This window comes from Dermacentor andersoni, chromosome 1 (genome assembly GCF_023375885.2).
Source record: "Dermacentor andersoni chromosome 1, qqDerAnde1_hic_scaffold, whole genome shotgun sequence".
In the NCBI taxonomy this organism is placed as follows: domain Eukaryota; kingdom Metazoa; phylum Arthropoda; class Arachnida; order Ixodida; family Ixodidae; genus Dermacentor; species Dermacentor andersoni.
In genome coordinates this window covers 364,921,459-364,993,547 of record NC_092814.1, presented here as the reverse complement: position 1 = coordinate 364,993,547, position 72,089 = coordinate 364,921,459, and the positions used below count along the sequence as shown (strand labels likewise).

General features: G+C 47.6%; 1 protein-coding gene across 1 annotated transcript; it reads right to left on the bottom strand.

Moving 5' to 3' along the window:
• Positions 1 to 39,727: 39,727 nt before the first annotated feature.
• Positions 39,728 to 67,325, bottom strand: LOC126516874 (uncharacterized). Its single transcript, XM_050166959.3, has 6 exons — positions 67,063 to 67,325; positions 64,959 to 65,042; positions 53,484 to 53,646; positions 50,557 to 50,694; positions 45,773 to 45,877; positions 39,728 to 40,078 (listed from the first exon to the last, which is right to left on the bottom strand). Exons 1-5 carry the CDS (start codon positions 67,093 to 67,095, stop codon positions 45,783 to 45,785), a joined length of 513 nt encoding a protein of 170 aa, XP_050022916.3. The 5' UTR covers positions 67,096 to 67,325; the 3' UTR covers positions 39,728 to 40,078; positions 45,773 to 45,782.
• Between the last annotated feature and the right edge of the window lie 4,764 nt (positions 67,326 to 72,089).

Below are 72,089 nucleotides of genomic sequence, written 5' to 3'. Positions count from 1 at the left end.
TGACTATGTTTGGATGAGGATAAATGATCTCAAACGAGGATGGGAAATGAAAAGCTTGCATTTATAGAAAAAAATTACACTTGGCACAAATGGAATTGACGTGGCCATGAAGCTGATTAAGGACAAACTGACGGAACTCTTTTGGCCAGCGTCATCGGTGCTTGGTCAGAAGTTGCAAGTGCATCTGAACAGAAAGAATTTCTAGACAGTCATTTTTGAGTTACCTGGATGACTCGGCCAAATGTCCGTGCTGGTGTAATGGTGGCTGAAGCTCTTTGCAGTCTTGACATAGTCCTCTGCAGACTTGATATCCAAATTCTTCTGCATGCGCTTCTTTGTTCATGGTGTAAAAACCTTGCGAATTCGGCTCCAGCCCCTTCCTGTTGGCGCAGATAGGAACTCCTGTGATGACCAAGATGTGCTTGGCATAGACTCTGTTGGGGCAAAACGGTGACACATGAGATACAGCACAGATTAGCCAAACTCATGTAGTGTTTTCTTTTATGTTCGAACCAATTATACTGAACCATAAATATGAAAGAAACATTCATATCTGCTGCAAACAAATTACATGTATCTCAAGACTAGCAAGCCAATGCAGCATATATCAAGCATATTTATTTCTGAACCAGGTGTTGTTTACCTTGTAGTAGCAGCCAAAGTCTACACAATGGCCTTGTAACAGGCAGCAGCTTCTGTTTAGTGCGTGGAGTGTGTTGCTTTATACTGGTGCCGTCCTCATTACTGCATGTCTGGAACAGAAATTTTGACTGCATAAGAAATTGGAAAAGAACAATTTCGCAATATAAATGCAAAAAGGTGCGACATATATATTGTAATGGTTGGCGACTACAGAACACATGCAAATGTATACTGTCTGTTCTAGGGTGCTTAAGCAGCCTGTTAAAATATTGTTATTGTCCATAAAATTGATGTCTGTCTAACTACAGTGCATGTCAACAGCTTAAGTGTTCTTAATATCACAAATGAGAGCATTTGTGTGCTCATTTATTCACTAGAAGAGATCACACAGTTGGTTCCACAAGCAAATGCATGAAAGTCATGAAGCTATTGGAACTGATGCATTATTTTTCTGCACGAACGTGATGACTCACTTCACTGCTGCAAAAATAAATGCGCTGCGGTAAACCAAACTGAACGGCAAGACCATTTGGAACCAACAAGTACCAAATATGGGCGAATTATCATGCTTCGAAGCGCAATACACTCGTTTTAGCAACAAAGCAGCAGCCTGTCTAAGTGTACGAACGAATGAATCCGTGCCGCTGTGCACTTGAACATATCGGTAAAAATTTTAAATCCACGCCAGAGGCCACGTGAAAGATCGATGATGCTGAACGCTATTTGCGTTTATAGTGACAAAGAAACAATAAACTTACTTATAAAGAGTGAAATATCTAATTAGCAGTGAAAATTTTGCCCTCTTTTTTGTGTAATAAAAATGCTTCCGTAATTCTAAGAGAAAGTTTGTAAGAAAAAAATGCGCTTATTACGGCGCCACTAGGGTGAAAGATTGGAACTAACGTAAGCATCCCGAAGTGATCCTACTATTTGCGGCGAGCTACACCACTGGAAAAGCTGGCGCCACCGTCGGCGTGACGTGGCATGAGGGATCACGTGGACACAGCGGCCGCGTCGGCTGCTTCGGAAGCGCCGAAGCGAGCTGAAAGCGAGGTTAAAGTCCCACCTGCGCTGCGGTTCTAATTAGGTGGTGAGGCTTTACCGCCTTGGGTGTCAACTTGACAACATCTGAAACTACTATAATAGGTAGTGGCTGCCTTTGGAGGCGTGCCGCATGGTAGGCTACTGCTCGGTGCCGCAGTTCCGGACGTACGCAATGGAGCCCAGTGTCAGCCTTAATCACACGTAGCCGCAGGGCAAGGAGCTGCGTGAAGCTTGGCTGGCGAAACTTAGAACCGGCAGACAGGCATCGGCTACAACTCGGCTATGCAGCACGCACACACGCGAGGAAGATTTCTGCTACGGCGCCGGGACTGCGCAATGTTCGGTGAGTATCAGAAAACGTGAACTGAGATGCTCGTCCGCGCCCGCTGCCCGGCTAATGTCAGCACGGTTTGGTCTATGAACTTGTTGTTGCTAGATACTGGCAAATTCACTGGAACGGAAAGGGAACGAAAAGATGGCATATGGCCATGTCTATGTTAAGAATTAATGCACTGGATTACAGAAAGGAAGCAGAGGGAAATCGCACGCTGAAAAGACCGATAAACATACAGTGCGACGCAACTTAAGATATAATATTCATATGTCCAAGAAGTTAGAAGACAAAAAAAGATTGAATCGTCGCGACGGCACATCACAGTCGCCGTAGGCGTCGAAGTCTCTATAACGAAATTATTTTTGAACAGTTCTGATAGCGTCTACGCCATAATGGTTGCTAGTGTACTGTCAAATGATCATATGCTGCGGCCTAAAGCTCACTGCACGGTGCGAAAACGCGCTCACAGCTAAAGCAATACATTGTGCGCGGACATGCATGCAGACGCGCATTCGGTCGATGCGAACCCGTGCGATCGCTGCATTGAGGCTTCATTCTCTTATGCCCCATTTCGTTATACAGACAGCCCAATATAAGAACATATTTCACATAGTTTACTTTCAGCGCTTGCCTACCTTTCACGCAAGAAGCCGGTTCGGGAGACTCCATCGCGGCCACCGCGCGTAGTGGCGTTCGCTGTACGTATTCGGTAAAGTGATAGCGTCTGTGAGCGATTATGTGCTTTAAGGTTGCCAAGATTATTATATCGACAGCCAAAAACTTCCCTCGTTTTGAGAGTACCTACATAAATGTGCAGGAGGGCTGCCGCGTGTTTTTATTGAGCGCCGTAAGCGAAACCTATGAGGAGCGCGCCGTGTGATCCCTCATACACACTAAACACTTGGCACCCTTAAGGGTGTAAATCAGTTTCTCGCCGGACGGACACCCGAAGGGTGCTGCTGTCTACACCCAACAGTTGGGGTGCAATTATAGCACCCTAGAGGAAAGGTGTCTAGCAAAATAAAGTTAGGGTGTAAGTGTGTTAATCCACATTAACACCCATCTATGTGGGTGTTTGAAGGGTGTACACCCTTTTATCTCTGGTGTGCATGGAAGGCAGGGTCGGAGTACACGCCTTCAAAAATTAAATTATGGGGTTTTACGTGCCAAAACCACTTTCTGATTATGAGGCACGCCGTAGTGGAGGACTCCGGAAATTTCGACCACCTGGGGTTCTTTAACATGCACCTTTTCTTTTATTTACAAATACTGCGGGCCCTATTCGGGCCCAAGCAGGAGCGGTTACATACAACAACGTAAATTACAACTTCCAATTAGCAATTAAGAACACAACAAAATACATACATCATTGTAACACTATACGTAACAGAAATAAACATGAACATTCAACAGTGCAATACGTAAACAAAATAACAATGAAAAAGCGTAACGCAAAAGAAACTGCTTTCATTGCGGCAATTTAGAGGTCAAAGAAAAGGTTATTTGAAAGCTGAACGAACGATTCTGTTGTATTAGCGTTAACTACTTCTTCGGGTAATTTATTCCATAGTGAAATTGCATGGGGAAAAAGAGAATATTGATGGATGTTAAGGTTACTAAATGGTTGCTTAATTGTTTTGTTGTGGTTTGTACGAGCAGAGCGCATGGGGGGCTCAGGTAAATAACATTCACGCGCTATTTTGTAGTGACCATGGTACAGCTGATATAAACATTTGATGCGAGATACAATTGTGCGATGAGCTAGTTTTTTTCAATTTCGCCCTGTCGCGAAGAACGGGCACGCTAGAAAAACGCGAGTATGTGGTGTATATAAACCGCAAAGCTAAATTTTGCACTCTTTCTATTTTCTTGATTAAATATTTTTGATGACGGCTCCAGATCAAATCCACATATTCTAATTTTGGTCTCACAAAACCTTTGTATGCTGTTAACTTAACGGTCGATGAAGTACGGCGCAATTTCCGTTTCAAAAATGCCAGCTTTTTTAGCGCGTTGCTGCAAACGTTTTCTATATGGGGTTCCCAACTTAAATTGCTTGTGAGTGTAACACCTAAATACTTCACTCGCTGGGTTTTATGTATATAAGAATTATTAATAATATAAGCAAAATCTAAGGGTTCTTTCTTGTTGGTAAATGTAATAGCTGCCGTCTTCAAAGTGTTTAGCTTCAGTCCCCATGTTTCACACCATACGCTAATTGAGTGCAACGCGTCATTAAGTCTTACATGGTCGGAGTGATGATTTACACTAGTATAAATAACACAATCGTCCGCAAACAACCGGATCTTCACAGGCGATTGAACAGATAAATAGATGTCATTGATATAAACTAAGAACAACAAGGGACCGAGAACTGACCCCTGTGGCACCCCTGAGTGCACTTCCAGTGTACCAGAAACGCATTCTTTAACAGCAACGTATTGTTTTCTTGAGGACAAATAAGATTCTATCCAACGGATGATATTGCGTTCAATGCCCATTGAGAGCAGTTTAGTTACTAAATCGGCATGCGGAACTACATCGAACGCTTTGGAAAAGTCCAAAAACACTGCATCAATTTGACCCCTCATATTCAGCGCATTCATAAAATCATCCGTTATCTCAGCTAACTGTGTTATTGTGAATAAACCAGCCCTGAATCCATGTTGATTTGCATGAAGTAAATTATTATTCTCTAAATGTGTTATAATCGTTTTAAATAAAATGTGTTCTAGCAGTTTACAAGTTGTGGATGTTAAGGAAGCTGGTCTGTAATTATTTAGTTCTAAAGGGATCCAGATTTGTGAATCGGAACTATCCTTGCAAGGCGCCAGTCATCTGGTATCACACAGGATTCTAACGATGTTTTATATATTACATATACGTACTCTGCTACCCAGATTGCGTATCTGTTGAGGAAAACATTAGATATTTTGTCCGGACCTGATGACTTTTTTATGTCTAGATTGCGCAAAAGACTAAGGATGCCGTTTTTGCTTAAGTCTACTTCGGGCATCGCATTACGAAGCGTGTAAGGTTGCAAGTGCGCGTGCGATGCGTTTATGGTAAACACCGATTGAAAAAAGGCGTTAAATTCATTAGCAATAGTCAAAGGATCGTCAATGCTTGTGCCAGATGTTCTGATCTCTGTGATGCCGCTTTTATCTTTAGATAAATATTGCCAGAATTTCCTTGGTTGCTCCGACATGAAAGAAGTCAATGTGGAAGAAAAGAACTAAATCTAAGTACACGGGTGTTTTCGCATTTCGCCCCCATCGAAATGCGGCCGCCGTGGCCGGAATTCGATCCCGCGACATCGTGCTCAGCAGCCTAACACCATAGCCACTGAGCAACCGCGGCGGGTGGAGTACACGCCTTCAATTACTACTATGTAGAGCGATCCCCACGTAACTCTCATGTGTGCCAGAAGGTTCCTGTTCGGCTACCAAACGCACCGTCCAACAACCGGCCTTGAAGCTTTGATGGGCGCACACAACACCGATACGTGTGAATCACATTACATATTAGTAATTCATGGTGTACATTGCAAAACCTGTCTTCACTGCACAAATACAACCCAGCAAATTTGACACTTTTGAGCATGTATATCAACACCAACGGTTATCTCAATTTCAAGATCTGTACAACATGCAACGCAGACTGGTAAGACATATGCTGCATTTTCACGAACAATGTAAATATATTTATTGCATGCTAGAATACATAGTACCATATATACATAAATCACATGAAATCTAGGCCTGTACAATCACCAAACACATTGTTAAGTACAAGAACATGTACATTTCCCACAAACGTATTTAAAGATATATGTATTGATCGAATCTATTCTTATTAGAGAAGAAACTATATATAGCAGCACTGAAAAAGGCCGAGTTGACCTCGCAGTGTTTTGGGCCACATAAAGGACAAATTTTCAGTATTAAGTTCCAATGAACGAAAATTCAAGTTTTGATGCCTTGAAAAAAAAAGGGATATTACAAAGGTCAATTAGGGAAGTGTTACGTTTCGCCTACAACGCGCGGTATAGCCGGCGCGGATGCAACGGACGCCGGAGCTTCGTTCAAAGCGGCGGACATTTTGGCCCGTTCGGAGCTCCCGCAGTCTCCCCGCCAAGCGCGTCCAGGCGTGTTTCAGTGCCACGTGTCTTCGTGTGTGCGTGTGTGTGTGTGTGCCCACGCTTGTCAAAGCGCGGCAGCCGGGGAGAGGAGCTCCCCAAGTGTGAAGCGAGGAGGTCTGACAGGCGCCAGCTTGGCGATGCGTCACTACACTCGTCTCAACGTGTCTCTCAGTCTGTCCGTACCCGCCGTCACGTGGTCTCGTCACGAGGCCTTCCTTCTTGCCCTCAACTGCGAAAGTATAAGAGCAGCTGCCCCCGGACGCCAGGAGAGAGGCTCCGATTTCTTCTGTCGAGTTACGTGCTCTCCCGTCTCTCACTTCGGTCGACCTGACCGCCCGCTCTTTTGCGATGTTAGAATAAACCAGTTGTTCTGTTTCCAGTCGACTCATGCTTTGCCGGGACCTTCGGATGCTTCCAGTTGTGCCCCAGGCCACCAGGCCAACGCTACCCTTGGGGCTTGCGACCCATTTGCAACAACGGGCGTCAGCACTGAGGTTCCAACAGCTGGTTGCCAGCGGTGAGATCGCGACAACGGAGGCCAGCAGCGAAGAGATGCGGTTGACTGTATGCTGAGCAGCACAACGACCATCCGGGAGCAGTGCAACGAGCCCTGTGTGATGACTGGTTGCCTGCAGCGGAACGACTGCGCTGAATTCTTGGCTGCGAGGTTTGGTGAGTGCGGGACTTTCTTCTACTGAGTTTTGCCAGGCTTTTGTTAGTGTCAGAAACAGAGCTGGTAATTGTGGTTGTCGTTGCTGCCGGGTTAGTTTGCGGCAAGACAATAGTAGGCAGTAGAGAAAGCAGCGTTCAGAGCAGCCATGGATTTGAAGTCGTTGCGCAAACCGAAATTGCTGGAGCTTGCAAGAGAGTTGGGTCTGGATGTCTCAGACAAACTCAGAAAACCAGAACTGCTAAGGGCTATTCTTGAGTTAGAGGCTGAGGATGACGAGCTGTCGGAATGCCTTGAGACCATTGAGGAGAGGGAGACGGCAAAAAGACAGGAGCGCGAACGTACAGAACAGAAAGAGAAAGATGAGCGCGAACGAAAAGAACAGAAAGAGAAACAGGAGCGCGAACGAAAAGAACAAAAAGAAAAAGAAAAAGAAGAGCGCGACCGGCAACACGCTTTGGAAATGAAGCGTCTCGAGGTAGAGATGGAACGCGCTCGTAATGGAAGTCAGGCACACGGTGCAGGAGAACGAGTATCGTTCAAAATGACTGACCTGATGCGGCCGTTTAAGCTTGGAGAGGACATTGGTTTGTTCCTGGTTAACTTTGAGCGAACGTGCGAGAAGCAGGGGTTCTCTCGGGAAACGTGGCCACAGCGCTTGCTCACTTTGTTACCCGGCGAGGCGGCCGACGTAGTCGCTCGCTTGAAGAGAGAGGAGGCAGAGGATTTCGACCAAGTGAAATCGAGTCTGCTAAAAAAGTACAGGCTGTCCGCGGAGGCGTTCCGTCGGAAGTTTCGGGAAAATGAGAAAGGCAAAAGTGAGTCATATACAGAGTTTGCCTACAGGCTAATGTCAAACATGCAGGAGTGGCTCAAAGAAGAGAAAGCGTTTGGTGACCACGAGAAAGTTCTGCAGTGTTTCGGGCTAGAACAGTTTTATAGTCGGTTACCTGAGAACGTGCGGTACTGGGTCTTGGATAGGCCAGACGTTAGTACGGTGGCTAGAGCCGCCGAGCTAGCCGAGGAGTTTGTGACGCGTCGGGCTCGCGGAGCTAAGGACGGTCAAAAGGGTGAATTTGGCTCCAAGTTTGAGAGGCCGAAGTTCACGCCCATGAGAGCAAAGGGGGACACACGTAGTGCGGATGCGAGTGAAAGCAGTCCGACCGAACGTAAGGAGACGGCGGCAGCCGAAGCCGAACGCAGAAAGCGGTTCGAGACGAGGCAAGCGCGCGTTTGTTATACGTGCCAGAAGCCGGGTCACTTTTCGGCGCAGTGTCCAGAAACAAAAACAAAAGTCGTGTTTTTGTCCTTATGCAGCACTGACGAGAACATGAAGCTTCTCGAGCCTTACATGCGAGACCTCCTCGTGAACGGGAAAGAGTGCCGAGTGCTTCGCGATTCCGCAGCTACGATGGATGTAGTTCACCCCTCCTACGTAGAAGCCGATATGTTCACGGGCGAGTGCGCATGGATCAAGCAAGCCGTGGAAGCTCACAGCGTGTGTCTGCCCGTAGCAAAAGTGCTGATTGAAGGACCTTTCGGAGCGCTTGAGACGGAGGCGGCAGTGTCATCTATGCTGCCCCCCCAGTACCCGTACCTATTTTCGAACAGGTCCGATCACCTCCTGCGCGAGAAGGGGCTTTTGTTTGGTGAGGCTAGCGTTCAGGCCTTAACCAGATCGAAGGTTCGGGAGCTCGCTGCAAAGGCGGTAGTTGCGGGGCCGACGTTGTCGAACAATGAGAAAGGATCGGAGGCGCAGCAAGCTGATATTCAGAGCACGCCCGAACTGAATAAAATTGAGCCTGTAGCGTTAAAGGCACCAGATACTGGAGAGGAAATGCCCGACACGGGAAAGTTAGAAGAGCTATCTGCAGATTTGCTCATCGCGCCTACGTCAGACGGACTTAATAGGTTGCTAAAAGTCAGCCGGGCGGCTTTGATAGCCGAGCAAAAGAAGGATGGCAGCCTAGAAAACATATGCTGCATTGTCAAGGAAGGTGTCGCCAAGAAAAATGCTCGCTTTGTGGAAAGAAGTGGGGTCCTGTACCGAAAGTATCTAGACCGCAAAGGAGTGGAGTTCGATCAGCTGATCGTGCCTCAGTGCTACCGTCAGGATCTGTTGCGCTTGTCGCATGGGGGTTCGTGGTCCGGACACCTAGGAGTTAAGAAAACTAAGGACCGTCTCTTGCAAGAGTACTATTGGCCAGGGTGTTTTCGGGACGCAGACCACTTTGTGAAGACATGCGACACCTGTCAGCGGGTGGGCAAACCAGGGGACAAATCGAGGGCGCCGTTGAAGTTGGTACCTATCATTACGGAGCCTTTCAGACGGCTCGTTATTGATACAGTGGGACCTCTGCCGGTAACAGCCACGGGGTACAGACACATTTTGACTGTGATCTGCCCAGCGACAAAGTTCCCTGAAGCAGTGCCGCTTAAAGAACTAAGCTCAGTTGAGATAGTCAATGCACTACTGTCCATATTTGCGCGAGTTGGTTTTCCTGCGGAAATCCAATCAGATCAGGGCACAGTGTTTACTAGCGCTTTGACGACAGCCTTTCTCGAAAGGTGCGGGGTAAAGCTGTTACACAGCTCAGTGCACCACCCCCAGTCGAATTCCGTTGAGAAGCTCCACTCCGTCATGAAGCGCGTGTTGAGAGCATTGTGTTTTGAACATCAAACTGACTGGGAGCTGTGTCTGCCTGGGGTGATGTTTGCATTACGGACCGCGCCGCATGCGGCTACGGGGTTTTCGCCAGCTGAGCTGGTGTACGGTCGCTCGCTGCGATCACCGCTTCGCATGCTTCGAGAATCGTGGGAAGGCAGGGGCGACGACCCAGTCGTGGTGGAGTACGTGCTTAGGCTCCTCGAACGCTTAAGAAGGGCACAGGAGTTGTCAGGTGAAGCAATGGCAAAGGCCCAGCAGAGGGCCAAGGTTTATTATGATCGGACAGCCAGGGCCCGTCGTTTTGAGGTGGGCGATGAGGTCATGATATTGCGCACGTCGCTAAAGAACAAACTCGACGTGCAGTGGGAGGGCCCAGCACGGATTGTTCACAAACTATCGGACGTTAACTACGTGGTGAGTCTGCCAGGAAAGCGGAAAGCACAGCAAGTTTACCACTGTAATCTGCTCAAACCCTATAAACAACGGGAAGCAGTGGTGTGCATGATGGTAAACGTTCCCGAAGAGCTTCCGGTCGATCTTCCGGGACTAGGCTCAGTGACGAACAGGAAAGACACCGATCAAGTCATTAGTGACTTAATCAGTAAAGCATCGCTGTCGCCTGAGCAGAAAACCGAACTACACCAGCTCTTACAAGAGTTTCAAGGTCTGTTCTCTGAGAGGCCTGGTAGGACTTCTGTCCTTACTCATGACATAGAACTTACCTCCCCAGAGCCAGTACGATCCAAGGCGTACCGGGTGTCACCCCGCCAGAGCGATATTATGGAGGCTGAGGTAAAGAAAATGCTACAGCTCGGTGTTATTGAGGCGGGTGAGAGTGATTATACCTCCCCTTTGATATTAGTTGAGGTACCGGGCAAGGAACCTCGTCCTTGCGTCGACTACCGCAGGCTTAATTCCATCACTAAGGATCAAATTTATCCGATCCCTAACATCGAGGAGCGCCTTGAGAGAGTGAGTAGCGCTCAGTTTATTTCCACCCTAGATCTTGTCAGGGGTTATTGGCAGGTTCCACTTACAGAAGAGGCCAGTAGGTATGCGGCGTTCATTTCACCAATGGGGACATTCCGTCCTAAAGTTTTGAGTTTTGGTTTGAAGAACGCGCCATACTGCTTTTCAAGCCTCATGGATAAAGTGTTGCGGGGACAGCAAGAATTCGCTTTACCGTATCTAGACGACGTAGCGATATTCTCCGCATCCTGGCCTGAGCATATGGCCCACTTGCGGGCAGTGCTAACCCGCCTGCGCGATGCGGGCTTGACAGTCAAGGCTCCCAAGTGCCAGTTAGCACAGGCCGAGGTTGTCTACCTCGGTCACGTGATTGGTCGGGGTCGTCGCCGCCCCTCTGAAATAAAGGTGGCCGCTGTGCGAGACTTCCCGCAACCGCGCACGAAGACCGATATTCGGTCGTTCTTAGGTGTCGCCGGCTACTATCAGAGGTACATCCCCAGGTACTCTGATATCGCGGCTCCCTTGACGGATGCTCTAAGAAAGACAGAGCCGCAAACAGTCGTCTGGGATGAGACGAAGGAAAGAGCTTTTAGCGCCCTAAAGAGCGCCCTAACAAGCCAGCCTGTGCTACGATCGCCCGACTACACAAAAGGGTTCGTTGTTCAGTGTGATGCTAGTGAGCGAGGCATGGGCGTTGTACTGTGCCAACGGGAAAATGGAGAAGTAGAACACCCCGTCCTGTATGCTAGTCGTAAGCTGACCAGTCGTGAGCAGGCGTACAGCGCCACCGAGAAAGAGTGTGCGTGTATCGTGTGGGCCGTTCAGAAATTGTCATGCTACCTAGCCGGCTCGAGGTTTATCATTGAGACGGATCACTGCCCTCTCCAATGGCTGCAGACCATCTCTCCCAAAAATGGCCGCCTCCTGCGCTGGAGCCTCGCTTTGCAACAATATTCCTTTGAGGTGCGTTACAAAAAGGGGAGTCTCAACGGTAACGCCGATGGCTTAAGTCGAAGCCCCTAACGTGGGAATCAGCCTCAAAATTGCTTGTTACTGATGTTTTTCTTCCTGAGGCAGGATTTTTAACATATTGCTTTTGTGTAGTGTTTCAAAGTGATGATGTGCTTTCTCGTGCAATTTTCCAATTTGTGGACGTGTTCTGAGTGCTGCTAAACTACTGTAAGGAACTAGGCAGTAGTATAAAACGGGGAAAGAGCCTGGCAGGGCTTAGTGAGGGTTGTGCCGTGCTTGCTGACTGAGCGGTTGAGTTTCGGCGTAGTTCTAACGCTTGCCGGGAACGAGAACAAAAATGTCAACTCTCCCGAAGTCACTTTGCAGTGTCCTGGGTGAACCTGAACGAGAGAACGAGGCCTTCTCTGTGCGCTGCGCTCAAGAAACGCCGAAGGACGCCCGACTTCGGTTATGAGCATCATCGAGCGACATCCCTCCGGACAGCGGATGCAGTCCCCTGACCATCGGGATCTCCTTCCCCCGGCGGGGCGGTCTGTTACGTTTCGCCTACAACGCGCGGTATAGCCGGCGCGGATGCAACGGACGCCGGAGCTTCGTTCAAAGCGGCGGACATTTTGGCCCGTTCGGAGCTCCCGCAGTCTCCCCGCCAAGCGCGTCCAGGCGTGTTTCAGTGCCACGTGTCTTCGTGTGTGCGTGTGTGTGTGCCCACGCTTGTCAAAGCGCGGCAGCCGGGGAGAGGAGCTCCCCAAGTGTGAAGCGAGGAGGTCTGACAGGCGCCAGCTTGGCGATGCGTCACTACACTCGTCTCAACGTGTCTCTCAGTCTGTCCGTACCCGCCGTCACGTGGTCTCGTCACGAGGCCTTCCTTCTTGCCCTCAACTGCGAAAGTATAAGAGCAGCTGCCCCCGGACGCCAGGAGAGAGGCTCCGATTTCTTCTGTCGAGTTACGTGCTCTCCCGTCTCTCACTTCGGTCGACCTGACCGCCCGCTCTTTTGCGATGTTAGAATAAACCAGTTGTTCTGTTTCCAGTCGACTCATGCTTTGCCGGGACCTTCGGATGCTTCCAGTTGTGCCCCAGGCCGCCAGGCCAACGCTACCCTTGGGGCTTGCGACCCAGATTCTAACAGAAGTAAATGAAATGCAGAGCAAGCACACAACACACCTCTTATTTTGTACACTAATGTCATGGCAAAGCATTATGAAAAGTTTGGAAATTCGATGTAAGGCATAACTGGCCAACATTTTTGAGATTGAAACAATATTTTCCAAGCATGGGACGTGCTTTAAATAAGGTTTAAGCCAAAAGCATTAGTGCTAATTTTCTCTTTCTAACATGATTACTTGAGCTTGAAAAATATGCAGCATATTTTAGTGCTTGAATAGTTCTTTTTTTTTTGTGAAACGAGAGTTCTCTGGGCTAAAAGTGCTGTGTAGCAGATTTTCTAATTACAATTCCGGCTTCTTTAAATTTTTCTTTTGTAATCCGAAGGCACTGGTCTGTAATACAATATGTAGTTTGAAAATGCGTTCTTCTTTTACTATAAAACAAAAGGCTGCATATTCCACATTTACTACTGTTTGGGTGCAAAGTGCAGTATCGATGGAGGCCTGATAAAAACAAATCACTGTTGATTAAACTATTTTGCTGAGCACAAAAGGTGGACAGTGTTTTAAAATACATTGTAAATTTCTAAATTATTTGCACTTGGATGCAGTAATGCAAGATTAGGGCTTGCTGTAACATAGGAGTATGCAAACGAGCAAATATGGTTTATTAAATCAGCCATACTCTGGTTACTAAAAGAACACAGGCACAGGCAGTCATGCATAAGTTCAAGTTAAAAATCACACTGTTAACATTTGCAGCAAGAAATGGTTGTAGCAAACAGTATAAATATACTGAACAGTGTATATTAATTGATTCAAAATGAGAAAAGATATGGTACACATTTGAGCTGCAAAAATGCAATTGATGCAGCAAACACCGTTTAGCTTTCAAAAAGGAAAAAAAATACTGTTCACGGTAAATCACGAGCTGCAGGGACTCCATTTTCTGAGTGTCTTGCCGAATAAATGCAGCGCATGGCAATTCTGGAATCTTGCATCCTCCATTAGCAAAGTAACAAGATAATCATGAGAGTTGAGTCTGTGCCATAACACATGTACAGTGCTCACGGAATGAAACGCGTCAATTTAGGGCTAAGTAATGCGCATACTTTCGTTTCAACCGGCTACAGTTCGTGTCACATCGACGCGATTCCGGCGCGTACACTTACATCAGAGTCCTCATCACCTTTGGTGACCAAATTCCTAGCGACATGACATGGTGCTCTCGCGTACTTTGTACACATGTAGGGTTCTACTAAATGCTCCGTGTCCCATTTCATTCCGTGAGTACTGTACACTGCGGAAAATTTGATAGGGCAACAAACTCTTGAAAATAACAATCTTAATGTGACCGGGCACAATGCACAACTTAGGTAACTGGGCGAGACAAGTGAAAAGTAGGAGAAATTTTAATTTGGCAAATTTAGGAATTGCATGTTACCGCGAACACTAAACCACTATGTCATTGTGAATACAACATGGAATATAGAGCTGCAAAAGCAAATAAATTTACAGTAGCCTTTTCACCATAGAAAATAAGAGTGAATAAAATTCAGACACTACGAACAACATCTCTCAGCAGCAGACATTTGTCCAGGAGCGTGTATGTGACCTTAGTATAAAACTGGCATTATGAAATCTGCAATATATCTGTTCATTACACTTGATAAGAACTGCTGCTGACAACCTTACGGGATATGGCACCTTAATACAGATAGACAAGACATAAAAAAATAATTGTTTTTACACAACATTATTACACTAGGAGACAAAGAGTACTGCTTTAACAAGAGTGCACACAAAATGAAAATGAGGAAACCTCCACTGGTATTCTCATTTGCCCTGCAATACATGCATCCAGCCCAACGATCTCCAACTCTCCAATGAAGTTTATTAGGCCCTTTCTGTATCCAAAATTCATTCTGTATTTCTTATTTACTAATTTAGTAAGAAATGGCATTTCGGCATACTTTCCTGGAAAATTTAGCGTGTGTTAACTATTTTCTTAGACCACGCCCCCTACTTTCAATGGGTTAGCTTGGCAATATACTGACAAATAGTATTCCCATATTTAAAGGTATGATCCTTTCCTCTTGCTCCCAATTTATGCTTCATGCTCTAAACTGATGTCCCTCCTACGCAGTTTATGTTGGTCAGCGACTATTTACAAGATCCTCCTTTCTGTAGCCTTTCAACTAGAGCCTGAAATTTCTTGTCTCCTAAAACTATCATCTTTACCGCCCAAAACATATTGCACGGTTACCCTTCACAGGGGGGGGGGGGGGGGGGGGGATTATGGTATGTAAGTGTTCACATATTCAATAAACCGCACAGCCACAACCATTTCTCATCCTGTGTTGCCTACCCGCTCTCGCTTAAAAGTACATTTTGCAACGTGGAAAATGACAAGCATTGCAGTTGCTTAAATGAGTGCTCCTCTGCCTGTATTTTTTTTCTCGTCTTGTAATGGCTAGGTTCAACATAGTCAGGTTGTCTGAAAACTGTCTAGCCCCAACAAATACTTTGTGTAGTTTCAAAATTATGAAACATTCGTTTTTCAAGACTTGTCCCAAATTAAGCATGAGTCAGGTTTTCATGATGCAAATCAAGAAAGGTTGTGCTTAGAGACAATGATAGGCCTGCTATTTCCTGCAAAACTGTGTGAAATGAAATATCTTGCAATTTTCATGAGAAGCTAGCTCAGTACAAAAAATAGGCGCATTGCCTGCGGAAAATGTTTTTAACGCCCACAAGTGGTACTGGTTTCTTTACAAGAACCCAGGACCTCTCAAATCCTTTGCAGTCTAGATTGCAGTCCAGCGCATTTTGATTTTGATATTGTATTCAAAATAAAAAGAGCTCAAATTTTCAGGTTTTGAGAATTAGATGGGCATAAATTAAAGGTAGAACAGTGTAATGCAATGAGCAAACAACAAGCTGATTGCAGATATTCCTTTCCTGCAAATAAATTGGTAGCAGGAAGGTCATACGAAATTAGCATTGAATGCACAATAAATACTATGATGCTGCAATGCGCCCGACTGTGACTATTCTTGCACAAAGAAAATCCTCATTATGAAAGGCCATCAAGAAAATGCAAGTATATACTTTGAATCAGCAGTCATACCTGCAGTATGCACAGTACCATCGGCAATATTTAAAACCACGCCAAACTGCACATGATATCAAGTTTAGGGCGCCAAGGAGCCTCAGAGTTTTAAATTATAACTTGAAATATTATATTACACTACACACTTATATCTACTTACAATATTGTCTTCACAACTGCGTCCACCAAGACATCAATCATCTGTATGAAGGCGAACGCAAGTGGCTTTCTCTTGATGGAGGGCACGAAGGCTGGGCATTGTGAAACTGCTGCTATCATCTGCATGACCTGTGATAAAGGACGCTTTAAGTTCAAGATAAAAAAATGCTATTAGAACAAAAGACAAGATCACTGGCAATGAGCCTAGTTTTGGTTTGCATGAGAAAAGCCGAAATATGGATTTTGTGCTGCTTACTGAAAAAGAAGCAAGCCTCCTTCCAGATGTTGCAGTCGTGCATTAAGATTGTCACAAAACTACATGTTTGTAGGCTCATATGCTGCTGTCGCCACTGTGCCAGTATGCTTTGCATAGTTTATTATTTCAAGTTAAATTGATTATTGTGTTTGCCAATTCGTGGCAAACAGCACCAGAAACGAAGTAGCTCACTTACACACATGCTCCCTTTTGAGGTGCGAATTCACACACACCTCTACTACATGAGCAGCTTCCCACACTTGAGACACATGCACTTTTTATCCTTTAACACTCCTACTGCTAAGGCATAAAAAAGCATTTGTGTGACCAACCCCAAACTTCTCAACCTACACTTCCAGCTTCAACACTTTCTCGAGAGGCAGGGCAAGCCTTCTAGCTCCCACAGTGCTCCAAACTGTAGTTACGAATTTCAATAGGGCTACACTCGACAGCTCTCGAAGAGCATGCAAACTACCCAGAGAAGCCTAAAGCTCGTATGTGATACGTCTAAAGCACAGCACTTCAAATTTTCAAATTCATTAAAGCTCCGGAAGTCAATTGCTATATATATATATATTGACACGTGTACTTATCTTTATCGGGCGACCACGCTTCGCCGCCTAGCAAATGCTATCACACAGCGCGGGACGCGCCTGCATGTATTCGAAGTTTCTGGAAAGTTATCGATGCTTCTATCCGCGGTCTGTTGTCGCCGAACTTTGTGTTATCTGATTTCATCGCCTGACGCGAATGGTGTAGAACTATGTGGAAGGCACGCGGGTCCCAACGATTAGTCTGGAACATTCGATGACTGCTCTATAAAAGCCGACGCGCTTGACCCGCTGATCAGATTTCCGACGATCGCCGACTGTGTTCGCCGCTTTCGTTGTGCTATAAGTGTAGCCTGTTTTGTGGGCACAAGTTCGCCCAATAAAAGTTAGTTTTCTCGTTCACAGTATTGCTACTGTGTTCTTCTACGTCACCACCACGTGACATCTGGTGGAGGTGCTTTGCGTTCATGTACCGGACGCCCCCACAAAGCCGTGACCCAAGCCCTCACTCGGAAGACACCAACATCGCCAAGAACCAGCGAGGTAGCCGCAGGCTGCAAGGACTGCCCCCGGAGCACGGACTTTTGCCTGAGACGACTAGGAAGATGGCCACCACGTCCACACCAATGGCAGCCCCAGCGTCACCCGTCGTGCTGCAGCAGCCCAGGGAGCCTCCGACGTTCCGCGGTTCAACTTTCGAGGACCCGGAAAGCTGGCTTGAGACGTACGAGAGAGTCGCTACCTTTAACAACTGGACCAGCGACGACAAACTGCGATATGTCTTCTTCGCTTTGGAAGACGCGGCCAGGACGTGGTTCGAGAACCGAGAAGCCACCTTAACGACCTGGGAACTTTTCCGAAGCGGCTTCCTGCAGACGTTCGCAAGCGTCGTACGCCGAGAACGAGCCCAAGCGCTATTAGAAACCCGGGTGCAACTACCAAATGAGACCACCGCAATTTTTACAGAAGAAATGAGCCGCCTATTCCGCCACGCCGACCCGGAAATGTCCGAGGAAAAGAAAGTCCGCCTATTGATGCGTGGTGTGAAGGAGGAACTTTTTGCCGGGATGGTACGAAGCCCACCGAAGACCGTCGACGAGTTTCTTCGCGAGGCCACCAGCATCGAAAAGACACTCGAGATGCGAAACCGGCAATTCGACCGCCGCACGAACGCGACAAACTACGCCGGTGTTCAGTCACTGGCCACCGACGACCTACGCGAGACTATCCGAGCTGTCGTGCGGGAGGAGCTACAAAAGCTGTTCCCATCATCACAGCCTCAAGTGGCTTCGATTGCCGACGCCGTGCGTGAGGAACTCCAACAACAACTTGGAGTAGCCCGTGAATCGCCGCAGCCTGAGCCGCAAGCGATGACCTACGCCGCCGTCGCACGCCGTCAAGGTCCCCCTCCGCGACCGCACCAGGGCCCTGTCACGCCGCAATTCCGTCGTCCGCCGCCGCCGCCGCCGCCAGCACGACCACCCGTCGCCCAGCGCAGCTACCCGAGGAAGACAGACGTTTGGCGCGCTCCTGACCACCGCCCGCTCTGCTACCACTGCGGGGAAGCCGGCCATGTGTACCGCCGATGCCCATACCGGGAGATGGGACTGCGAGGTTTCGCCGTTAACGCGCCGCGGCCACAGATTGGCGAACGACCTCGCGATATCGCCGACTACCTCGCCGCCACTCAGTGGAGCCCTCGACGAGCTTCCCGTTCGCCGTCACCAGGCCGCTACCTGTCGCCGCAGCGCCGACCATACACTGGCCCAGCCCGCGGCCGGTCCGTCAGCCCATATCCGGAAAACTAAAAGCAGCAACCGATGGAGGTGCGGTTGCTGTTCGTCGAACTGACGAAGATCCTCCGCCGCCGACGAAGACGACGAAGCAACCATCTCGACGACCGAATGACGACACGCCGCTGTCCCGACGAAGTCAGGAAGCCAAGACTACACCGACGAAAGACGACTTGACGACGCGACGTTCAAGCTTCAGTACAACACGACGCAGCCGTGATCCGACGCCAAGACCCAACTGCAACGCCAGACAAAGAACCACCGACCTCGACGTGCTTCTCGACGGCCACGCAGTTACCGCCTTAGTGGACACAGGGGCTGATTACTCCGTCATGAGTGGACACATCGCCGCCCAGTTGAAGAAGGTTAAGACTGCATGGGAAGGCCCTCAAATTCGCACCGCAGCAGGACACCTCATCACGCCGACTGGAATCTGCACGGCAAGAATAACCATTCATGACCGGACTTACCCTGCCACTTTCGTTATCCTCCAACAGTGTTCACGAGACGTCATTCTCGGTATGGACTTCCTGAACCAACACGGCGCAATCATCGACCTGAAGTCACAGTCAATAACGCTGTCGGAAGATAAAGCGATACCGCCGGAGAGCCCTCGTAGTCACCACGCCTTGAGTGTGCTCGAAGATCAAGTGAGCATCCCGCCTCGCTCCAGCATTGTTATTTTGGTCGGCACCGAAACACCCGCTGACGTAGAAGGCATCATCGAAGGCGACCAACGTCTACTGCTCGACCGTGAAATTTGCGTCGCAAAAGGGATCGCTCGACTGCACGGAGGAAACACGAAAGTGTTGCTCACAAATTTCAGCAAGGAGTTCAAGCACATCAACAAGGGCACGACGATCGCATACATCGAGGAAATTGTGGAAACCAGCGATGCCTTTGTCCTCTCGGATTCTGTCGCATCTACCCCGACGACCGTAGTTACCGAGCCAGACTTCGACATAAGTCCAAGTCTCCCCGTGATTAAGCAGCAACAGCTCAGAAGTCTGCTTCGACGATACAAAGGCTGCTTTTCGACGTCATCGAGGATTCGACAAACACCAGTCGCAAAGCATCGCATAATAACCGAAGAATGCGCTCGACCACTACGCCAGAGCCCTTACCGAGTTTCGACGCGGGAACGTGAAGCTATAAGAGAACAAGTCGACGAAATGCTGCGCGACGACATCATCCAGCCGTCGAAAAGCCCGTGGGCATCCCCTGTTGTCCTGGTAAAGAAAAAGGACGGAACCCTACGTTTCTGTGTCGATTATCGTCGACTGAACAAGATCACCAAGAAGGATGTATACCCCCTCCCACGGATAGACGACGCATTAGATCGGCTCTGCAACGCTAAATACTTCTCGTCGATGGACCTCAAGTCTGGCTATTGGCAAATTGAAGTCGACGAAAGAGATCGCGAAAAGACCGCCTTCATCACCCCAGACGGCCTCTACGAGTTCAAGGTTATGCCATTTGGACTGTGCTCGGCGCCTGCAACGTTCCAGCGCGTGATGGACACGGTTTTAGCAGGATTGAAGTGGCAGACCTGTCTCGTTTACTTGGATGACGTCGTTGTCTTCGCCGAAAATTTCGACGATCACCTTAGGCGGCTTGCAACAGTACTCGAGGCCATCAAGTCATCAGGGCTCACTCTGAAGCCAGAAAAGTGCCGCTTCGCCTACGATGAGCTTCTGTTCCTAGGCCACGTCATCAGCAAGTCTGGAGTCCGCCCCGACCCGCAGAAGACAGCTGCCATCGCAAAGTTCCCGCAGCCCACCGACAAGAAGGCAGTGCGTAGATTTCTTGGCATGTGTGCCTACTACAGGCGATTTGTCAAGGACTTTTCCCGCATCGCTGAGCCGCTGACACAGCTAACTAAATGTGACATCGAGTTCAAGTGGGAAACGCCGCAGGCCGACGCATTTGAAGAACTCAAACGACGCATGCAGTCGCCGCCCGTACTTGCGCACTTCGACGAGCTCGCCGATACCGAAATCCACACTGACGCCAGTAGCCTAGGCCTCGGTGCCGTCCTAGTCCAGAGAAAAGATGGACATGAACACGTGATAGCTTACGCTAGCCGGTCATTGTCAAAAGCGGAAGGCAATTATTCCACAACGGAAAAAGAATGCCTCGCCATCGTTTGGGCTACAGCGAAATTTCGCCCCTACCTATATGGCAGGCCATTCAGAGTGGTCAGCGACCATCACGCGTTGTGTTGGCTAGCTAACTTAAAGGACCCTTCAGGACGGCTGGCACGGTGGAGCCTCAGACTACAAGAATACGACATCACTGTAACATACAAGTCCGGTCGAAAACACTCAGATGCCGATTGCCTATCACGCGCCCCCATTGACCCGCCGCCGCAAGATAACGAGGATGACGACGCCTTCCTTGGAATAATAAGCGCGGAAGACTTCGCTGATCAACAACGAGGGGACCCGGAGCTAAAAGCCCTTGTCGAGTATTTGGAAGGGCACACCGACGTTGTCCCTAGGGCATTTAAGCGTGGATTATCTTCGTTCACGCTTCAAAACAACCTACTCGTGAAGAAAAACTTTTCACCAGTCCGCGCCAACTACCTTCTTGTTGTTCCGTCGGCGCTGCGTCCAGAAGTACTGCACGCCTTACACGACGATCCAACTGCTGGGCACCTCGGATTCTCCCGGACGCTGTCGAGGATACATGAAAGGTATTACTGGCCGCGTCTTACAGCCGACGTCGCCCGTTACGTCAAGACATGCCGAGACTGTCAACGACGCAAGACACCACCGACAAGGCCAGCAGGGTTACTACAGCCGATCGAACCTCCTCGTCGACCATTCGAGCAGATTGGGATGGATTTGTTGGGGCCGTTTCCGACGTCAACATCCGGGAATAAGTGGATCGTCGTGGCGACGGACTATCTCACCCGCTTCGCTGAAACAAAAGCTCTACCGAAAGGCAGCGCAGCCGAGGTGGCGAAATTTTTCGTCGAGAACATCCTGCTGCGACATGGCGCCCCAGAAGTCCTCATCACTGACAGAGGAACGGCTTTTACAGCAGAGCTCACCCAAGCCATTCTGCAATATAGCCAGACAAGCCACAGGAGGACAACTGCCTACCATCCGCAAACTAATGGTCTCACGGAGCGCCTGAATAAGACCCTCGCCGACATGCTAGCGATGTACGTCGACCTTGAGCACAAGACGTGGGACGCGGTCCTGCCGTATGTAACCTTCGCTTACAACACGGCGGTGCAAGAAACAACACAGATCACGCCGTTTAAGCTGGTTTACGGCAGGAACCCGACGACGACGCTCGACGCCATGCTGCCCCACGTCATTGACGACGAGAATGTTGACGTCGCTAGCTATCTCCAGCGCGCCGAAGAAGCCCGACAGCTCGCCCGCCTCCGGATCAAGAACCAACAGAGGACCGACAGCCGACACTACAACCTCCGACGACGCTTCGTCGAGTACCAGCCCGGCGACCGTGTTTGGGTATGGACACCGATACGCCGACGAGGACTCAGTGAGAAGCTACTGCGGCGCTATTTCGGACCCTACAAGGTCATCCGACGTATTGGCGCTCTGGACTATGAGGTCGTGCCAGACGGCATTTCGCATTCACAGCGGCGCCGCGCACGATCTGAAGTGGTCCACGTGGTGCGCCTTAAACCCTTTTACGGACGCTGACGAACTTCGTTATTTTTGTTGTTTTCTTTGCTACGAGTGCTTTTGTGTATTACTTTCGTTTGTTTGCAGCATCGGGTCGATGCTTTTTTTAAGAGGGGGGTATTGACACGTGTACTTATCTTTATCGGGCGACCACGCTTCGCCGCCTAGCAAATGCTATCACACAGCGCGGGACGCGCCTGCATGTATTCGAAGTTTCTGGAAAGTTATCGATGCTTCTATCCGCGGTCTGTTGTCGCCGAACTTTGTGTTATCTGATTTCATCGCCTGACGCGAATGGTGTAGAACTATGTGGAAGGCACGCGGGTCCCAACGATTAGTCTGGAACATTCGATGACTGCTCTATAAAAGCCGACGCGCTTGACCCGCTGATCAGATTTCCGACGATCGCCGACTGTGTTCGCCGCTTTCGTTGTGCTATAAGTGTAGCCTGTTTTGTGGGCACAAGTTCGCCCAATAAAAGTTAGTTTTCTCGTTCACAGTATTGCTACTGTGTTCTTCTACGTCACCACCACGTGACAATATACGTAAAACGTCTCGAATAACCTACCATTCACAATTTCAGCGGCTGTCCACATCAGCGGAAATGTGGGCTAATGGGAAATCCACGTCTTTAAGATCAGAATTAGTGTAATGGCGAAAAAGACTATCAGATTTCTTAATCATTTATTTATGCTCTCGATGTACAATCAAGGATATGGATTCATCAGGGCAGAGGAAGGAAAAAGGAGGAAGCATATACCTGACGCCTTCCCACTGGTCCTCCAGAGAAACAGCACCTCATACAGCAGTTCTCCACGGTGGCTTGAAAACCAAACTCGGCTTTCAGGCGGGAACACTCGCTGCACCAAATATGAAGAGTTTTATTGCGAGCAAAACTCTAGCGACCTTATGCAATACATACGCACTTACACAAATATACACCCTTTTAAAGCGCAGACACAAAAGCGCGCACACGCACATTGATAAGCACAAACAAGCACGTATACATGCAGGCAGACACGCTAAACGCTAACACGTGCACGCAGACACACACACACTCAAGGCGAGCCAAGCGGGCGCGCGCGCACGCACGCCCGCGCACACACACATACACACACACACACACACGCACACGCCCACACAAAGCGAGCCGAAAACATGCTGAAGGCGTCCGGCAAGCAGCAACAGCAGCACGCGACCGCGTCAGGGAGAACGAATACCGCGCCGGTTCTTTCGAAAGGTGGCAAAGCTAGTCGTCCTTTTTCTACGCAACGCAAAAGTGGCCCACCACATTTCACGTAAGTGCGAACGACCGCATTACAACAATCCGCGCTGAACACACAAGAGAATCACATCTATGAACGTTCAAGCGCTCAGAAACAAAGCGGAACTATGCAGGCACATCACGCCCGATGTAGGCTCGACAAACATTAGTCACACGGGGCGCGATCGAGGCAGTTAACTTTCCCTACTACAAACGCAGCTGCTCTTGCCCTTTCATTAGTGAATTATGCAACGAGATCACAGTGAGATACTTCTAGACCGAAAAAAAAAAACACGTAACCCCCCCAAACACATACTGTTAAGAACGGCCCAGCTGAGGTGCAAGTGTTGCCAGCCAGTTGCGACAACGGGCGTCAACGTTTCCTTGAGTGCCACCGCAAACCTCTAGCCACGGCGTCACTAAATCGTCATTGTGACTGAATGCGTTCGGCGGGCCAACTATTGTTACCGAACCCACCAACGCGGACCTCACCTGCCGCGAGCGGGGGAGTTGCCGCGGGAACGTCGTCGGGGCCCCCTTCCCACGCGCCGACCAAACGCAGGACAATGGCTACCCGGCCGCGCTGCGAGGGTCCGCTCCGAGTTCTACCAAATTCGTGTGATGTCGGTTTCGGACCGTGAACCTGTGTGTGTGTGTGTGTGTGTGTGTGTGTGTGTGTGCGTGTGCGTGTGCGTGTGTGTGTGTGTGTGTGTAAGCCGTCCCGGGGAGAGGCGGCGTGTTTGCAATGACTGGACGAACGTTTCCGTCCCCTCGGAATCAAGGGCAGGACCGAGTGTTTATAAACCGCTGTTGTGCGGCTGCTAAGCACACTTTCTTAAGCAGTCACGTTAGACTGAGACACTCTCTCATGCAGTCGTCTTAGACGGACGTACTTTCTCCCGCAGTCCTGCTATACTGATGAACTGCATGTAAATACTGTAAATAAACCCATATTCCTCGTTCTCGATGAGAAGCAGTCTTTCCCTTCATCAACGTCCTCAGCGTGGATAAGTTGGACGACGGCATGGGCCAGCTACCTTCTAATTCATGCCGGACTCCAATCTTGACAACGGGTTACGAGCGATGGGATTGAGCCCCCAATCATAACAATACCAAATAAACGTGCACTTGCCTGAAAATTTCGTTTATGGCAGTACTACCGACCGCCAACACCGGGCACGTTGCAACTGCTCGTCTCGGGCTCCGTAGATCCATCTTCCAGTGCGAACGAAAGCCTTGTTTGAAGTGGGGCAGGAGTAATACACAAAGCACGGGCGATATCTTTTTCTACACCGCGCACAAAACTAATCACACGTTTAAAATTATTGCGCACAGCGCGAGACGCAAACACAGGCGAAAACGAGACAATGCATTTCATATAGCAAGTGCAGCGAATGCAATTATGGTGCAGCTTCCACCTTCCCATCCTGCCTCGCGCCTAGTTGTCTGTGACCTTCCTCCATCTCCGTGACGCTACAGCGTCGTCGCGTCACTTCCGTTGGCTCTTCATTGGGGAGGGGGCGGCTGCGTACATTGCGCTGCGCCGAAGTCAGTCGAATTTAAAAAAAAAAAAGAAAAACATCTGCTGCTACCCGTCTATTCTGACAGGTTTGCTTGCTCGCATGGCCGCCTTTTTGCTGCTCTTTCGTTGTGGTCTCTAACGAAAGCGGTGAGCTGGTAGTTGCTGCTACGTTTCGTACCGAGCATTTTCGTGGGCGGAGATGCAGTCTGTGCCGCATCACTGTGCGTACAGTACACTAATCGTGACCGTGAGCGAGACGATAGGCGCTCTTCTGCTGGTGCGATTAGATTACTCGCTGCGTCCGAACGAAACAGCCGTGCGAGGTCACAGCGTAGTTTCAGCGAGATCGTGGCTCGGTAAAGCCGCTCGCCTCTTGGTTGTGCGACGGCGAATCGTAAGCATTCATGAGGAGACTGAACACTGCGTTTGTAAGAGCGTATGCTGTGGATAAGCAATTACAGCTTTGACGACACCATCCCCTATTATATAGGCTGAGCCTTACAAACTGTGTCTGAGGATGCGCTTAGAAGGCAGATCACTAGCTTAGTAAAGCTCTGAATAACTTAGGCAAGGTGCGTGGAGATACGGGTTTGAGAACTTCCAGCGTGACATCGCCGATAGAAATGTCTTCTTTACGACTTCACCAAGCAAATTGTACGTTGATGCCATTGTACAGCAGGGGCTCGTCTAACACCACGTCCCTGTTTGTTCAGCAATGTATCCAGAGAGCTTCTTTAATTTTCCCACTTTTTGTTTGGCTATTAAGGGCACCGAAATATTCGTGCAGATATGTGCAAGTTGCTCGCGTGTTTTAATTCTGCTACTACAGTTTGTCTTATAAGTGTGTAATTGCATGATAATATTACTGTGAGCACAATATATAATGATAATTAAATTGTAAGATAAAGTGCGTACTTTTTCTGAATGATACATTTTGGAGTGGCCGCCATGCCAGTAACATCAGAATCCTAGCAAAAAAATCGACATGCACTTAGGAATGCGAAAACTTAATGACTTCATGGATGTTGCCTTGGAATTATCACGTGACCGTGATACGTTAGTTCATGCATTGTCACGTGTGTCCTTCACAATCCTACCTTGATCTGCCGTAATTCACCTTGCTATAGTTTGTAAGAACCTTAATCTAATTTATTCCACCCTAATTTACATTAATCACCCATAACTGCTGATAATTAACGTTGTTCTATTTACTACTTTCTGTATCATACTGACGTCATACAAGACGCTGATGACATAACATTTTACTTATTTACTTATTTATTTATTTATTTATAATATTTTCAAAGCCTAGTAGGCACAACAGAAAGAAGTGGTGAAAATATACAACATTTGCTGTGCAGGGCAAGAATAGAAAATGAAACTGTAAGACAATTTGAACAGCGATATTGAATTAGTGGTGTCGCAAATTGAGACTGTGGAGGCGGGAAGGCGGTTCCATTCAGTGGCTGTTCTTGGCAAAAGGAAGAATGGCACATCAATTTTGTGTTCAAGGTCGGAGCGAGACCAGATATAACTTGGTGTGGTGAAAAGATTTTCTTTAAGAGAAGGGTTAAAGTAGCATATTCTATGAAAAAGACAGAGACGAGAGTACTTGCGACGTAACCAAAGGTCAGGTAGAACTAGTGTTCTTTTCATGGACTTGACGCTGGAATGACGTGAATAATTTGAGAGAATAAAACGGGCGGCGTGGTTCTGAATGCTTTCAAGGGAAATGGAAGATTGGCATCAGCAGGGTCCCATATGAATTGTTGCGGAGAACGACAGCTTTTCTACCTGAAAGGGCATAAAATGCTTTCGCATTAAAAACGCAATACATAAGCATATTGCTCAATGCGCGGACGTGTACACGTTACCCAGATTTATTCATCAATGCGTTCAACACCGTTCAGTCGTCGATTTAACACCCTTTTTCGAGCGATGTCACACCTTATGTGTGGTATACACCCTTACGATAAGGGATTTTGGCCGTAAAAGGTGCTAGAAGGGTGTAGGCAGGGGTTAAATGCAGAAAACACCCCTTTAACACCCATAAAGGTGTTAAAATGTTTATTGTGTACTACGCAAGGGAGACGCTTCCGACAGATGGCGACTCCGTAACTCCTCACCCCCAATACTGGTTTTGTTAGCAGCGGCGCGCGGTCGATTTTTTTGCCCTCTGTGGCCATTTGTTGAACTGGAGAGAGTGCGGGGCCTGGCGAAGCTGCTATGCCTAGGCGAAACGCCCGCGGTCCGACCACAGAAACCCTCCGGCTGAAGATGCGGCGCGCCACTGTCTACGCCGATAGTGACGTAGTTTCCTCTTGCAGCAAAGGTCTCGCGCGCCATTGGCTACGCCAACAGTGACGTCGTTTCTCTCTCCCAGCAGAGAGCGCGAGCAGCAGCCTCTCTCCGGCTTTGTAATGGGGCGGCCATGTGTCGTTCGTTCTCCCGAGGAGCAGCTGGCCTACGGGAGCAGGTGCGGGAGAGATCTCGTCGAGGTCGCGCCGATGCCTCGGTAAAAGATCGGGCTCGCGATGCGGAGCGCAAGCGGCGTTGTCGGGCCGATCCGGCGGCTCGTGCGGCCACAAGGCCATTTTACTAACGTGTACGGCCAAAATGAGTGAAAAACCAGGTACACTGATAATAATGTGAAATAAACACTGCGAAACCAAAACCCAAAAATGTGTCCCTGTGTAAATTAAATGAAATTTGCGGCCTCGGTGTGTCACTTGGTAACTACAGTACATAACCGAGTGATTCTGCGAAGTCTAATGCGCGGCATTTGAAATAAACACTGTGATAAACCCAAGGAAAACGTGTGCGTAACCTCATTAGGAAACACAAAGACGTAACCGATAATTGAGATAGTTTAATGAACCGTAGCAACCTAGCGATAAACAGCGGGGCCACGCATTTCACCTTCTCTGGTTTACCATCTGTACGGGATCCATGGGCGGTGTTTTCTTCTTTTCCTTTCTTTCCTTTGTTTTTCTTTTCTTTTTCTGAGCGCAATGCATTGTGGGTCGGCGCAGTCGGCGCGACTAATGTGCGGATGAAGCAAGAGGCATTTCGACGCCGGCGCGCGTCGGCTGCGTCCGGTTACGTCGGCTGCGCCATTGCGTCGAACTGTGGACTTTGTTTGACATAAAAATTGTAACAGCGCAAACACATGCAACCACAAAGTACCAAGTACCTTGGTACTTTGTGGTCGCATGTGTTTGCGCTGTTACAATTTTTATGTCAAGTATGCACCAACTCGCCCAGAAAGAAATTTTAATGGACTTTGTTGTTCTCGCCAACGTGGCGTACCGTATGCGTGCACGCGCTCACGCTACGTCGGAATATATACGCGCTCAGCGTTGCCGACGCGACGTAGCTAGCTTCAGCCGACGTGGTGTGGTGCGCTGAAAACTCTGGACTGTATCGGGCGCTTTAAAAACTGCACTCTCAATAAAAGGAAATAAAACTTCAGAACCCAAAACTTCACGACTTAGCCTGGTCCAATGCCCTTCGTCGGTAACGGCGATAAAGGTAAGACAGGCGAGCCGTAGTGTTAAAGAGGCCAGTCATTCCCTCATTCTTTGGCAAAAGACTCGTCTTACGCTTAAAAAAATGGTATGCGACTCTTATCTTTGACTTCGGTTTCTCTTAGTGGCACTCGCACCTCGGCGTTGGTGTTCTTTAGGTTAACTCCAGGCGAACGCAGAGCACAAACCGAAATCCAAAGCAACTGCTTTCCATTAATTAGCCGGTTAAATATCATGCCACCTTCTTGTGTGCGACGTCATTGGTGACGTCAATACTTCCGCTTCCTATTTGCGCGTTTCCAGGAATTTCGCCATAGTCGTGCTCACGTGGCGGGTCTTTAAGGTATACGATTTGGTCTGCGGTAATCAGTCATTTCTAATTCATTCCAATTATTTTCGGCACTTCAGTAACATGTATGTAAACTTATGCTCCGATATTATATGTGAATGAAACCCATGAATGTTGCACTGTATTAATAATTTTCAATTTCTTTTCTGATTTATTTTGAATTTCGTCCCCTGTCGTCTGAATGAGCCGTCTGTTTTCTTAGTTTTGTGTTTCTCGTTCCTTTCTCCCCCTTACTATGCATGACATTCGCTACAGCTGAAATGACTTCCTGGGAGTAGCCAGCAGCATGAAGGCTGTTTATTTGCAGGCCGAAGCTATCTTGCTTGAAACGCCCAGAATTGGCCTCGAGCTGGCGCTGGAAAAGCTGGTGCCACCGTCGGCGTGACGTGCTATTAGGGATCACGTGAACACAGCGGCCGCGTCGGCTGCTTCGGGAGCGCCGAAGCGAGCTGAAAACGATAGTTTAAATTGCCTCGTACGCTGCGGTCCTCATTTAGTGACGAGATTTTCCCGCTTCGAGTGTCTACTTTACAACGCTTGAGAGCACTACAATAGGTAGTGGCTGCCTTTGAAGGCGCGCAACATGGTAGGCTACTGTTCGGTGCCGCAGTGCCGGACGTACGCAACGGAGCCCGGTGTCAGCCTTATTCACACATAGCCGCAGGACAAGAAGCTGCGTGAAGCTTGGCTCGCGAAACATAAAACCGGCAAACAGTCATCGGCTACATCTCGGGCATGCAGCAAGCACAGACGCGAGGAAGATTTCTGCTACGGCGCCGGGTCTGCGATGTTCGGAAAACTCGCACTGAGACGCTGGCCCGAGTCCGCTGCCCGACTAATGTCATGACGGTTTGTTCTATGAACTTGTCGATGCTATAGGGTACTGGCAAGTTCACTGGAGTGGAAAGGGAGCGGTAAGACGCACATTAAAAAAAAGCATGGCATATGGTCAAGTTTGTGTTATGAATTAATGCACTGGATTACAAAAAAGAAGCAGCGGGAAATTGCCCGCTGAGAACACCGATAAACATACAGTGCGACGCAACTGGAGAAATAATATTGAAACGTCCAGGAATTTAGAAGAAAAAAAAAGATTGAATCGTCGCGACGGCACATCACAGTCCCCGTAGGCATCGAAGTCTCTACAATGAAATTATTTTTGAACAGTTCTGATAGCGCCCACGCAACAATGGTTGCTTGTATACTGTCAAATGCTCATATTCTGCGGCCTAAAGCTCATGGCTCGGTGCGAAAACGCGCACGCGGCGAAAGCAAAACAGTGCGCGGACAAGCATGTAGACGCGCAGTCGGTCGCTGCGAATCTGTGCAATCGCTGGATTGAGGCTTCATTCTATTACGCTCCATTTAGTTATACAAACACTATAAGAACATATTTCACATAGTTTACTCTCCGCGTTTCCCTACCTCTCACGCAAGAAGCCGGTTCGGAAGACTCCATCGCGGCGACCGCGCGCAGTGGCGTTCACTGTACGTATTCGGTAAAGAGATAGCGTCTGTAAATGATTCTGTGCTTTCAGTTTGCCCAAGGTTATTATTTAGACAGTAAAAAACTTTTCTCGTTTCGAAAGTACTTACAGAAATGTCCAGGAGAGCTCACGCGTGGTGTTTTCAGTGAGCGCTGAGAGCAAAACCTATTAGGAGCGCGCCGCGTGATCCCTCATACTACGCCAGCAAGGCACTTCCGATAGATGGCGACTCCGTAGCTCCTCGCCGCCAATATTTATTTACCGCATTTCCAAGGCACGACCCAATCATTTCTCATTTTATCAGTTTGGTGCGTGTAGACCGGTACTATAGGAGAGGCTTACTTCGAGATAAACTAGACAACAATATATTTAAATATTACTTAGCGATATAAATAACGGAGATTGAGCGAAGCATGGCTCACTATAGAAGTTTATCATGCGAAGCTCAATCGGCAGTCAAGCGTCGGCTTAACATGAGATGTGGTCCTGGAAGCATGTCACCGCCTAATGCTCATACTTGTCCCGAAACGTCCCGAGTTCTTCGCATTCCGACACCAGGTGATGCACGCTTGGAGCTAACTTCTTTGCGCACGCATAGCAAAGACCAAATGTTCAATATCTCAATGACTGGAATCTGAGTTATTTACATTTTAAGCTTGTTTAGTTCAAGTTCTCGTTTCAACAAAAAGCAAGTTAATGACATTTAGTCAGCAGAAGTCTTGCAGGCTAATTAGAGAACTGAAAGGTTTTTTTGTTTTCTTTCTTTATTTTTTTTAGAAGGATGGAAGTTTTCAGCTCGAATGTCCCGTAATATAAGTGAATGCCGCATGGCGTACTTCGATATTTCTACCAATTAAGGGAGGTCGAGTACGTGCTGGCACTTTCATTCATGTTGAGCAAACTGAGAAGAGGGCAACGTCTGTTATGGAGTTCATCATAAATGATTATGCCATTAATGCTAAGATGGCAGTATTGAACGTGAGCACGTGCAAAACTTACGCAAACAAAAATAAACCCCTGTCAACTTCGAAATCGCTCAGTTTCTTGTGGCAGGTGATGCACAGGGTGTCCCACGTAACATTAGCTAAACTTTAAATTTATGCAAATACCAGGTAGCTGGACAGAACAAAGGTAATGTTTGCTGTCGCTTGCAGATACTCAAATTATTTTTTCGTTCCGCCTAAATAGGTAATCAGTCTTAATTAATTATTCACATTCTCAAATATTACAATTAGATGAAAGGTGTCAATGAGAACATTGTAGAGCTACATGAGAAACTCCCAATACTGCTTCCTGTTGCTCAGTACGTGCTACATAGAAGTGCTTTTCCGAGCATGAAAGAAGCCCGCAAATGCGCGGCGAAATTGGCGCGCGACTCGCCGCTCGAGGCACTTTGCGTGTATTCGCGGGCTTTCTTTCAAAAATATTCCAATCAGTTTTGATTACAATCTCCTGACGTCAAATTTAAAACCACCGACGCATGCATTGGGAGGTGACCCGCAATGTTCTCTGGACCGGCCAATCAAATGTTCTCCTCGTATACTTTGCTTTCAAGACGAATAGCATTACCTACCTTGACAGCTTTTTCTTATCTAATTGACTGCCGAGAGACAAGGAGCACGCAGGAGTGGAGAGGACGTTTGGTGGGACCAAGCTAGCGCAGTGAAAGTAGATAACTGGATAAGGAGGGTGCGATTGGCCCGCTCCCCCTTGCTTGGCTTGAGGTGGCTGGTCGAAAATCGTGGTCGCGTGCAACGGAAGGTTAGAAATTCCGCCAAAACGGATCATCAGCGAAAAAGTGTTAGCAGAGCGATGTCGCAAATGTGCCGAAAGGCCTTGATAGCGGTTTACTGCCACGCAAGAATGTTTATTATACGAAAATTAATCCATTCTCCCCGGCAGCGCCGAATGTAGTGCCGGAGTGATCGGTGGCCAGGAATCATCTATTCCTTTCTGTACGGGGCAGCGCCCGGCTATTCTGAAAAAAAAAACTGTTTTGTTCGTCATATTAATGCGTATTTAACACGTACACGTCACTTTGACGTGGCGAGATTTCGCAATTTTGTGACGTCGCGTCACAGACAGGCGAAGTGGGTGCAGCCCGAAAACCAATAGCGGAGGGATAATGGCAAAAGGAAAGGTGTAGAATCTGACATAATTATATTTTGTTTGTTTGGTCTAATAATGCATAATCAGTGTGCATAATCTGTTTTCGCGGTGCTCGTGACGTCGCGTGACAGACAGGCCGAGTAGGGGTGGCCCGAAATATTTTCGACCAATTATGGAGGGCTGATTGCAGATATGGAATAGAAATGGTTTGGAATAGCTTTACCTTATAGCGCCTCTGATTGCATGTTAAGAAATCAGGTTGCACAAAGAGACATCCTGACTACAGGACAGATGTCCAGCTTCAGCCGCATTGCTCAAATAATTTGAGGACGCTTAAGCTTCGCCTTTAAGAGTGGAACGCGATAGCATTCAAAGAGCCCCGACTGCTTTTCATGCTTCCCGGCAACTGCAGCTTATGTAACCGTAACGTTTACCAGGAAACGCCATGACGGCGAAGCTATGCACGAAGGCAAGCTTTCTGGTAGAAACACGGCCTCTTGCGTGGGTCGATCTTCGGTTATTGTTCCACAGTTTTAATATTGCAGTCTGAGAAGATGTAATATAAAAGATATGCGGTGTCGGTGGTTTTTTTTTTTTTTTTTTCATTACATTTGTTTGTGGGCCGCCGTTCACAAATGCCTGAGGAATAACTTTGTAAAGAATGAAAGACAAGGTATGAGCAACTTTGGTGGTAGAAGAGTGGTTTGGTATGCGTGGTTAGGGATTTGGTTTGGAATTCTTTTTGCCGAAGCTACTTCTGACGCCGGTATATTCTGCGACACAGGGCTCTTAGCGCTATCGCGTTAAAATAGACCTGCCGCTGTTCGCTAAGTTTTCCACCGGTCTACGTTTACGTGCGCTTCCGCATTTGGCCGCCGTCGTTCTGCAGAGGCAGCTTGCAGTTCCGCCACAGATTACTCTGTTGTGTGTGTTTTGATAAGAAATTAATAGGTAAAAATCACATAAAACCTCCCTCCTGCGATCAGTTGTGGAATGAGGTGTACAATCCGTCAATTTAATGGGACTGCCTTGCGCGGTGGTTGCAACAGATGACCCACCAACGAATATACATTTTCCCTTGCAGTTGTGTTCGGTTGGCTACGGCAGCGAAATTGTTTTACAAAGGCGTGACTATACGTATTTGTAAAGTTGATGACACGCAATTATTGATCACCAGGGCCGCTGAACGCCGCTGAAGGCGGCCTAAATGACTCCCGCCAGCCAAACTTTTTTACAACGTCTCACTTCTTGTCCTCCTCTTTCTGGGGTGGCGCTAAGCACAACGTCGTAGCATCCTGAAGCCAAAGGTTTCCTTCGAAAGAGTGAAACTTCGAAAGACATAACGCGTCGACTTCAGCGCGACGCTACAGACATAGGAAGCCAGAAAAGCGAAGGGAGCAGCTCACGGGGAGGCATGATCTACGAAACGACTGGTTGCTCAAGAAATAAGCACAGCAACACGAGTTCAAGCCCCAGCAAAATGAAGCGCAAACAGAAAGTGGAAGGGCAGTAAAAGTTTAATGAGTGCGGAAGGGGCTTAAGCAGCGGGGAGGACCGCGGCGCGAAGCACAAGGCGGCTACCGCATCGAATTCCTCTCTTAGTACTAAAACTTATATTCCTTTAACATCATCAGAGTGGAGTAAGGTGAATTGGTATATACAAAAACCAGTGAAGTCCGGCACAGCAGTTTAGTATCACGCGTTCCCTAAGGAACAACGTGGCTGCCAACGTCGACAAAAAAGGAGCACTGAGTTCACAAATGCCTTCGCCTAAGTTCTCTTCTTTTTTGTTCCACTGGCCACTTATTGGTCGACCTCCCGTTTTATTTGAGCGCCAATGTTCGTGGTTATTATAATTTCTTTTCTTTGCATTCTAGAACGCCTCTTTACTCGCAAGGTTGGCTAATAAGTTAGCTTACTTAATGCCAGCGCGCCAAAGGCAGCACGCAAGCACGCGCCATTTTCCCGCCTTAACTCGTGCGCATTCATTTCGCTCTCAATACTGACATTCTATGAGCATCGGAACTTTCTTTCCGAGTGCACGTACACTGTTGGCTTAATGGAAAACGGAAGACCAGCGCTGAAAACCAGCTCTGCAGTCTTTCAAGACCCTCTTTTATGTTCAAGCAAAAGACGTTAAATCACTCGTTCAATCCATCTGGTGAGGAAGCGTTTGTCATTACTAGCGAAAATTAGAGTCGTGCTTGCTTTGCTTGAATTTCGCGCCGAAACCTCAACGTCGTTACGTAAGTGTGAAGTCACGAACTCCAATGTGTTTTCTCACATTTGCCAAGATTCGGCCCAGGAAATGTTCTCAAAACTTCTTGGCTTAGTCCTTGGTTCCTTTAAATGCAACGCTGACCTTCTTTAGTAACAGATAAATAAGATACAGAAGCCGGGTGTATGCTGTTAAAATCCGCGACGTCACGACGAGTAAAGTATTTACAATGTCGTGCACAAATACACTGTTGCCTCGTTACCGCGTACGCTTTTACATCTTTCGATTTGAGCGTTGTGCATACGTCGTGTTAAGAGGAAACTTTAGCTTAGGTGCATCGCCTAGATTATTAACCTACACTCTTCCAACTTCCGGTGCACGTCAGTCATAGCATGGCCCCAATTTACTTTTCATTTCAAATTGCTGCCGTTTCTAGTCCTCCCAGAGCAGCGGGGAGCCTTCGTAATCGTTTCATATGGAGATTCTAAAAAGGAAAAAAAAACGAAGGTATATCAAGTTTTATTTATCTCATAATTAACTCATATGCTTCCAATTCTCCCTGCGTATAACCCCCAGTTCTCCCACATTTCCTCAAAACATAAACTTCCTGATACCTATTTTTTTTTTTAGAAAACTATGAAAACAGGCACCTAATGTTTTTGAGCGCTTCCACTCTCGGCTTTGAAGCTGTATTAAAGCATCCATGATTCACTGTCAGCGAAAAGAATAACGTTTCCAGCTGGCATCTAAGCTGCATGTATACTGTGTCTGCGTTTTGGTTTTTGGTTTTTACCTCAAATAGATTTTTTTTCTTTTGTTTAGCTTACAAGGTTTACAAGAATTATGTCGCTACAGATGAATTGTCTGTCCACACAGACATGACCCTACAACTTTGTAAGCCGTATGTTTGCGATTCAAGCAATAATTAAAAAGTTCACTAAATAACAACAATTAATTAATACTTCGTGATGAAAAATATACTGGGTCTAAGTACACACGACTACGGCTACTATGCAGTCGGTACCATTTCTCTAGAGCTGTTAGGTTTTTTTATTTTTTTTTTTAAGTCTTGGCCCAAGTTAGCTGGGACACCCGGTATATAGCAAATCCTTCTGTCCCCGCATTGTTTCCAATGGGATGCCGCTAGAAATTATCATCATGAATCACCATCGTTCATCTTTTAATTACTCGAAAGGCCTCTGGGAGCATTAGATAAAACAGGGGAACAATAAATACAGAAACTACATTATAATAATACAGTAATTACATAACATAGTTTCGGGGCATTGCATAGGGAAGGGGGAGACATAAGTACAAAAAAATGCGACATTTTAATATACTAATGACATCACATAGTACAGCAACATACGAAGCACTGAAATCAAAATTATGCACCCAAACAGACAAAAGTAAGTGCTCTGTCAAAAGTACATGCAACCAAATGGCGAAATGGCGATTAATTAAGTGCAAAACCTCAAACCGAACACAAACTTCTTCGGCTGAGGTTAGTTTAATTATTAGGCATATGGGCTCTCCAACCTCTTCTATAAAAGCATAATGGTTTCCAATAGAGCCGACAGATATGGAAAGGGAATTGCACTCTTTAATGGCCAGGGGCCGTATAACGTAAAACTATGCCAATATGTTTTTATTCCAATCTCCTGACGTCAAATTTGCCTAACCGCCGACGCAAGCGTCGGGCGGTCACCCGCAGGATTCCCTGAACAAACCAATCAAATGCTCCCCTCGTTCATAGGAGGTCACTTGTGTTTGCTTTAAAAAGGAGTGACATTACCTGCACTGAGTGGTTTGTCTTATCTAATTGGCTCACAAGAGGCGAGGAGCATGCTCAAGTAGAGAGGGATTCGATGGGGCCGAGCCACTGCAGTGAATATAAATAACTGGATCAAGAGGGTGGTGCCGGCGTCTGCTGTGATTGGTCCACTTTCTCTTACTTAGCTTGCGGTGGCTCGTCGACAGTCGCGGCGGCATGCAACGGAAGCTTAAAAATGACGCTAAAACGGATCCTGAGCAAAGAAGAGTTGGCAGAATGAGGTCGTAAACCTGCAGAAAGTTCTCAAAAACGTTACACGGCCACGCAAAGAGTTTTATTACACGCAAATAAACCCATGCTCTCGGCAGGTGCGAGTAGCCAGCGCCTGAGCGATCGGCGGCAGCCATCTTTTATTCCTTTCGGAACGGGGCAGCCTGCGGCTATTCAGAAGAAAATTCAGTTTTATTCGGCACATTAATGCATCTTTAACGCGTACACTTACTTTGGCGCGGTAAGTTTTTGCGGTTTTGTGACGTCGCGTGAGAGGCAGGTGAAGTGGGTGCAGCCCGAAAGCTTTTGACCGATAGCCGAGGGCTATTGGCGAAAAGAAAAGGCGTCGAATCAGCAAAAACTATTTTTGTCTTGTTCGCTCAAATTATGCCTAATCAGTGCATACACATACACGTCATATCAGATGGGGAGCTATCGCGGTTTTCGTGACGTCGCGTGACAGACAGGTGAAGTGGGGGTGGTCCAAGAGAGAGAGAGAGAGACAACTTCATTTAGTCGCCTCCAGAACGACACCATGACTAAATGGCGCCGTGACGCGGGCCCTGACGTCTTCTCAGCGGGTGGTCTCTACTCAACTCCAGCGCGTGTTACTCCCGCGGTCGGTCGCCCTGAGGGGCAACGTTCCGTCGGTTTCGCTCGGCCTTTGTCTTTCAAGAGCCGCCGAGACCTGCTGGACGGCCCAGGTTTGGCTTTCGTGGTCGTAGCATTCCGCCGCAGCCGCGAGTCGCGGCGGAATCGTTGTACTTGTCGAAGCCTCATTGGGGAACTTGGTGCAATCCCATAGGATGTGCGTCAGGGTGGCCCTCTCCCGCTGGCACACGCGGCACACATCACTCACATATAATTTAGGGTATAGATGAGTCATTAATACTGGGGTGGGTAAAGAACCAGTCCAAAAAGTTTTTGACCAATCGTGGTGGGCTGATTGCAGAATCGTAATAGAAAAGTTTGGAATAGTGTTACGTTATAGCGCCCCAGGTTAAGAAAACAAAAGCGCTTTCATCCGTGCACCCAAGCGGATTTACCCAACTTTGAAGTCGTAATCAGTACATGGAAATATAATGTGCGCTGGCTGAATTAATGTTGTAAGGTTATTTAGTTATCGTAGAGTGTTTTAAGGAAATGTTAGGCTGGAAGGCTTTTTTTTATAGTTTCCAATGATGGTCTGTGCTATTCTTAAAGGCTGAAATGCTTGAACTTGACGAAACCTGTTTGGTGATGAATTTAAATGCTTTATTTTTTGCAAGGCCTCCAATTTCTTTACACATATGATTGGTGAGGGTTTCATATAAATGTAAGCATATTCTAATTTCGGTCGTATGACAGTGGCACAAGCAAGCAGCTTGGATTCTTTGTTAGCACGACAGAATGTACGACTGCACAACAATCCGCATGTCAAGCCGATGCATGACACATTTTCCGCGGCAAAACAAAGTAGTGTGGTCGGTGCAGTGGTCACAATGCGTGTGCGCTTTACTAACGACGACGACATGAACCTCCTGAACGAGGTTTTCGCCTTGAACCCATTGGGACAGACGTCAAGATGGGCGTCTGTTGCAAAAAAGTAGAAAGAAGTGGGAAATCCGCTATCTGGAAGCGAAATTGCCGGCGAAACGTCCCCTCCGGAATACAGCTCGATATTGAGCAGGCCGCCTCTTGAGAACACGTACAACCTGCGCGGTCGCTCTCGTTCCCGAAGCATGAGGGCGTCTATGTCATCCCAACTTAGAAAGTACAGGTAATATGGGTCCCACAGAACACTCGATCGCGGCATGCTAAGAAGAATCGGTGTGTTTCGCGCCTCTCGACAAAACAACACTGAAACCAAACACCTACATGCGTAATTAACGCAGCGACTGTGGCTTTGGACAAGCTTGCCTTAGGCACAGAATAAAGAACAACTTTGACTTAGGGACACACTTGCGGATTCGGCATTGGATTAGCTAGACATTTCTTGTGGATTTGGCTTGCCAGTATTTCGTATTTTTACATCTAGAGGGCGCCGTATATGTTTGCGTTAACGTTAGCGCTTTTCTCCGTTCCCCTATTCTAAAACACTACCTTGTGCCGCGCAGTGCAGCCTTTCCTTGCGTTAGCGTTGCGTCGGACGCTAACGCTAACGCAAGCGTTTTACGCTATGCTAAAACTGTCTAATGACTCTTCTATACTCTGGTCTAGCGCAACGGGAATAGCGTGTAGCGACAGGTCGGTCACACACTGCCAGAAACCTTCGCTCAAACCGACTTCGTTGCCATGAGCGTTAACCCTTCCAGTGTCAAGTTGTTTTAGAGGTGACGCACCACAAGGATCGTTTTTTTTTTTCTCGGATATCAAAAGCGAACACAACGGTTTACTCACCGTGGGTTTACTTTTGGTTGTGCAGAAATCAAAGAAAAATACCCATGATCATTACGAATGCTATCTTGAAAAAATGCTCCTATCTGAAGAAAGGAATGTCAAAATAAACGTGGCGGGACAGAAACACGGAAACGTACTGGTATGTCAATGACGCTGAAAGGGTTAAAAATAAAAAAAAATTTACTTGATCATGGAATCGGTAGTCATGACTTACTGTTATGCCTATGGGGCCCCCGACCCGAGGTTTCTTTAAAAGCTTCGTAGAACGTTTGTCCATGTCATTTCAATAGATACGTGGCAGCCAAAGTAGGACATCGAACCTTCGACATTGTACTGAGCAGCAGAACGTCAGAAAAACTTTCCAGCTTGCCTTGCCCATATTAAACCAAACTCTTCTAATACAGTTACCTGTAATAACACCTATAAATACCACGTAAACGAAGGTATTTCCCACATTCGATCTACAACAGGCCATAACGGCTGATCGTACATAATTTGCAGAACTAATGATAGAGACTAATCCTTGATTTCCTGCCACTCCATCCGCTCCCAAGGACCAACGATTACGAACGTTCTAGAGGATCAAAGGCAAGGCTGAACTCAGCTATAATATGTTGATATTTGTGAATATGTTGTGATATTTACCACGGCTTCGCGTAGCCCATGTATTTGTTTGCCGATTTTATTCTGTTGTCGTTTAGCCCATATTTCCGAAGAGTACAAAAGAAAGATGCATGGTTATTCTTATTCCTCTTCTTTTTGGCTCTGGTCCCAATGTGCCAGCAGAGCGGTTTTTCTACACTTGAATGTTTGTCTATATACGCTTTTTATGCATATCTGTTCTTGCAGCTTGCTAAGACAAGGCGGTGTTATTAAAACTCATTATTATGGTGCCTTACTTATATTCTATATCAGATAACGATGCAGTTTCGCGATTTACTTGTGGCACTTGAGAAAGCCTGGGGAAATGTAATAGTAATACAACAAGAAATATGACAACCTCTACAAGGAAAGTAAATACGTCTTCGAAGTTGTATTAGGGAAACTTGAACACTGCTACGATGATCCAGCGATTCATGCCCACGTAGATCCGCCGGTCATCTGTAATAGAACAAAAAGGAAAGCGTTTTCACATGATCAAGGTAAATCGAGCCCATTCCAGAGCACTGCCTCTGACAGAAAGCGACCATGAGACGGTATGACCTACTGGTTTCCAAACTAAAAATGTAGCTGAATAAGCATGGCTGTCAGCGAGAAGAACAAGCGACATTCCCGATATGGCTTCATCTAGCTGGTCATCGTGTATGACATTTTTCTGCTCACTTTTGTTGGGCTGAAATGTAAACTTCCCTCGCGAAAAATGTCAGTAGGCTTGCGCGACCTCTCTAAATCACAAAACCAATTACCAGCGCAGCTGTTTTTGCTCTTGACATGCTGCTTTGGCAGGCATTGTCCTCCCTCACTGACATCACCTCCCTGTACCACTGTCACCGACCAATATCATGGCTCCTTGCCTGCCGCCTTCGTAGCCAACTGCTGTGACCGATTCGTGTGACTTATTCGCCGCCCGGCGCAGCCGTTTCTCTAACGTCAACGCCTCCGAAAGTGCAACGCATTTTATTGCGAAAGCAATACTAGAGACTTTTAGCTCAGCGGGTTTACGTTTCGCTCCGCTCGCGGTCTCCACCGTTGCGCCAGCGGAGCGGCTCGCGAAAAAAGAATTTCAGCCCGGCGGATCACTCACCCGCTCGAGCGGGGTAAAGAGCGAGGCGCTCTGCCGCCCCACCTCGTGGTCCGAATAGGAGTTACTGAGAACTGAATTTGAATTACGCTTGCTTTTATAGTGCAAGAAATGTTGAATAAAGATATATTACATGTTCTCGGTACATTATTTGTTAATAATGTACTGAGTACTAATGTACGGGTCAGCGCCGCAGTCACCGTCGTCGATGCCGAACTGCCGGCGTTCATGTTCGCGGCTGCCATCTTGCATTTCCCATACACGCCCGCGCGCGCTTACGCACGCTCGTGCGCTGCGTATAGACCGTTTTTTCGTAGGCGCCGCCATATTGTGAACGCAGTGGCGCCGCCTATGAGCAGCGCCATACTGGCTTGGGTGAAAGCGGTCTTTTGCATGGCAGGTATACGCTCGGCGGTAGGTTCTGGCGTTTGTTTTCGCGGTCGTGCTTTCTGTTTGGTATGACGCGCGTCTTCTACATGGTAAACGGTTCTGTGAGACTTGCTGAAGTGGTTTAAGGCATCATGGCCGGAATTTCTGCTGGCGTTGAGGTGGACGGAACACACAGCGCGATGTGCGCGCGCATATTTGAGCCTACAATCAGCCTCGGAGATCAATTGTGTATTTCCGAATGTTCCAATCAGTAATGTGACCTTATTACAGTATTATCCTCTATTTCTAAGCTGCGGTTTAGGAGCCATGAAACATACGCGACGATCGTAACAGCGTGGGTACCGTTCTGCTACGATAGGAGCTGTGCTATTATACTTTGACAAGCGTTCAAACTATTCGCTGCAGGTTACATTGCGTGACTACTTGGTTGGATGGATGGGGTTTCCACCCATGAATAAAATAGTTTTGGCTAGTAATAGCAGCATACCTTATACAGTCTGAATTAAGCTTGTCCAGCAAAGCGACCGTTTACGAACTGCGCGAGCGTCCTAAGCAGTATTAGGTGCTGAATTACAGATATCTTTGTTCTATATAGCGCATGGTCCAAGCATACGGCATCAGCGGTTTTATATCTATAAACGTTGTGAGACGTTAGCCCGTTTTCTCTTGCTTTTTAGAGAAAGAGGATGATAACCGAATTTTTTTTTCGGTTGTGTTCGTTCAGTTCTCTACGACGTACTCACACGTATTACGGAAATTTTGCGCTAAAAAAATAGCCATCGCATTCTTTTTATGCGAACCCTCTCATATATAATGGCTGTATACAGGCCAAAAAGGCAATGCCGAAGCACACAGCTTATATATGTATCGTGCTGGCTCACCAACCGCAGTGATCGCTGTGTTGAGCAGCGCCACGGGCCTCATGCAGTAAGGCTAGCGTAGACATATGGTAATTTCAAGCATACTACACTTGAAATGCGTGAGAACGATGCCAGTGTATCACAAATATTTGATAGCGCCTGCCGCTTAGATGTTTCATGGTTGCATTAGGTTGGCCGTGCACGAGCATGCGCTCTTATGTTTTATGTTTTACTCCCTACGCCGATCGATCAGACAGTGAGCTGATTTACCATTTAATGCTGCTAATACAGATACGCCGGTTTTCTTTGTTGAATTAAAATCGATATAAGCAAAATAGTAAACAACACATACAAACATGCACCGCGATTGATAATGCGCGTACACCGCGGCTGATTATGCGAGTCACATTTTTGCGCCCCAAGACATATTTCTGCCTACAGTAGTTACCGATGCACCGAAAGGCTTCCCTTACGACCTTATATGAACGAACATGGCGTAAATTTCACAAAGTACGATCTAAAACATCTCGAAATCGTTCCGCAGCACGCGACAGCAATACTTTCAAGCAGCGCCGCGCCGGATCGCCCAAGCCAGAGAGGAGGAAAGGCTCTCCGCGCGCCCTATCCTCCTCGCCCGATGAAACGGTCTATACCCTCCGCTGGGGAGTGCTTTCCAGCGGGCGTAAACGCTGCTCCGTAAGGGCCGATTTACGCTCGAGCCGCCCATCGCCGCAAGCCGCACCGCACGCGTGCGGTCGCGTGAAAGATTGCACGTATCAAACATTTGTGCACAAATTTCGGTTTACAATGTGTAAGGTATACATTGTGCAAACAGTGTAAATGGTAATTTGTGCACAAGTGCTGGATATGTGCAATTTCTCGCGCGACCGCAAGCGTGCGGTGCGGCTTGCGGCGATGGGCGGCTCGAGCGTAAATCGGCCCTAAAACCGCTGTCCGCCTCAGCGTTGCGCGCATGCGCAGCCGCGTCTCCGCTCGCCCGCTCCGCTCCGCTGGCCGTAAACCCGCTGGGCTAAAACTCTCTACTGCTCGCACTTTCGGCCCATCGGTGGTCGTGGCGCCTCCTTACACAGCTGCGTGTCACGCGACCGTGTGACGTCACGCCAGACCGAGAGACGGGGCCCCAGCTCGCGGCATCGATGATGGAGGCGAAGCCTTGCGTGCCGCTGCTGCGGCGCTACCGAGAGATGGCGCTCGCTGGTGTGACGTCACGCCAGACCGAGAGACGGGGCCCCAGCTCGCGGCATCGATGGTGAAGACCACGGAGGAAGGAAACTAAGGAGAGGCCCTGACGTCACTCGTTTAATTTTTTTAATTATGGGGTTTTACGTGCCAAAACCACTTTCTGATTATGAGGCACGCCGTAGTGGAGGACTCCGGAAATTTCGACCACCTGGGGTTCTTTAACGTGCACCTAAATCTAAGTACACGGAATCTAAGTGAAGGCGGAAGTTGGCGTTGCTCATGGCGTTGCTCCGCCTATCGGGCCAGCTCTCCTGTCTTGTTTACATTTCTCGCGAAACCACGCCGCGCTGCGCGCAACCGTGCTACCCGGACCCGCGCGCTCCGCAGCAATACTAAGCAATCGTTAGCACGTTAGCATGATTCCGCGAAAGAAGGCAACATTTCCCGCGGATATTCCTTCATCCGTAGCCATTGCCGTGGCGCGGTACATTGCGTACAGCGTTGCATGCGCGTTCATTTCACGAACTTTAGTTCCTCCTGTCCCACCTGGCCACAGCAACATTCGGTAGAGCACGGTCCAGACAACACAGCGCAACAAATCACGGAGACCAACGCAAACCTGCCCGCACGGCGCCTTTGCCACGGTACGAAACTTTCGGAGCAACACATGTGAGCGCACAGAACAATAACAAAGCCGTCATTGTGGCCAGAAAGGCGGGGCCACTACAGCAAAGAAATAAAAAAACAGCAAAACAAAGGAGAACCTATTACGTCATTTCCTCCATACTTTTCTCTTAGCGCGCGGAGGGGGTAGGGCCTCTCCTCAGTTTCCTTCCTCCATGGTGGAGGCGAAGCCTTGAGCGCTGCTGCTGCGGCGCTACCGAGAGAGGGCGCTCGCTGGTGTGACGTCACGCTAGGAGGATAAGTGGGGCTACAGCTCGGCTCCTCGCAGTGGTCGGCGCGCTGCCTTGCGCTATGTCGGATGATGTATAGCCATAAGTTTAACAAAGGGCAACCATGTCCACACCATCAGCCGAACTAAGGCGCAGCCAAGGCTATTGCTTTCGCAATCTTCCAGGCTTAACCAAGCTAAGCCTTCAGCCAATTTTTTAATCGCGCTCAAATTACGACTTGTGAACGTGCCAAGTGCCCTTTCAACACATGTATCCGTACTTGGCGGGCATCCCCTATGCGAATCCAAAGTGTCATCATGAAATATCCCCTGCTCAGGCACATTTTCATAATTTATTGCTATTCCGAAGAAAATATTTTCGCGATTTGCCCCGCAATTTTTTTTTATTCGTTGTGACTCTCCTACAACATCCCGAGAACTTTTAAACTGCAACATTGTGTTGTTCGAGCCACGAGCTTTATTCGTATATGAATTCTCTCCTCATACATGCGACCAGTCTTTGGCGGCATCCATTTTAGTCTTCCGAAGACATCTGCGCAACGGACTTCAATTTACGCGAATCTAATAATCCGCTTATCGCTGCGCAGGTTTGAAAGTTTACCGCCATATTTTTCCTGGTACGTATCTTATTTTCGAAAAAGTTTTATGCGATAAGCGAAGCTGCTTTTTCGCAACGCTTCGTCCAACCGTATGTAAATTACTCGAACAAGCGTTTCACGAAACATTGAGAACTTCTCACAACTCATCCAACTATAGCCCACAAAGTTAACAGCGCACGCACACTATCTGAAACATCCTCCCACAATCATGTCCTTGTCAAATTTCCGCCCACAACATTTGTTAGTCCTCCAACAGCCAATGCAAACGCTTAGAAGTCACGAGACAGTAAATTTTAGTAGGACACCTTTGAATACATTTGTACGACCTGAACAGCTTCGCTGCAAAATAATCCACATGTTTGGGCGCAGATGCGTGCTTGTTTTTCTCCGTAGTTCCGTCGTCCGCTGCTTATCAGAAAAAAAAAAACGTTATTTTGCTCAACGTTCGTTCAATACCCGCAATTGTGCGCAATCCGTTTACTTTGCCATTTCTCTTCTTTTGCATTAAAATAAATTTAAGCGACGAGCAACGTGAATAAGTCGCGAAAAAACTATTTTCGTCACGGCTGTCTAGAGAGTTTGCATCTGAAATAATTTGACCCGCCGTGGTGGCGTATGTGGCTACATCGCATTGCGCCACTAAGCCCGAGAACGCGGCATCGAATCCCGGTAGCATTTCGGTGAAGGTGAAATGCAAATTTAATGTGCATTGTGGGCATGTTCAAGAGCCCCAGGTGGTTAAAAGTAATCCTAAGTCCCACATTGTACGACATGCCTTATAATCAAATCGTCGTTTTGGCATGTGAAACCTCAGAATGAATAAGTGTGGGTGACCACGAAAAAGACACGGGTATAGGTGCAAGTGCGGTGAACATATCTGTGTTACAAACTTGGACGTAAACAGTACTCGTAGATAGGGCGTTGAACCCGTCACGTTGTATTGCAACGCCATAGACCCTAAGCCACCACGGCGGGTTCTCCTACTTCTTAAGATATATTTCACTTTGTCATCCACACCTATTGCGCAAGCTAAATCTAACCGTGCAAGTATTGCTCGGAATGCTGAGTTTCCGCTGGGCAGTAACTTGCCTCGCTACTGCTACTTGGGAGGCCGCAAGGGATAGCAGGGGCGCTGGCAGGCAAAGTACCGGTCCACGGACTTGTCATCGCCACTCTCCTCGCGGTGCTTGCAGGCTGCGGAAAAGTCGAACGATTCGCGATTTGTTTTTCAACGCCGTACCGGCACGTCACGCGCGTCTCGGCATCTAAGTTCAAGTAAAAAAAAAAAAAACATCAAGTGCCGTCAAAGCGTTTACCATATTTCAATGTGTCTCCTGAAACTAACATTTTGCTTTTTCTTTCAAGTTTACTACACCTTTTTAATACGTGGTTTGTGTAAGTGAATTTGACTTTGACTTGAGCACGTTTAGGTACGGCCTGCACTTGCCAAACAGGATCAAAAATCAATCACAGCGCGTTCAGATCATCATGCACACGATTACTCGAGTACGACGTTGTCGTTGAAATGTTAAACCATGTGCTTATATATCAGCACAGAAATGTTGAGAAAATGCGAACCGACAGTCGGAAAACGACCACTGCCGGTACCAAAGTTTACGAACCACAGTACCATATATCGATCTATCCGTCTCAGTCACTGAATACTGAAATGTCTTTTATCAAATAAATTCATCATCAAAGTTTTTACACCGTTAGACCAGCATTTGTAAACTATATATGATTACGATGAAACGTGGCGCTGCTTGCTCGTTAGCAGTAAATTGTGCGCGCTTCTCCTGTCCGTCTTGGGCATAGCGAGATGCCTTAGTACTTGTTCAGCCTCGCACGAGCCTCCGTATGAACTTGAGCAAGTAGTGGGCGCGTTGACTGCAACCAGAAGCATCTCCGGTGTTGCGAGACCAACTACGACATTTCTTATCGCTTCTTCACACCGACAGTCCGTGACAAACGATATTAGACGATTTCAGCTTAGCGTTTGCATTCAGCTGCGCTAATAGTTTGCTCAGCAGGAACGCTGTCCGCGCGCGCACGGCGCTCATGCCGGCAGCGGAAGCTTGCAAGCCTTGAAGCTTGCTCCGGCGTTGAGCCGACCGAGCTAAAGCGCGGCAGCGCGTCCACTGGATTTCCTTCTCGTTTTGCAGCCAAACTGATAGCGCAAGGCTCGTGCCTCTAGGATAAACACTCAATCGAAAATGCGAGATAAAGGAAGATTGCGCATCGCCTCAGAGCGTATAGCTTGACAGCAGCAGCCCGTAAGCGACGCTCAGCTAAAACTCTCTACTGCGGAGGCGCCGCCGGCTGCACCTGAGACAACCAAACTAGAATCTGGCGCTCAGACGCACTCTTAAAAATGCTCGCACAATTTTGGGCTTGTCGTGTCCAGTAACGATAATCGTCATCTGTCTTGCCCGCATTTCCTTTCTTTAAGGCCGGTACTTGCACTGCTTTCAGGTCACGAACGGGAAGCGCGTTATCAGCGTGACATAGCATTCTCGGCAGGAAAGTAGCGAGCGAAGATTAGCGAGCGAGAAAGGGGCAAGATCGATGACGATCATGCACTCTTAAGAAAATTTACACACTTTGGGGCTTATCTTGTCCCACAACAAGATCGTCATCGATCTTGCCCGCATTTCCTTTCCTCAACGCTGCGAGCCCCATATATACTTTCCGGACACAAATGGCACGCTCCATGGAGGAAGGAAAGCGCATGAGAGGGCCCGGCCAGCACGGACGTGTCGGAGAAAGTATGGCGAAAGTCACATGCTGTTTTTCGAAAAGGAGCACTGGGACTGGTACCCCAAACTTCGTCGTTTCCATAGAAACCGCGCTCCTGCAGCTCTCGCTGCTGCTCTCGGCCTCTGAAAAGTGAGATTTTTCGGCCCGCGTCTTTCTCGCAGCACATTCTGTTCGCCAGACAAGCTGACTTCGAAGCGTGGCGTGTAAGCTTGAAAGCTGTGTTTGAGGTCTACGAGTGTGAGCGTCAGCCAGCAACAGGAACACTCAAGTAATTACGGCGCGGGTCTTTGGCATCGCCTTCAACGTGTCGCAGGAAAGCACAAGAGCCCGTCTGATTCACTAAAACTGTTACAGAAGTTTTGCGCTTTGATATGACGCGCCTCGGCATCACACACTTCCGGCGGCTCGTAGCAATGCAAGCTCAAAGCTCGCGCCTATCTGCTCCCGCGAGCTGATTGGAGGAGGAAAGAGAGATGGCACACCAATATGGCTGCATTTGCGGACTCAAAACCGTGACGTCAGGGCCTCTCCTATTTTGTTTCTTGCCTCCATGGCACGCGCGTTATCAGCGTGACATAACATTCTCGACAGGAAAGTAACGAGCGCAGATTTTTCAACAAAGGCAACGCAAGCGAGATCGATGACGATCATGCACTATTAGAAAGCTTGCACGCTTTGGAACTTGTCTCAAAACAAAATCTTCGTCGATCTTGCCCTCATTTCCTTTCTTTAACGCTGTCCCGGACCAGGACAAATTTTTGTAACCCGCCGTGGTTGCTTAGTGGCTATGGTGTTGGGCTGCTGAGCACGAATCCCGACCGCGGCGGCCGTATTTCGATGGGGGCGAAATGCGAAAACTCCCGTGCACGTAGATTTAGGTGCATGTTAAAGAGCCCCAGGGGGTCCAAATTATTACGGAGTCCCCCACTACGGCGTTCCTAACAATAAGATCGTGGTTTATGGCACGTAAAACCCCATAATTTAATGTTAATTTTACCGCTGCGAGCCCGGTACTTTAAGGTCACGAACGGTTTGCGCGTTATCAGCGTGACACAGCATTCTCGGCAGGAAATTCGCGAGCGCTGTGTTCAAGAAAGGAAACGCAAGCAAGGCAGCTGACGATCATCATTGTGCGGACAAGACAAGGCCCAAAGGGTGCCAACTTGTTTAAACGTGTTCGTTGTCCTCAGACTACAATCTTTAAAAAGTTTACACCCTTTGACGCTTACCTAGTCCCACAGCAAAAATCGTCACCTGCGTTTACTTGCGGTTCCTTTTTTTAAAACTCAGTGCTCGCTACGTTCCTGTCGAGAATGTTGTGTCACACTGCCAGCGCGCAAGACGTTCGTCACTTGGAAACTATCCGGCTCGCAGTGTTACAGAAAGAAAATGCGGGCAAGACAGGTGAGGATTATTGTTGTGGGACAAAATACGACGCAAAGCGTGCGAACTTTTTTAAGGGTGTAGCGCAGTTTCACTCCTACACGTACACTGGCAGGGCGATAACTGAGGTACATGTAAATAACCTCAATCTTGTCTGGAGTTCTTTCTTCACCAACACTTCAATAAGATACGTTGTGGTTCCTCCCTTTCTCCTCCTCGGTCTCATGCAAAGGTTATTTTCCCCATCATCTCAACATTAATATCTCCTCGACCATCTGTCGGCATCCGGCAAAATCGAGAGCCCATCAAAACGTCGCTGTAGGTCCGGGATGTGGGGCAAAAGCTTGTATGTACATGCGCAGCTTATACACGGTGTTTCACGTAACTTGAACCAAGGATTTTAAAAAAGCAGGTAACCACAGCTGAATGAAGCTAATGACATATGGTTTGCCTCCATGCGGCGCTCCTTAGAGTATACTCTTGTATTCCACTTAATTAGTTAATTAACTAAGATGAATTATGCAACGTATTTTAATGTTCAATTTAGGGCCAAGTGCGTTTCCTCGCGTTCTAGAGTGGATTCAGAAACGACCGGTCCAATTTCTTGTGGCAACTCACACGCTGTGTGGTGATTTTTTTTTCGGCTTTTAAAGAAAACGCGCGAGATACGAAATAAAACCACGTGACTGCGCTCATGCGCTATCGTATTGCAGGGCTGTCAACCGCGCTTCGCGCGAAAGAACCGCGCGCGCGGACCGTGGTGAAGTGAGCGGCCGCGGCTCTAGGCATCGGCTTCCCAGTGCGCAGGCATCCTTGCAGGTGGCACACGGAAAGGAAGCACCGTCGTCCCTGATAAGCGATAGGCTCGAGACACGGTTAACTGCAATACGATAGCGCACGAGCGCAGTCACGTGGTTTTATTTCCTATTTCGCGGGCTTTCTTTAAACGCAAAAAGAAATCGCCACGCTGCATGTACACCCGGCCACAAAAGTTTACGGACCACGGGATCTCGGGGAAACGTTCAATCCCCGAGCAGCCTGTAGCAGTAAAACTGTATGCGACAATGTTTTTAGCATATTCTAGTCGAGGCCCGAAATGCAAATACCAGACTGCGTTGTGAGCTTGCGGAGATATTCAGCTTTTTCTCAGATTTCATGGTCCGTAATATATTGTGCCCGGGTGTACGGTGCCACAAAAAATTTGATCCGTCGTTTCTGAACCCCCCTCTAAACGCAAAGAAACGCACTTGGCCCTAAAGTGAGCATTAGAAATCTGCATAATTGATCTTAGTCAATTAACTAATTAAGCTGAATATTAAAAAAAAAAACTAAGGAGCGCCACATGACGGTAACCCACATGTCATGGACTCCATTCAGCTGCGGCTAACCACTTTTTTTTAAATGCTTGATTACGCGAGAAACCCTGTATTACTTCTCGCACTCGCTCCCGGCCGCCAATGTTGCCATCGCACATACAGCTAAATTCAAAGGTGCGAAGATCGAAAACATTTGTTTGAAATCTCAAGCATGCTTTTCAAATAACTGTTGCCGATCTGCATATTTTCGATTATAATTTTCCGTAACGCTGAAAGAAAAAATGCTGTTCTTAATATCAGTCGTTGGTCTCTCTACATCATTTCAATGGGAAGGCGGACATACTCCGTATACCAAGTGTTCTTCTTTTTGCTGTGCTTAAAGAGAAGAGATAAGGGACGGGTGGCTGTCGTGCTTACTGACGGTTCGAAGGAGGCACCAATCGCAGCACTTGCACTTGTCTTCGAAGACGAGTGGTTTCATGTGACACACGCTCTCGTTGATGGGACCGCACGTGGCCAGGGAGCACATGTTTTGCGTGCACAGCTGATAATGATCTGCAAGATAAATTGACCAGGCTCTCGGACCAGTGACGTGCACGGACGTGTTACCCCTTGGAGTGTTCGTTCGTGACGAAGCACGCACTTTGAACCCACGGACTGTCCTCAGCCCCACTATTTACACACTATATATCCAAGCCACTAATGACAATCTAAATACAGCTTCGATTCAGGGTGAATTAATTCAAAAGCAGTGCCTACCGATGAGACAGGTATGAGCCAACACAGCATTCAAGGGATGACAAGTACACGTTTGGACTTCGTGCAACTTTTATACCAGTCGTTACGGTAAACTGCCGAACCGTTATTACAAACGCACAAAGCTAACAGAAAGCGTGAGCATTCTTCTACCCGCTATATCGTTGCCACTACCGCTTGATTTTGCCAGCGGTCAGATAGGCCCCGCCGCGCATGCGCCTGGCGCGACTTAGCTGGCACGCGCAAAGCTGGTTGGTGGTGCTTTTAGTTCTATGCTCAAACGCTGATGGCATAACGTCGGTCACCTACGTTGCTGCTCGCAATGTGCTCTGCCTGAAAGTGAAGCGCGCACTTCACACGAAACTACGAGCCTACCACAGCAAAGGGTGTCGTCTGCCCCCTCGTACCGGCTCGAACGTAGCATTCAAACACCTTCTAGATAGGAGCCTACGAGCTTTGACTTTCATGTCCTCTCGGAAGACTGGCGCTCCCAGTGAAGTCCGTACTAACGGGCAACCAGAGCAGTAACATTCAGCAATGCGCAGCACAGCAAGCGGATGAAGCAGTTTTTAATGGCACACAGAAGCAGCATTACTGTTCGCTGGTTACCCGTAAAAAATAAATTTAAATGGAAACAAAACTTGATCACGCCAACTGCATCCAACCTTCAGATGTGCCGACTGCCCGCTTTCCTACATAGAATCGCGGCTGCAAGTACGCGGGCTATAGAGAATGTTGTTTTTTTTTCTCGAATTTAGGCACCCTGCGCTGAAGCTTTCCGCATTTGACAGCAGCGCCACAGCCTAGCGAGCGGAGGAAGCGATTCAGATTTGGAATGATACTTTCGATCGGTCAACACTAGGTAATTAAGAGAGCCCGAGATCGGCTTACGCTGGTCGTGCTGCGACAAGGCGTGGTCGCGCTTGAATACGGTAGAACAAGCTTGGCCTTCGAGCTTGGCGAAGCTCGGCGTGTAGCCTTCAGACGAGTGATGAAGCATGGGCGCGTCTTCTTGCTTTTGAAATGTTTCATGTTAGTCGTGGCCCCAGCGGTTGGTGTTGGTGACACGGGTGTTATAAATGAAAGGTGCACGCCAATGCACCGTGCTATACCTTTGCTGTCACGCTTGAGTTGGCATGTTAAGACAAAGTCGCGGCCTTTGCCACGCTTGCGAGTTCCGTGTTTTGGGGTTTTCAGCAGGATATAAGCTACTTGCCCGCTCTCTTACTAAACCGCTCAAAATAACACGAGAAAGAAATGAGAATTATTGCAGGTGACGGAGTTCACGAAAGTCTAGACATATAAATTCAGGAAACTGCTACTATGTCTCAGCATAGAACAATGTGCGCTGGAGAAACCTACTTTTTGCGAAACTACACTGCACCGTGGAAGCTTGTTTAACGTGATGTATCGAGATCCCATTGTTTATGGTGAGGCGTAGAGTAGGTAGCGAATCATATATTACCGCGCACTGAAGGTTTTAACGAGCTCGGCTTTCCAATGAGATCGCACACGTTTTATATTTTTTTAAAATCCCGCGAGAGACAGCATGTGACGTTTCTGGTGGCGTACTCTGTTAAACACCTGCTTGATAAAATATATACTTTGTTTGGTTTGCGTTCAGTGGCGTCAAACTGATTGTTAGAACAGTTGCTTCCTGTTCTAGTGGGTAACCCATTGCTACACAGACGCCAACGGACACGCCCACAAGTGATACAAACGAGACGAAACTGAATGGGGAAGTTTTGCAGCAGGATTTCACCGAAGCGCCATTAGGGGCTTGCAGCTACGCGGGAACGTTCAATGACATTCCCGTTCAAGTGCTTTCCAGAAATTGGGGCGAAATTCAGTAAGCGAACTTGCGAACCAATTTTGGCGTAAGAAAAATCTTACGAAAAAGGCGTATTCACAAATCTAAAACTGTTCCTAAGATCAGCGAGCTTCCGATGCCCGCCGCTGCAAAAACTAGCGCTGTAGTCGAAAAAGGGCGTGTTATGTAATGGTAGCACAGGTGCGAACTTCAGTACTTGCGCCAATAGCAGGCGTAAGTCGATTTCCAAAACCAAAAGAGCGATCTCAGCAGGCGACGTACGAAATTTCTACTGTAGGGGGGTAGCAGTCTTACGTTGTCTACCTGCGCCGCTCGAGCTGACCTGGTTAACCGTTGGAACGCGTTGTTACGGCCGATTGTCCAGAGGCCACAACTGCTAGCCGAGGATAGCGCATGCTTATGTCTTTGTAGCGAGGTGTAATTTGTCATCTCCAAGTTCATTGAGCAATTTTAGTGCATAATTGTATTGGGCGAGCACTAATGTGTAAGGCATTGACATTAATGATGTTCTGCGTACTTCCGCATAATGTCTGATAGGATCTGTTTCTTTATCCGCGCAATAGAGTGACTTTTCAGACTCCTCAGGACACTCTAATGGGTGGTAGCAAATAGAAGCGTAGTGTCTGTCTCTGACAAATGTCAAGTTTGTCATTGACGTGTTTTGAGCACTTCTATTTTTTTTTTTTTCTACTTTGAGCTTCTTCTCACTCATAGTTCAAATTCTTCGCCGCCTGTGGTCGTCCGAGTGCGCCCTAACCTTTGAGATTGGCCTCCCCCCAGGTGGGGATGTCTCCGCAACGGCGCGGGGAGGTCAGTGACTGCTGCGCCAGAGACTCCGGCACCAAGGCGTACACCACCGCCAGTACCAGCAGCACCAGGAAGACGGCGGACAAGCAGCTCAGGCACAGCAGCATCCGCCACTGGCAGAGACACCAAAACAGCCACTAATCAGAGGCGAACGGGACTGTAAGGCGTTACAACGTGTCGAGTCAAACGGATGCAAGCTCATAAGTCCTGAAACTCCTTCCCAAGTAAATGCTGTGCAATGGACGCGCGGGTATAGTCCGTACGTCCCTGCAAAACCCCAAGAAAAATTGTCCTCTGCGAGAGGCACTCTGGCATTTTGCGTTTGGTTCACTCCGTTTTGACGTCTCCGCTAACGCAATGCCTTATCGTTCTATGTTTACAAGCGCGCGTTCTCGCTTGACCTGTTCCACTCTCCTTGTCTCAGTCGAGGCTGGACGGTTTCATTTACTTTCGTTCTGGCTGATTTCCTCGCGCAGTTTGCTTGAGGTTGGAGCTGAGTTTTAAACGTAACTCCAGTTGTTGCCGAGATGGTCAGTCGCATGGCTTCAATGATTTCTGTTAATTTTTATTCGATTTATAACTTTTAAATAAGTTGTACGTGTTCCATTAAACTTTGGTTGTTCCGATACCCATCCTAGTTTCTTGTCAGTTTTTTTGTGAAATACACGTTCGATGTATAGCTTCTTCATTTTGGAAGTTCCCAACCGGTCCTTTAACCAACCGGTCCTTTTTAACCGGTACTGCAAAACTATTCGCAATTCCTCGCTTTCTGTGCCATGGACGACCCTTGGCGCAAACAACGGTCACTTTAAAATTATTTGACAGTTTGGGTGGATATTGTGTTGATACTAAGGGTAAGCATGAAGTCAAGTTGTTTTTGTTTCGAGGCGCTAGCAATCCATATATGCGTGTTAAGGGCGTAGTGCGGTGCCCTATCCCCAGTTGTAATTTCGTTCCCTAAATTAATGTGTCAACATTGCAAGGGCTGTCACGGCAATAAATGCGCAATGCGCACTGGAGACAGCGTATCGTGCCATAGCGTTGCACTACGTAATACACTCGAACAGCAGGAAGTGTGCTGGCTGTTCCCATAATTATTCCGCTTACAGAATTAAGCACGAAAGTCTGCCCAAAGAGCACAAGTATTCAGATCAACAAAAGCTCGGAGGTTTACGCCGAGAAGGAGAAACGCAAGTGCGAAAGCAAGCCGTACAACGTCGCGATCATTCGTGCGCGCAGCTGAAAACGCGCGACGCAGACGGGAACCTGACGCCAAGAAATAACCCAACTGGGGCGCGATCGGAGCTCGTTTTTCGAAACGCGCGTTCAGTTTGCGTTCGGTTTCGCCTCACGCGATCGGCCTTGGGCGCGCCGACGTCGGCGCAGCCAGTTAGGCCAGTCGTGCGGGGCGAAACCGAACGCAAACTGAACGCGCGATCTGGGGCGCGATCGGGGTTTGGCCGAGTTGGTAATTCATGTTGTATACATTAGCGTGAGCTGCAGCAGACGCCGACAAAGAAGGAAGCGCGTAAGCATATATGCGGCGCTAATTGCAAATTGTTTGTCGATGTTAGAGTCACGAATAATCCACTGGGAATCAGCGCTTGTCGATGGCGTGTACGGCTCTCGTTTTTTTCTTTTCTTTTTTCCGTCAGTGCCGTGTTTGTGACTGGCAAGAAAACACAGCTCGCCCTGTTTATATACATATCGTCTCGTCGTAGGCATGGCCTGTTGGTGTTTGCCCGGCTTTAGCGCAAGATTCAGCAGCAACTGTAGTTTGTGCCAAGTCGAAAGCGTCGATAACAACCAGCGGGCGGTCGCCTACGTCGCTCTTATTCAATAAACCGATAACTCATAGAGCCACTAGATGAAAATACGAATATTGCGTTAACCTACACTAGTAGCTTACAGATGTTAAGCTAGAAGGAGGCCAACCTTAACCATTAGCGGAGGCCTGCTATGCCGGAAACGAACGTAAACACTAAAACGACTGTAGGAGGACACAGACGAATGACCAGTGCTATGGGTTGAAGTTCCCGCCGCACCAGCCAAGTGGCATATTCAATTTCACGGCGTCTGGTCGAGGTTTGTCAGGCGTTTATAAATAAAGAAGGATCGTATTGCGTAACAAATCAAAGGACAACTCAACATGACAGCTTGAGTGGGCTTTTGTTTCTTACAGTAACCCCCGCAACATGACAAAAATGACATAAAATACATGACATCGCCGTCAAATATCCGGCGCCACGGTTTATCCGTGAGATTTAATATACAAGTTGTCTTTCACTTTCTCCGACAATAACGCATCCCTTTCTGCCAAACAAATACAGGCACAGTGTTAAAATATAATCTATAGTCTCTTCTAGAGTTTCCGTTATTAAAAAATACGCCATATGAAATGTATTTTTCTTTCATTTGTATTTTCTTGCTTAAATCAAAGCCAGCAATTCTAGACACAGTAATTACAGACTCTTTCGCGAATGTTATCACACACGCGTTAAAGAGCTCTTCATAAGTCCACATCGGAATTTTTTTTTTTTAACATTGAAAGTTGTAAAGGACCTTCTATGAAGCGTTTTACACCAAGAATTTTTAAAATTGGATCATTAATAACTAGAGCAGATTGGAGAAATTCAAATGCCACGTCGCTATGCTTGCTACCAGGAGGCGGGATTCTCTTCCAACACAGACACTCCCTTCGTCTGCCTTCGATTATAGCGTCCGTGTGTTCCCTGCATGGATGGATGGGTGAATTGAGGGATGTTATGAGCGTCCCCTCTGGTGGGTTGCGCCACCAAGCTCTTGCTATTATACTGCCTAATGTCCTACCTAGGTTAAAAAAGAAACAAAAGAAAAAGAAAAACGCACGGTGAATTCATATAACCAAATTTTCTGGCCCCTATTGCGAACTTTGTTTTTGTACGTCTCCGTTTCTTCTATTTTTTTTATTTTTTTTTTTGTCGTTTCCCTACGTCTCTTCCACCAATCTTCCAATGGCCTCTTACTAATCTCTATTGCGGACATGTTTGCTTTTCCCCTGCTCCCGCTAAGCCCAAGGTATTCAGGAGTCCAGTGGTGCCTAAATCGACCGCTGGGCAGATATCTTCACATTCTAATAAAACATGCTCCATCGCTTCCCTAGCTTTACCTCAGCCCAAGCACATGCTTTTTTTACGTTCTTATATCTCGCTTTATAGGTGCGTGTTCTAAGGCATCCCGATCTCGCTTCGAAAAGTAATGAGCTTTCCTTTGTTTCTAAATTCTTTCTTTCCTGATTTCGTTTTTTCCTCTTAAGTAGTTACTCATGGCAGGTTTCTTTTCCATTGCCGCCACCCATGAGATTATTTCAGCCTCTCTGACTTTCCGCTTGACCTTCTTTGTTGCTGTGTTGCCCACCCTACAGGCCGCATACTTGCTGGTAAGCTTCCTAGTTTTTTTTCCTCCACTCTGAATCTATGTTTTTTTCTGTACAAATGCCTCAACACTCTCCCAACCGATTTACTTTCTTCCATATTCCTCATTTGTTCTTCATAATCAATTTTACTGCGAGCCTCCTTCACTTCAAAACATGTTCATCCTGTATCACCCTGCACAGCTTAATTTGTAGCCTTCCCGTGAGCGCCCAATGCGAGGCGTCCCACTGACCTTTGGTTCCCATCGAGTCCTGATTGTACTCCTGATTTCAAGCAAACAACTGCATTTCCAAAAGTAACTCCTGGAACCATTACAGCTTTCCACATACCCCGGAGCACCTCGTACCTATTGTAACCCCATAGCACTCTGTGCTTCATTATGGTTGCATTTCTCTTCCACTTTACTCTTATTGTTTTTTCCTGTGTTTCCTTATATCTATTGCCTTCGTTCATCCATATACCAAGATATGTATATTCTTTTACCCGAGGTATTTCCTGGGCCTGTATTGCCACTGTCTGTTCCTAGTTTTCATTGAATACCATAACACTTTATTTTCTAACGCTAAATTTCAAACCTAAATTCTTGCCTTCCTGCCCGCAGATATTAGCCACACGTTGCAAATCACCTTGCTTGTTAGCGAGTAACACAATGTCGTCCGCATAAAATAAGCCTGGAAGCTGCTGCTCTACTACTGTACCTGCCTGTTTGTATGAGAGATTATACCCGATATTGCTTCCTTCTTGCGCCTTCTCCATCCTCACCATGTACATCATAAACAGCATTAGGGACACGTTAAAAAGACCCTGAAACGATTTTGACGATTTTGTACAAACGTACTGAGTCGTTAGAGTAAGTCCTTCTGATCATTAATTGACACATCTAAGTGGTCCGCGTAAAGCGTCTAATTTATTATAAGGTTTGAGAAATGTACATCGCTGCCGATCGCAGCACACTGCTCGGCGGAATTTTTAGCCGCCCCGAACCATATGACGTAAATCACCCAAATGACGTCAGTAGGGCGAGCTATCCGATTGGCTGCCTAGGGCGCGTCATCTATAATTTTTTCACCTTTATGGTGAACAAATGATGTTCGTAATAGTTGGAATGTTAGTTAATTTGTTTCTATAAAAAGAAAGTAACAGAAAGAGAACGCACAAGAACAATTTGTCACTACACTTCAACACTTCCGGCACAGCAAGCGTCGTCTGCTTGTGTTACAACGTGATCCGTCTCGACGAGAGCTCCGTGGTCAGAGTCGGCCTCAGTCTTTTTGTGAGCACTATGAATCGCCTTTGTTGCGTTGTGGGCTGCAAGCGTAGCGACTGTCAATATGTCAAGCTGCGACATCGTGTCCCTCTGCAAGTCAGCAGACGAGCGGAGTGGCTGCAGCGCATCTGACTGTCGCTATCCGATGGGCGCCAGAATTTGCGCGTTTGCGGCCGTCATTTACACTGGAGGATTAGTACTACACTAGCGTTTCGCGGGTCCGGTATTCGGGTAAACGCAAGCGAGGGGACAGGGCCTGGGCACTTTACCGTGCCGTTTCATGGGATGAGCAGAAGCACAAACGTGAATGATCTCCACGGTGCAGCCACCTGGTGGCACAGAGCTCACCCAAACACAGTAACAGTAACGAAGTGTATTCTTCTTTGCTGCTGGTGTAAACTTTTCGCAGGAGCGTAATCGTTAGCATGCTGTTTTTTGTAAATGTTTAAAATGTTTTACACTTGGTTAGAGCAATATTAGCTCTTTGTTTGGCTGGTTAAGCTCTGCGCCAACAGGTGGATGGACCGTGCAGACCGATCAGGCCGCTCACGTACGTCTACGCTAAAGTTGCTTCATCAGCTTGAGTTTATGCCTCCACCCACCCGTCGAAAGGCCCAGCCCGCCTGTGGTCACCGGAATACCAGACAAGTTCGGCGCTGCGACAGAATTCTCGCAACGCACGCTGCTTCAATAGCTCTCGCTCGGGGTCGACTGCCAAGCAGCTGGCGGAGAGTGCGGAGAGGCATCGCGCGCTCGCTCCTAGAGAACCGGAAGTAGACGACACGACGTGCCATCATGACGCAAAGCCAGTGAAGGCGGAGCTTAGCCCCGATCACTCGGCGAACGAGTTGAGGAGAAAGCGCATGGCTATGGAGGAGGGTAACTTGTAATCGTCCGTAGCTCTCTTAATATGAGTGGTTTCCCACAAATTGTGGTGCGAATGGTTAACTTAAGCTGTACCCTACGCGTCTGCAAAATTTGTCCGCACCGTTTCAGGGGACCTTTAAAGATCCCCTGGTGGTCATAATTAACACTACGGCGCGCCTCATAATCAAATCGTGGTTTTGGCACGTAAAACCGCACAATTCGAGTAGTGTCCGCAAACAGTATTCCTTTCCTGCCTTCTCCCATAAAGGAGCCGCGAAACCGCGTTGCGTTTGCATCGTGTTTCCGTCGCGAGCCCTGCCTCAATCCCCTCCCCCTCTTTTTTTTCCACCCTTCCGGCTGCGCGGTGCACTTGCAAGTAGCGCTTTTGCGCATTCTGAATTGAATCGTTTGCCTACGTGTCATAATCGGTGACGTGGCAGGCAGTGGGTCTGATGTAGAGGCGTTTATGCGCGTGACCTTAGTTCTCCGTCAGGGACTCCCTAGAGAGGAAGGGCGCGCGGGCGTTCGCTTGGAATCTCTGAAGCTATTTGCGCCATGCAGCAGTTCGACACTTCGCAGAAACGATCGTCAGCATGCGATCTGTGCAGCTCGCTCGTCTCGTTTGCAATGCCCAACCCCTGTGGATGACTCTCTCGAAAGTACCGCGAAGAAAGTACATCCGGTGCGTCTAGCGGACTATCGCCTCATATCGCGTCTGCCGCGCTGGTGCTTGTTCTTTATGGCTGGCCAAATTTTGGAGGCCAAGAGATTGCAAGGTTTATTACAATAGAGTTGAAAGATACCCATATGTTGCGCAGAAAAAATACTATTTCAGAGGAGGGTGCATCCCGATTTGGAATTGCCGAGTATCCATGCAATAATACAGACCTATAACTGTGATTTCTTTCACACGAGTAAATGTCATTTGGGCCAATAGAATTTGAATGTTTCCTTTATATCAGTGAGGAAATAAATGGCCGGTACGAAGCGTTACTGTGGATGTCGAGGAATGAACTCAACCTGTAGGCCTTACTTGAAAAGTAAAAGAAAAATTAAAATACATTTTTTTACTTCGAACACGCCTTGAAAAAGAAAAGCCTGCAAGAGTAACCTGATTTACGTCACTACATGTTAATTATCTGTCCAGGTGGACATCATTTTCGAGAAAAAGCAAAGCAATAAATTGACTAAATGAACTAATTTCAATATTTGACATCCTAGTTCGCAACTCTACAGCACACGTTTATATGGGAAAAAGACAATTGCCATAAAAGTCTACTTTCGTAACTCTGTATTTCAATATGGCCATGTAAACCGAACAACCCGCCATGGTTGCTCAGTGGCTATGGTGTTGGGCTGATAAGCAAGAGGTCGCGGGATCGAATGGCGGCCACGGCGGCCGCATTTCGGTGGGGGCGAAATGCGAAAACACCCTTGTACGTAGATTTAGGTGCACATTAAAGATCCCCAGGTGGTCGAAATTTCCGGAGTCCTCCACTACGGCGTGCCTCATAATCAGAAAGTGGTTTTAGCCCATAAAACGCCATAATTTAATGTAAACCGAATTCATCATCATCATTAGCCTGGCTACGCCCACAGCAGGGCAAAGGCCTCTCCCATACTTCACCAACTACCCCGGTCATGTGCTAATTGTGGCCATGTTGTCCCTGCAAACTTCTTAATCTCATCTGTCCACCTAACTTTCTGCCGCCCCCTGCTACGTTTCCCTTCTCTTGGAATCCCGTCCGTAACCCTTAATGACCATCGGTTATCTTCCCTCCTCATTACATGTCTATGCCCATTTCTTTTTCTTGATTTCAACTAAGATGCCATTTACCCGCGTTTGTTCCCTCACCCAATCTGCTATCTTCTTTTCCTTCTTGACGTTACACCTATCATTCTTCTTTCCATTAGCTCGTTGCGTCGTCCTCAATTTAAGTAGAACCATTTTCGTAAACCTCCAGGTTTCTGCCTCGTAGGTAAGTACTGGTAAGACACAGCTGTTATATACTTTTCTCTTGAGGGATAATGGCAACCTGCTGTTCATGATAAGAGAATTACTTTATGCCTGCCAAACGCACCCCAGCCCATTCTTATTCTTCTGATTATTTCAGTCTCATGATCCGGATCCGCAGTCACTACCTGTCCTAAGTAGATGTATTCCCTTACCACTTCCAGTGCCTCGCTACCTATCGTAAACTGCTGTTCTCTTCCGAGACTGTTAAACATTAGTTTTCTGCAGATTAGGTTTTAGATCCACCCTTCTGATTTGTCTCTCCGGGCCAGTGTGCATGCATTGCAATTGGTCCCCTGAGTTACTAAGCAAGGCAATATCATCAGCGAATCGCAAGTTACTAAGGTATTCTCCATTAACTCTTATCCCCATTTCTTCCCAATCCTGCTTTCTGAATACCTCCTGTAAACACGCTGTGAATAACATTGGAGAGATCGTATCTCCCTGCCTGACGCCTTTCTTTGTTGGGATTTTGTTGCTTTCTTTATGGAGGACTACGGTAGCTGTGGAGCCGCTATAGATATCTTTCAGTATTTTTACATAAGGCTCGTCTACACCCTGATTCCGTAATGCGTGCATGACTGATGAGGTTTGGACTGAATCAAACGCTTTCTCGTAATCAATAAAAGCTATATATAAGGGTTGATTACATTCCGCACATTTGTCTATCGCCTGATAGATAGTGTGAATATGGTCTATTGTTGAGTAGCCTTTACGGAATCCTGCCTGGTCCTTTGGTTGACGGAAGTCTAAGGTGTTCCTGATTCTATTAGAGATTACCTTAGTAAATACATTGTAGGCAACGGACAGTATAAGCTGATCGGTCTATAATTTTTCAAGTCTTTGGCGTCCCCTTCTTTATTGATTAGGATTGCGTTGGCGTTCTTCTAGGATTCCGGTACGCTCGAGGTTATGAGGCATTGCGTATACAGGGTGGCCAGTTTTTCTATAATAATCTGCCCACCATCCTTGAACAAGTCTGCTGTTACCTGATCCTCCCCAGCTGCCTTCCCCCTTTGCATAGCTCCCAAGGCTTTCTTTACTTCTTCCGGCGTTACTTGTGGGATGTCAAATTCCTTTAGACTATTCTCTCTTCCATTATCGTAGTGGGTTACTGGTAAGTAACTGGCCTCGAATATTATTTGTTGAATTTACGTCACTGCGGACGCGATGCCGCCAAAGGCTGCGTTCTGTTGAACCCCTGTGTGTCTTGAACGCGTGGCGTAAATGAAGCTGCCGTCGCACTTCCCTCGTCCCACAATCCTGCTCCAATTGGCGCGGCGCGCAACTCCCGATTGGATGCACTTCATCAGTAGGGGCGAGACAGATCGCTCTATCGCGCCGTACAGTCAAGCTTCATTGGATGCCGTCATACAGCGTCGCAACGGGGTTGCACTGCGAACGGCCCTTCACAGTGCTGCGTACGTAATCAGTTAAATGGAACAAACAATTTATTTAACGCCTGTTCTTTCGGCTTATATGGAATTTAGAAACAGTTAAATAGACAGTTACGACGATTTCATTCAACTTTCCAATATAAAAATAACCCGTAAGGTTTGCAACTAAGACGTTAGTTAAGTAATTGGCTTAATTAAACAATATATTGCTTTCGTTTATCTTGCAAATGACGTCCACCTTGGCAGGAACTTAATCTGTGGTGACGTGATTTGAGTAAACTGTGCGGGCTTTTTTTTTAATGTTTGAAATAACAAAATACACTGTATGTAAGCCACTGTCAGTGCCGGAATAGCAATGGGCATTCCCCCTAACAATGCACGACCCCGTGCCTTATTGTACTTCTTGAATCACACTGTTCCAAGGAGACTCAAATGATTTTGTGGAAGCGTAGATATAAACTTATCCACGCCAAGTCGCGCCATCAGCACGAGCAGCAGCCAAGCGGACTTAGCTACCATACGTTCTTAATGATAACTGTGAAACAGTTACTAACACAACGCTAGTAGCTGATAGCGACACATTGTCGCGGGCTTGTGACGATGATGTGGCGAGACAGAGATCCTAAAAACAATAATGAGCCAGAAATCTAACTTTTCCCCGGGCGAACTTGCGTCCATAACAACGAAACAGCGCCTACAAGTCACAACAGCGGCGCGCAGGCATATGACGGTTTTCGAATCGAGCCATAGTGCTCAAGTCGGTCCGGTATGTATAGATGCGTCACTGAACATTCTACAGCAACCGCTAATGCTCGAGTAAAGGTTCGAGACTCTACAACACTGCACTTACGAACACACGTCTTGCCATGCAAACAGCGTTGGCAGTTTCGGAGCAAGCGCGTCTTACGCGCGGTGTCGATAACAAGAAGGTGGCGATAATTCAGGCGATTGATTGATTGATTGATTGATTGATTGATTGATTGATTGATTGATTGATTGATTGATTGATTGATTGATTGATTGATTGATTGATTGATTGATTGATTGATTGATTGATTGATTGATTGATTGATTGATTGATTGATTCCAACGTCCCAAAGCAACATAGTGGCTATGACAGACTCCGCAGAGGACATGCTCCGAAATAAGCCCTGACCACCTGGAGTGCATTAGCATGACCAAAACCAAGACACACGAGCGCTTTTATTATACCACCCCAACGGAATGCGGCCACCGTATTCGAAAATTCAACTCACGACCCTGTGCTCAGCAGAAGAACGCGATAGCCGGCCATCTCGGTTGGCGATGGGTACACGCAAACAGCAGCGGTCGCTGAAGGGGGACGAAGCTGTGGACAGACGGAACCGCCGTCTAGACTGGCCCAAACCGAGTGTTTGCAGTGAGGTGCAAGCCCCGAATTAATGGCCGAGAGTCCGAACACGCTAGCTACACGCGATGGTTAAAGGCTGAAGTGAGCACGGAAAGTCAAGGTCAAAAAATTAATCGGCTTGCGCTTTTGCCATCATTGCTCCATGGGGGATCAGTGCACGTGCCGTTGAGAGAGGGGAAGGAGATGCGAAAGGAGGTGAGAAGAAAAAGGTTCACCGACGATTATGATACTTCCTTGCGAAGTTTCAACGCAGCACTAGACGTGTTTTCATTTCACCATATATTGGCTGGCGCGGACAATCTGTCTCGTGCGGCACGTTATACAAACAGAGCGAAATGTGGAGCCTCGCTAATCAGGAGATCGCGAGAGGCAGCACGTGGGTAACGCGTGGCCGCGATTCACAGCCGCCGACTTCCGCGCATGCAGCTCTTCTGTTTCCACATATATGGTAACCTGGGCGCGCGCTCGCCGCATGCCATCGGGGAACAGACGGCGACGCGCTACTCTGGCGCCATCTCGTAGCGGTCGTCGCTGCATAGCCCTTCTTGCACGGCACTATGCTTTTATTCTCACGCTTTCGTCATAACCTCCTCCACCACTTTCCACCTCGCGCTCTCTTTGATATCGGCGTCTTTCATCCCCCGCTGCACTCTGCATTCGGTCTTTCATCCTTCGCTGTGCTCGTTCGCTCGGTTACACCGAGGGGCCTCACCGATGCGAAACGCAATAACGGGCGCCTAAAGAGCTGCGCTCTAAAATGATGCGGGCGCCGCCTCAGCAGTACGCGCCGTACCGAAGCACGCACGCTCCGAATCGTGGAAACAAAGCGGCGAAAGTTGCGGCCGTAAGAAGAGGAATCATGATAACGCTCCGTAGAGGATACAAAAGGGCCACTTGGCGCGCACCGACCATATTTACTGCCAACACGATGTTTGCTACGTAGGCCAAATGAACACGAAAGCAAGCGCTCGATTCTTTGAAAAAAATAAAATCCCGCGCGGTGACCGTTCCCGCGCCAAAGGATCTCCTGCGTGTCCCCGGCTGAAGATGCCACAAAGAGGTTCTGCGTATACGCACGTGTCTCCTCCTGACAGTCCGCTGACAGTGCTCGCCTCCTTGACGACTGGTTTCTGCGCCCGAACCCGCGGCCTCGTGAGGCACCTGTCGAAGCCGGGTGCGCAAGAGTTGACGTGAGACAGGCGGAATGCGCGAAAAATAAAGCAGTCACGGGGCTTCCGCCAACGCTTGTGTCATTGCACAAGATTTATTTTTCCAATAAACTGATCAACGTTATTAATGCAGGCGGCGCAGTATATAGAAAACTATAGATGTGCCATTATTTTAGCGTTATTTATATTGCTCTGCTGTTGATCCCTGTCCTAGTGATGCTACGAGCTTTGTCAGGCGTACGGTATTTAGCCTTCATCTCCAGCATCGTGACAATAATTTTTTTTTATGTGTCCCCGGAAATGTACATAAACTTGGTACAACATGGACTGTTTAGTATCGGTGACAGTGACTCGATCGTGTGCAGGTCAAAACCGTCTCAACCCCTTTTACGATTTCCTTTTAAATTTCAAAGACACGCGGGATGTCCTATTATTTCTCTATCTTCTCCAAATACAGCCCTACACACTTATGAATAAATGTACGGATAAGTATGTAGCCTTCGTCGTACACGTCGTATCATTATATTGATCACGCCCCTTAGCGTACAGCGGTGCGATGCAAGAGCTCAAACATAACAGAGTTGGTTCTGTAGACGCCTACGTTCTTTTTTTTTTATGCAGCCGTAATTTATTCTGCACCATTAGCTTCACACTGTTTTCCAATACTACAGGCATGATTGTCAAGCCGATTGTAGATGCAGGTGTTTACGTTGGTTTTTCATCGCGGATGAATAATAGGATCGCAACCCACAAAGACTCGGAATTCTGCTGGGATTGCCAAGCGGCCCTTTCTAAGGTTATTTGCGGAAACTGCAAACGTCGGTGCGCTCAAGTTTTCGGTAGACCAGTACGTGAAAATTGCGCAAACTACGCGAAGTGCCACCGCACGACAAAGACGAACAAAATAGCCAAGTGTTCTCATGTGTGCGCGTTATAAAACACCAAAGTGTGGTCGAGTACGCATATATTAAGTGGTTAAACAAGACGATGAGCAAAACGAGATCAAGGTAAAAGCGGGAGCCAACGTTTCGACAAGTGGACCTGTCTTTTCTCGTTTTGCTCGCCATCTTGAATTTCCATCTCCCGCCTTCCCCGTGCTTTCCTTTCGTTAAACACGCAAATTCGTTACAAGCTTTGTTGCTGCCTCACTCGCAATGCACATAGGAAAGCGGCTGGCCCATCGCTTTCCTACCTTACAGAGGTCATCTCGTCATAACAGTTCTCGTTGTAAAGGCGTCAGGCTGTAGAACGTTGCTAGTTCACGGCACAAGCTGTGCACGTACGGCTGTCGACAGATGATGCGCGAGAATGCGAGCATGGTATGCATCTCCGATGGCGTTGCAGCGCGGTGTTTAACTCACGCGTCCTTGTCCAGATAATGAAATGAACGTGTAAAGCATTTTACTTCGGAGAGGATTGCCAGGTGTGGATGTGGGGATAATTAGCCCGATAACGGGACTGATTGGGCTCGGTATACATGGACAGGGCAAAGCTTTATCGTCCGAACGGCACTGCGCTAATGTGATGGTTTTTATTTTTCTCACAGTCTCTCTTCCCTGAGGTCACTCGAGAAGTTGTGATTGCCCTTGGCGTTTTATACATCAGCGGCTGTTATAGGCGCCGAACAGAAAGCAACCTCTTACGCACCACACTTCTCGATCCACGTGTTTTTTGTATTCAGTCAGTGTGTGCACGTGCGTCGCCTGTCGACAATTTATTCACGACCAGCAAGCGCTTCGCGGAAATAGCCTATACGTGAATGCGCCGTGTTCACACATAGGGGAAGATTTTTTTTTTTAAATGCCTCGTTCACATTTGTTATGTCTACAATTATTACGTCCACCGCCATTGCCTCGCGTGAGATCTACATCCTCGTTCGAGAAAAGGCCTTCCTTGCCAAAAAAAAAAAAAAAATACCGGTAGAATCCGTGCATCCTCAGGAGCAAGACTGACTCAGCCTATAGGCTGCGTGCGGCGTGCGTGTGGTGTGAAAAAATTGCTTCAGAACTCACCGGTTGACTAAAAGATGACGGGCTAGCCGACATTCTTGAGCTGCGAAAGCAGACACGAAACAACGTAAGAAGCACTATCTTGTACAAATCTACTCGTCTTGCGTATACAACGGCATACTCGAAAAAAATAATTGGTGTTGATCAGCTGCTTCTGAGGTTCGTAATTTAGGTTCGTATTTGAGGTTCGTATCCTTGGCATTTTTTCATACGTCGGTATCTGGGCGTCCCTTTTCCGACCACAGGTGGCACTGTTATACAGCTTATCTACCACGACCTCTGCGAAAAAAAGGCTAGCGCTGTCGCCAGAAGCCCCGAGCCAGACCACACGTACGCTTGCAAACGCGCGACAGCCCGCGCGCCCACGCATGCGCAGACGCCGAGAGACCAGAGCTCTTGCGCGTCGAAGCGCGGCGCGATCCCGGCGATCAGCTCCTCTCTGATATCCCTCGCTCAGGCTGCCTCGCGTCGGCGCGTCTGGCTACGCATCTACGGCGTGGCACAATCAATTCTCAGTGAGGCAGATTTATACTATCCGTTAAGGTACCCGCCGTGGTTGCTCAGTGACTATGATGTTCGGCTGCTGAGCACTAGGTCGCGACATCGAATCCCGGCCACGGCGGCCGCATTTCGATGGGGGCGAAAACACCCGTGTGCTTAGATTTAAGTGCACGTTAAAGAACCCCAGGTGGTCGAAATTTCCGGAGTCCTCCACTACGGCGTGCCTCATAATCAGAAAGTGGTTTTGGCACGTAAAACCCCATAATTTTTTTTTATCCGTGAAAGTGCTTTCTTTCTTTGGTTTTTTGTGGTGACCTAAGAGCTCTAAAAATATAACAATTACGGTTATACATATTGAAGCATATTGAAACACCCTAAATAACAACGTTAATACTTGTAAGTCAACCACAAGAGTTTACGGACCACGGGATCTCAGAAAACGTTCAATTTCTGTGCAGCCTGTAACAGTAGTCAGTAAAACTGAACATCACAATGTTGTTCACGTATACTGGAAGAGGCTATATATACTGGAAGACGCATATACTGGAAGTGGCATATACTGCGTTGTGAGGCTGCGCAGAGATTCAGCTTTTCCTCAGATCTCGAGTCCCGTAAAATGCTGTGGTTAACCGTACGTAACAAGTTATTCGTAAATAATTACCTGTAATCAATAACGCTTTTTGGTAACTTTGTAATTTACGATGACAGTGTTTGCTCGGTAACACTCATTGTAATTCAACTACTTTTCAGGAACCAATTACACGTAATCAGTTATATTTTTAGCGAAACAAGCTATGTCTTACCTCCTTCCCGCAATCAGTGTCCTCCAGCTATGCCTCGCTCACCTGAACATGGCAGGCTTGCATATTTACAAACCTCTCTTGGAAATCCAACTTCTGCACTCTCTTATAATAAATTCCCTCCCTCTCTCTCTCTCTCTCCTCGAAGCGCTTTTAAGCGGACTTCAGAGGCAGTAAGAGCTGCTGCTCAATTATCCTTCGCTTACTGCAGTCAGCGGTTTCCCTGGCATAGACAAAAGCTTTTGGCCGTTAAACGCATAGGCTGTCTGATACGGGACTCATACACCGATTCTCGCAATTGTAACACACGAACAATATTTTTAGGGCTGAATAATACGCAGTTTTCTTTCGCCTACATGACAGGTTTGGCGTTATTTGCAAGGAACAAGAACTTTGTCTAGAGTCTGTTACAATGATTTGTTTCAGCTTGTAAACATTCGATTACTAACTAAATTAGCAAGCACTGCGTCACGCGCACACAGGCAAACATGTGCGCATCTCATTCGATGACCGCGGACGCTCACTGTCAAAACACTGGCGTGAGATAGTGCGGCTGCAAATCGCCCATGTTCCGTGGATTGGGGACACGTTAAAGATCCCCAGGAGGTCAAAATTAATCTGGAGTCCCCACACTACGGCGTGCCTCATAATCCGGTCGTGGTTTTGGCACGTAAACCCCGAGCATTCGATTAAGTTCAGAAAGTGCGGCAGCAGAAGCGACCGATCTTCGTGCTGCCTCTCGCTTCAACGCAAACTAATAGGCGAAAACGCACACGAAGATATAAGCCCCCGGCGCACCTAGACTCTGTCCCCATCGCAGATAGCTCTCAGGTTAGGGCCAGCGCGGCCTTGCCACACGCAGCCACCGCCAGAGTAGAACGCCCTCCTCCTCCCCCCTCCCCAGGTGCCATGCGCGCGTTGTAAGACGGCGCGCTTCCTCCCCGCCTTCCTCTCTTGCGCGCGCGAGATCGTGCCGTCATGCTCGGCTCACCCTCGCACGCTTTCATTCGCACACACAGCATACGGCACGCGGCCACGATGTTATCGCACTAGGACTTTATACGGAACATCACCGCGACGCCGGCGGCGACATCTACAGTAGAATTGCGCCTGGAGTGCCCATATAATTGCTATCGCAATAAATATAAAACAGCAACAAACGTGCGCCCGTTTCATGGCTTCCTTCACCTTTACAAGCGAAGCCTTGCACAAACCAAGGCAGCGTCAGAACGCATAATTCATGGTCCTTCGCCTATAGTCGCTGAAGCATGTACTTTTGTACTGCACTTTCCGAAAACATGGGAACTTTTGCCTCGAGATAAACGATGGCTAACAAGCATCGCGAATGCGTAACATCTCTTGCAAGATATGCTCCCTCCGCTCGCTAGGCTATGTGGCCTGGCGCTGCTTGCAAGTATGGAAGCATAGCCCTGTTTTTTCCTTCCTTCCTTGAACGAACGGTGCCTATTGTTACGTTGTGGGTGACACGCAAACAAAGCCGGCATGGGGATGAAAAGGACACTGATTTAAAGAAACCAGGGGCCGCTATATTACGACGCTAAGTCTTCCCATTACAAAGGCTGAAGGTCACACTCACCTTCACTCGTTTTAGACTTTTGCTTCTTCTTTGTTCTTGTGCAGGTGTTTATGAAGACGGCATTTAGAAAGAATAAAACCTCACTGAATACGCAAGGACAAGCTATCCCAAATGTCTGACGTATGTGTTTTTATGTGTTTTTATATGTTATACGTAAGTGTTTACAGGCATCCTTGAACAGTGTTAAATGTTTCTTCAATGCATGCCCCGTTCGATGCCACTACAAGGCGCTGTTAACCCTATTCAAAAAGCAGGACGCGTGGGATGAATAAGGAGAACTGAGGGGTTCGATTTTTTTTTTTACAGCGAAGCTGTTTATGCGGACCCTGTGCCGTCGTTGACGGAGTTCGCTAAAACTACCATCATCAGCAATGGCTCGAGCGTCGTCTTCTTAAACAGCTGGCTAGTTGTCGTCCCTCGGCGTTACCGCGCGAACACGCCCGTGCCACTACTCCCACGTTCGTCGTCGCCTTCTTCCACAGCTGGCTCCGTTGCCACTCGTCATTCCAGCGTAGAATTTCACTTCTCTTCTGTCGTCGAAACGGGGAGGCCGCGTTTACGGGGGTATGAGCTATTGCTTAAGGTGGTATGAGCCATTCATTGTCTCACGTGACGGACAAGCTTAATTTTAAAACACAAGGCTGCGACTGTGAAGTGTAAACGCCGCCATCTGCAGTCAACTCAAGAGCAAGCAATGCAAGTTTCAACGTCTCCAGACAAAGCACTGCAAGCGGAGGAGGCACACCAAGCAGTGCAGACACAAGAGGCGACAACTCAAGATCAAGCGGTAGAAGAGACAACGCAAAGCCAAGCAAATACAACATTACACACAAGATATAAAAGCTTGCTCTCATTACTCCCGCGCAAAAAAAAAAGGCGGAGCAACTTGCATGCACGCTAAAAAAAAAAGCACGGCAAAACACAGACACAAGCCTCACGCGCAAAAAAAGAAAAAAAAAACACTAGGAGAACCGCAGAAAAAAAGCACTCCTAAAGCATGCTCACCATGCGAAAGCACGCAAAAGCGAAAATGAGGTGAAATAGTGGTGAGACAAAATATTTACAATATAGACTGCTAGCGAAGTTTGACTTGCATGGTGTAACACTCGGTTTAAGTAACACAGCTTCGCTGTTCGACCAACTTCACAGACTGGAAGGGGCGGTGATTTTTTTAATTATTATTATTTCTTACAACCACTGGAAGCAAACCTTCAATGAAGTAAAAAAACAGTAAAAGTTAACTTTCTTTTAGAAGTTGAAACGTACAAACAATAATGAATAGGGAAATGAAAGTGGACCAAAAGACAATTCGCCACCGGTGGGAGCCCAACCCAAAGCTTCCGCTTTACGTTTGCGCTGCACTACCAATTGTGCTATACAGCAGTGACCATTCATCCGGCTACTTCATTCCGTACTTCTGTATGTATACTATAGATCTAGCCCTAGGTGCGTTAGCAAGCGCCACTGACAGCTATAGCGGCCGATTTGGAATAACCTTTCACCCACAGGCGTCACATCACCCGTCGACCTAGGCACAGGCAACAGGCCAGGCATCAAGGCTGCGAGAGTGGTGACACCCTCACTATGTCATGAGCGGGAAACCGAGGGTCTCCTATAGGGGGCGCGTGCTCATAATTTCACGTACTACAGGTGACGCCTGCGGTTGAAGGAATGTCCCATCCTTAAAATGCGCTCCGAAATAAATTGGCGATTCAGTTCACGGTTACTCAAAAAATATTTATCGGGCATTTTGCGAAGGTCTTACCAAGCTTACGAAGTATTAAGCAGTTTGTGGGAACGTATATCTCAAAAGTGATGCTGTTCTCAAGATTTTTGCTGAGCAGACATGGTCTCACTGTTTTCGGCTTTGATTTCACAAATGTGACCTCTACCCTAACGGAAGTAGATATCCATAAAAGAGTTAATCAGTGAACCTTTTAATTACATGAGTGGGAATTGCGATTTCTCAAGCAGATAATTTCCGCCTCTTCCAGAAGTCGATTTGGTAAAGTAAAATTGCGCTACCTTTCAGAGGCAACATTTTAAAAAGTTATTCGAACTAAAATGTCGCAGTTTCGCCCTAAAGTCGGAGCATCGATAGTGATAGCGATCGAAGTATCGTACAACTAAAT

Coding starts and splice junctions, on each gene's coding strand:
- LOC126516874 (XM_050166959.3), bottom strand. CDS start 67,095: ATGTCGGCTAGCCCGTCATCTTTTAGTCAACCG. Junction 65,043..67,062: donor CGTCATCTTTTAGTCAACCG/GTGAGTTCTGAA, acceptor CGGCTTCGACAG/GTGCCTCACGAGGCCGCGGG. Junction 50,695..53,483: donor GGGGGAGGCCAATCTCAAAG/GTTAGGGCGCAC, acceptor TTTATCTTGCAG/ATCATTATCAGCTGTGCACG.